At 40.9% G+C, this 51,276-nt stretch overlaps 3 protein-coding genes across 5 annotated transcripts; 1 reads left to right on the top strand and 2 right to left on the bottom strand.

Annotated features, from left to right (window-relative positions):
- Window positions 1-935: 935 nt before the first annotated feature.
- Window positions 936-9,012, bottom strand: lrrc8da (leucine rich repeat containing 8 VRAC subunit Da). Its single transcript, XM_003437786.5, has 2 exons — window positions 8,653-9,012; window positions 936-4,348 (listed from the first exon to the last, which is right to left on the bottom strand). The coding sequence occupies exon 2, from the start codon at window positions 4,344-4,346 to the stop codon at window positions 1,857-1,859; it is 2,490 nt and encodes an 829-aa protein (XP_003437834.1). The 5' UTR covers window positions 4,347-4,348; window positions 8,653-9,012; the 3' UTR covers window positions 936-1,856.
- Window positions 9,013-11,377: 2,365 nt separating this feature from the next.
- gtf2b (general transcription factor IIB) lies at window positions 11,378-26,107 on the top strand. 2 transcript variants are annotated; one of them, XM_019348123.2, is made up of 7 exons: window positions 11,378-11,432; window positions 19,644-19,756; window positions 21,030-21,163; window positions 23,164-23,310; window positions 23,930-24,059; window positions 24,393-24,674; window positions 25,257-26,107. In XM_019348123.2, exons 2-7 carry the CDS (start codon window positions 19,726-19,728, stop codon window positions 25,388-25,390), a joined length of 858 nt encoding a protein of 285 aa, XP_019203668.1. In that variant the 5' UTR covers window positions 11,378-11,432; window positions 19,644-19,725; the 3' UTR covers window positions 25,391-26,107. The 2 variants fall into 2 exon arrangements, with proteins under 2 accessions (XP_019203668.1, XP_003437835.1); XM_003437787.5 differs by lacking the exon at window positions 11,378-11,432 and adding an exon at window positions 14,518-14,656.
- pkn2a (protein kinase N2a) lies at window positions 25,446-49,122 on the bottom strand. 2 transcript variants are annotated; one of them, XM_019348122.2, is made up of 23 exons: window positions 48,778-49,122; window positions 42,454-42,618; window positions 42,140-42,275; window positions 38,142-38,296; window positions 35,091-35,220; window positions 34,796-34,941; window positions 34,434-34,641; window positions 33,786-33,971; window positions 33,458-33,567; window positions 33,190-33,333; window positions 31,433-31,508; window positions 31,040-31,196; window positions 30,564-30,690; window positions 29,991-30,127; window positions 29,554-29,629; window positions 29,268-29,359; window positions 28,999-29,175; window positions 28,840-28,902; window positions 28,678-28,754; window positions 28,352-28,494; window positions 28,144-28,251; window positions 27,983-28,063; window positions 25,446-27,894 (listed from the first exon to the last, which is right to left on the bottom strand). In XM_019348122.2, exons 1-23 carry the CDS (start codon window positions 48,796-48,798, stop codon window positions 27,691-27,693), a joined length of 2,919 nt encoding a protein of 972 aa, XP_019203667.1. In that variant the 5' UTR covers window positions 48,799-49,122; the 3' UTR covers window positions 25,446-27,690. The 2 variants fall into 2 exon arrangements, with proteins under 2 accessions (XP_019203667.1, XP_025755938.1); XM_025900153.1 differs by lacking the exon at window positions 48,778-49,122 and adding an exon at window positions 45,011-45,162.
- Window positions 49,123-51,276: the final 2,154 nt, after the last annotated feature.

Below are 51,276 nucleotides of genomic sequence, written 5' to 3'. Positions count from 1 at the left end.
AAACACTTGAGTTTGCCATTAGCTTGTATTTTTTGGGAAGTTGTTTTGGAGCTTTGTTAGTGTGAAAAACTTATGCCAGGGGGTTACAAAAAAAGGGGATGCTCAAACAACACCATATTCAATAAGAAGCATGTTTAGTGTCAATATGACACTTAAGCTAGTGACAAACTTGAAGTGTATTAAAATTCTATTTAATTTGAAAATTATAAGTATATACAGTCTTTTTTTTTTTTTTAGACACACCTGTGGTATATTCATGTAGACATGGTTAAGCAAACCGAATGATGAAGGAAGGGGACTTTGAACGTGGCACGGTTATTGGTGCCTGAGGATGGAGGAGAATGAGCTGACATGAAGTCAACAGTAACTCAACCAGTTGTTACAACCAAGGTATGCAGTAAAGCAACCTTCAAGGCACATCTGTGAAAGAGATGGGTTACACCAGGAGAACTTAACACCAAGTGCCACTCCTTTTACCTCAGAACAGAAAACAGAGTCTACATCCAATTTACACACAAAAGAAAATTAGAAAAACATTTCCTGTTGTGATGAGCCTTGATTTCTGCTACAAAATTCATGGTCGGGTAGGAAAACACTCCCAGACTGACTGCTGACTAAAGCTTCTATTTAAAACCAGTTAGAACAAAGTTTGATGATGGTTTTATAGGCTGAAGTCAGGGGGGGTTGTAACAAGGCCCAGTGTAAGGATCATTTTGAACTGTGACTCAAGTCCAAGAATAGAACAATGAAAGTGGAAACAAGGGAAAAAAGTCCATTTTGAAAGCAAATCTGTTGATTTTCCAGTGATACAGTTTTGAAATGTTGTTAATCCACCTTACATATTCAAAAGAATAATCTCCAAAATGACAGATTTCACTGCAGGACAGCAGCAAGTGTCATGTACCTGAAGGAGGTCGATAATGATTAGACGTTAATCTGGACTGTTGTTTTATTGTACAATAAAAATGTGAACTTTGAGCAGAGGCTCATCAAGGTGGTACAGCAGCTCTGAAGAACACTTATATATCAGGCCTACACAGATGTACATTGACAAGAATGAAGGCAGATGTCATCATCTTTACATGATTGTGACATGTGGGACCAGTAGCTCAACACAACAGATTCAAATCAGACTTGAAAACATGGTTTCAAAAGCTAGTCAACCGATTTCCCTTTTATTAGCTCTCTGAACAGGACATTCACCAATCTTTACATCATTAGGGTTTCAATGTGCAAATGAATTACTAGAGGCTTTCATATACAATCTTTACTACAGTGGGGTAAAAGTTCGTTTCTGGTCTCCACCTGAGTTTACAACTCGAATTCTTTCGGCTACATAGGTATGAAGAAAAAAAAATACACTGGTTACATGATTTCAACAAGTTAAAAAGTACCTTGATCGTTTCAACACAAAAAGAAAGAAATCTGACAAGAAATCATAAATTATTAATTTTTGGCCTGTTGTTTGTGAAAGCCCTCACTGTAACAAAAAAACCCCCAAAAACTAAAACAAATAGCAGCAGTTAAGGCAAAAAGATTGTTCCCAATGGTTACATTTATACCTGAGTACCTAAAATAATAACGACATATGTATATAATGTGTCACTGAAATGGTTTTGGTCTATAGAATAATATACAAAGAAGCTGGATTTTTAATTACTCAAAGCTATCAAAAAAGCATAATAACAATATTGCATTAGATACATACTTCGCGATAACAAAAGCTCTTTTTTTATGCTGTATTCAAACAGAAGCAACTAAGACAGCCTAAAAATATTAATCAATCAAGAAATACATGGATAATACAATACAAAAATAATGGTTACAGCCATCCGTCTTTTTCAGTGGCTTTTGTGCTAAAAGGTTTCTCGGCTGATACTTTCTTTAGCGTCCACGGGCAGTGTGTCAAAAAGATGGTCCTCCACGATGAGGCAGTTTCTGCGCAGCAGGCGGCAATTTCCTAACTGGGCGGGCAGTCTGTCCAGACAGTTTCCTTTGAGCTCCAGCTGAGTGAGCTGGACTAGCTGACCCACAGCCTCTGGCAGCGTCGTGAGCGCGTTGTGCGCCAGACACAGCACTTTAAGCTTGGTGCATCTGAACAGAGGCTTGGGCAGCACCTCCAGCTTGTTGGAGTTGATGGCCAAGTGCTGGAGGTTGTGGAGGAGACCCACATCTGGAGGAAGCACCGAGATGGAGTTATGGGCCACCTCCAAGTGTCGCAGTTTGGGCAGGGTGAACAGGGCAGCAGGGAGGGTCTCCAGTTTATTGTGAGAGAGGTAGAGAGCCTCCAGAGACTTGATGTGGCCGATGGTGGCTGGAATGGTGATTATTTTGTTGTGCCACAGTTTAAGGCACGTCAGCCTCTTGAGGTGCTGGAAGCTGATGATCTCCTCTATGGTACGAATGTTGTTCGATTTCAGGTCAAGTTCTTGTAAGTTGGTTAAGCTGAAAATGGCATGGGGAATCCTTTCAAGTTCACAGTTGTGCAGCTCCACTTCAATCAGATTTGTCATCTTTTTCAAACTGTTTAGGACCAGCAATTTTGTACCATCATTGTGAACCATTAACCGAATCAGATGTGGAGAAAGCTCTGTTATGTTTGTGGGGATTTTTGTGAGGTTGCTCTTCAGGCATAGCGTCTTTAAATGCCTCAAATCTCGCATGGACTCTAGGCAAATCATTTTGTTGTTTTCTGAGCTCAGGTTGCCAATTAGGTTAAGCTCCCTCAAGTTCCTAAGCAAATAGACCCAAGCCGGGATCTCGGCAACGTCGGTGAACTTGACATGAAGGCAGCGGAGATGGTCACGGAGGAAAGCAAATCCCGTCTGCTCGACTTTGGCCGGAGAGTTGCAAAGATGCAGCTCTTGAAGGCTGGTCATCTGGGAGACCTTTGCTGTGAACCTCACATCAGGAATCAGCTCCAGTTTTAGCACTTCCAAATCTGTGAGGTCAAACACCGCATTCGGGAGTCCAGAGAGCATGAAGAGGTGCAGCTCCTGCTTGTCCTGTGCATTACGCGTGACAAGCTGCTTTAATTTTTCAAAAGTCCACTCGTGGTTGAGGCTGATCTCCCTCAGCTTATTTTCACTGACCTCAGACAGAAAAACGCCAAAGCGCTTGGAGTAAAGTTGGTCATACTGGTCAATCATGTGTAAAAGGAATGCAAAGTCATTTTTGACATCAGGAATGTCACTAAAGCTGCTCTCTTCCCTGACCTTCTCAAACGAGTACTCTTTCAGAGGTCGCCGGAACACCCAGAAGAGAGAGTACAAGCATGTCATCCCATAGATCAGTATCAATGCCACATAGGTGACGAGCAGTTTGCTCAGCATGAAAGCCATGTTGTGCGTACAATAGAACTTTGTATATCCTGTTAAATGTTTTATATCAGGCTTACATTCATGTGTGAATTTTATTTCGGCTAAAAAGGTCGAAGTGTAGCACAATATCAAAATAAACTTCACAGATTTGACGATGGTCTGTGCTACATAAAGCTTGTAGATGAAATCGCTGTCCTCCACATGGGCTCTGAATTTCCTCACCTTCTCAAAAAGAGCTTTGGCCTGCTCCCCATCTTTTTTATCCAAGATTGTCATGCTACTTGGGACCTCTGCAATAGGCTTATCTGCAGAAAATTTCACCCCAAGCATGGGTGTGGATGGGCTCACATTTGTGCTGTCATCGTTCCCCTCTATAGACACCTGCTTTGGTGCTGAAGAGGTGGCGGTCAGCCTCTGTTTGTTTTCCTCCGAGTCCTCGCAAGCAGTTTCAGACAAAGCCTTTGTTGTCCAAGGAGATTCAAAACACCGTCCCAGAATAGAAACGAAATGCTCAATCTTCGAACTTGTTTTGGGGTACTTGAACCAGAAGTTGCTACTGACCATGAGAATGAGGGTGTGGATGAGGGTGAGGTATGGAAAGTATTTGGAATACCAGGGCAAGGCATCATGGTAACACTTTTGGTTGATAAAGACATACTGTTGAAAGTCCAGGTTTGTTTTGACCCCTGTTGGAGGAGCTCGTAATGCATAAATCTTACTGACCGCTTCATCCGTTAGGTCCTTAGTGATTGGTGGGATGATTGTTCCTACAGGGGCTCTGGTGGATGAGGTTACATCCTCAGGTCTCTGCTGGGGCAACGAGCTTGTTCCTGAGGCTTCCTCTGCATCATCTATATATGGAAGGCAAGCTACTTGGTCCTTGGTGATCTGCATGGTCATTGCAAATACGGCCAGCATGAGCATGATCAGACCCAGGTAGTCCATGAAGACATCCCACCATGGCTTTAAGATGCGGTATGTTGGCTGGATGTCGTTCAGGGATGCAATCTCAGTGAGAGTGAACATCGCTGGAACAAAGAGACAAAACTCAATTAATTTTACTTATACTATTTATTTTATGGGGGGGGGTTTTGGCACTAAACTTGAATAAAACAATTAACTGATTAATTCTGATTATTTATAAATTGTTCAGTTACTTTTCTAGTTCATCCTCATCATGATCGTTAATGAAAGCTGATTGTGTTTGGGGTGTGCACCATGCCTGTCGCATAAAACATGATATTTGAATATATATAAAACCTACAGACCTGTAACCCTATTTAAACCAGACGTGTCTCAGGACTTTTTAGTCCTGAGAGACTTTTAGCTTAAACCACCACAAAGACACATTGCGATATGATCACTGAGGTGCAGAAGTGCTATGAGATGCATTTAACTACAGCCTTTGTAAACACGGTGGTCCAACAAAAGCACCTTTTCCATTAGAACCTACTCAGATCGGCTCGCCGCAACTCGACTGGTTTTCCATTACAATCGAGTACCACATAATGTGCGTGGTCATTGTTATAGCAACCCATCCGTGCATCCCTTGACGTAATTAGTATGTGACATGAACGCTACAACAAAGATGAGCGTCTTGGCGATGATATACCTACTGCTCAGTTTGTGGCTTTTCGTGCGGCAGTTTTGATTTTCGTGAGCAAGGAACTCTCATGACTCATTGAGTGATGCCACTGACCAGCCAATCGCTAACATGCAGTCTGACGACGTCACATTTTAGTACCTACTTGGATCGCTTGGAAGAGTAGAGTAGGTACTATTTTAGCACCTGGTACCAGGTACTATGGCCAACTAGAAAACCCTGGCGAACCATGGCGAGCAGATACTAATAGAAAAAGGGCTAAAGATGCAAAAGGAAATTATGACACGAGTGCAGGATATTGCGGTACTTGTGCCCTGTGTCCTTCTGCAAGCACAGATGACTCTGTCCAACTACTTTAATATTGGTATTTCAAACGTTTTCTATGATATCCCATGCTTGTAAAATCTGACATTTTGCTGGGAACTCATGGACATAATGACTGCACAGGGCCCACTGACAGTAAAGACATTTGAACCCAGTATGTCAGCTGGTCATCTTGGAGATATTTTAAGTCCTCTTTCAGTTCTTGTCATGAGCAGCCCGCGGAAGGAAACAAAAAAAGCCTTCCAAAATAACTTGACACATTCTGTTTAGAGGACAAAGTTGATGTGGATTTATGCTTCAACAGGAAATCTAAAACCTACTCCGTAACTATTGCGATTGGCCTGTTCAATACTGTTGATTCCTCCTATACATGCTCAGCTACTTTTTCACTCCAGTTTTTGAATTTATCAGTGAGATGATAACAATCACTGTCTCAATATAAGGAATAATAATAGTAGCATAAATATAAGGATTCTCAAATGTCAGAAAATTCCTGAGGGAATGTACAAAGTTGTGGAAAAGCTTGAGCGACATATGTTTGCCCCCATAAGGAGAAAAACAAACATAAAACAACAACAACAACAACAACAGGTATAAACATAGAGTGGGGACCCAGGAGGGGAAAACGTCCCAGCATTTCATTTGTTTCCATCATGGCCTCAACTGCATAGAAAACAAATCTAAATCCATAGCAGGTTACCAAAAGGGAGACTAATTTCATGCACTCAGCTAAGTCTGCTGGAGTAACACATTTATCCTCCAGCTACACGAGCCATGAATCAGTGACTACGAGTATTAAAGTGCCCTATGATTTTATCATGGTGTGCTACATTGAACCCTCACTTCTTTTTCATAGTGTTTAAGCACCAGGCCAAGACGGTGCTAAATCCAGACATATTACAACATGCTGTTTTTGGAACAGAGTCCTTTGATGAAGCCCCAAATCCACCAGTGTTCTGACTCACAAAGACCTTTGGCAGATGAGCATTTCATTTAGTGATTGAAAATTGTTCTCTTACTTTGTGAATGTTTCACATAGTTTGGAAAACACATTAAAACATCATAATATGATCTGCATTCAAATCAGCAGTTAATCTGCCTTGAATGTTTCAACATCCGACAGATATATACAAGTCTTTGCTTAGAGGTACGAATAGTAATTTGCAATTTAAAAATTCACTTAGCGTGACAGCCGTACATGTTACAGCAAGTTTTAACTAAGGCTAACAGCTTGTCTGTGTATCGGCCACGAGGTAATCCCTTGACCATTTCTTGCAGCTTTTTAGTTCTATTCAGCATATACAGCATTTGTTACAGTCACATACATGAATGACCATCTCAGACGCCATTACTGTTAACGTGTTTTTCCCTCAGTTTCCACAGTAAGAACACAAAATTGACAGTCAAATTTTTGTACAAAGGACTGTGCATGTAGTTTTGGTGTGGCCTAATACTTCCATTGATCACATCGGATTGCTGGTTCTACTTTTTACTGTGTGCCCATTAAAAAAATTAAACAGCATTTTCTTTAACTACGATATCCATTTGTTTTAACATATGGCATGCATATAACATAGAAATGAATGAACATAGAAAGAAATACTGAATGAGAGGTTGCATTTTGTTACAGCTACCACTATGACTTAACGCTATTTGATGCGGTCACATTAATAACTTGGCTGTTAATGTATAATCATTATTAGAATGGTGTTGTGTCATAGTGCCACAACATTAACCATATATTTTACCTAAGACATATGTATGGGAAATCTGCGGCTGTAAATAAAACAGCAGTGTACCATAAAAGAAGTTCAACACAGCCAGGCTTTCTTTGTGTTAGTTTGCTCGACAAATTTAAAATGCAAATCCCAGTCAGAAAGAAAGGATATCATGATGATGGTTATCTCCTTTTTTTCTGTAAGCCGGGCTTTCTGCTTCAGGCTCTCTGCACACTCACAAAAAGTGGGCATTTTTTATCATATGACTCTTATTCTGCAAAAAATGATCCCTGTGAGTGCAGCCTACTCCAATCAGAGACATTAACGTGTAATGAGCAAAAATGGTGATTAAAAATCTGCAAAGAGTATAAAACAGCAGTAAAATGCAAAGCTGTTGCAAATAAAGAAATTTACACTGCAGAAAAATGGAAATCTTGCGTTTTGGTGTCACAGAGCCGTAATAAAACTTTTAATTGAAGCTTAATATTTTAACTGAGTGCACCCTTAGGGCTGATGTTTAATTCCAACATGGCGGATGCACGTTAGAGCTTTCAAACTTTAACTGGGCCATTACAGGTGACTTACATCAGCCTAAAAAAGTACATGTGGAAATCGTGAAATTACTTTTATTGATTGAACAGGTATTCAGAAATCTCTGACTTTAAGCTCAGCATATGACCCGAAATGTTGCTTCGTAGTACACCACTGTGAAGTCATCAGGAATCACCATTAATGTTGTTAGTGGCAACTGTGATAGCCTATACAAAATATATAGTTATATTTATTTCTATTATATGTCTCTCTTGTTTTGTATACATTCCTCTTGATTGTATCCATTTCTTCTGTTTGTCATTTGTTCCTGCTGTTTTACTCCTGTACAGTTGGCATGGAGCACCCATAATTTCGTTGTACATGTACAGTGACAATAAAGGGCTATTCTATTCTATATTCTGGCAAAGCGGAGTGAGCAATCTTTATCAAACTGTGGCAAAGCTGCAAGGAGCTTGCATTAGCAGCCCTCCCCCAGTCTTTTGCATATGGGCGAAGTAACAGAACTAAACAGATTAGAGAAGGGGGAGGCGTTGCGTGAGAGAGTGTGGGGCCCCCAGGAAAGGGTGGGGCCCTCGGTCATTACAGGCGGTCCTGGCATCAAGGACGGGCTAGTGGTGGCGATAGTTCCCTCTGATTAAACTCGTAGAGGAATAACGCTACTCGTTTCAGGGTGAATTACGACTTTCACCACGTGACAGCAGCCGCTGTGCTCCAAGTTCATTGAGGACTGAGCAGAAGTTTAAAGATGGCCAGACTGAACTTTAGGTCATACCTGAGGTTACAACACCAGCTCCAGGCACCACGATGTATTTAACGCGGGGAGACCTGCGCACCTACATGGGACACCAGTCATCTCTCCCACAGTCTGACGAAACTGCTGATCTTTTGGCGCACGCGATGGTTCTTTCTATTTCTTTCTTTTTTTGCGCACTAAGTAGTTTGCCGCCGTGTGGGATCAGGTGATTCACCCAGACGCGTGAGAAAAGAGAAGCGGCATGTGTCCCCGCGTTAAACATTCACATCAGCCTCTTATCTCCGTTAGTCAATAAACAACAGGTTGCGGGTTATTAAAGCGATTTATTTTTTATCCCTTTAGTAATGTGTTGAAAAGATAACGAGAAGAAAATATACTTACTGCCAGCGAGGCGTTATCTCAATCCAATTACTTCTTCTTCACCCCGCATGCCACTTTTCGCTCCCCTCTCCAGGTGCGTCTTTAACCTAATTTCTCGGCCCCGTTTCAAAGCAAAGGGATGACGCTGCTCGCTCACGCAAACCTCCAGAAAACATTCGTTTGCAGCCCTACGGTCTGTCGGCGGGTAGCCCTCATACCTGGACCCGCCTGACTGCCCGGGGCCGTCCGTTTGTTACTAGACAGTAAGCGCAGCCTCACCTCCGGGTCACAACATTTCTAAGAAAAAGCGACTGATCCAACATGGAGCTGAGCGGACCGCTGTTGCGTGTGCGATGGGCGCTTCTGATTGGAGGATAGCGGCAACTTCCCGAAGGCACCACCCACTGGTGCTGCGTTCAATGTGGCGGTGGGGAAAACCGGAAAAGTCACAGACGGTCAACGGCCGGCCGGCCGCAGCACTGCCCGTACGAGTCCGCGTTACGGCCGTGCAAGTAGTACCACGTCAGGGGTCGTGTGGAGTATTTTTATACCTGGTCTAAAATTAAATGTCAACCCGGTAGGAGAAACATAAAAGTGGTATTTTCTACAAATAGTGTACAGTTTCACATAAGTTACAATAAAAAGATAATTTAAAAACACACACACTCACACACACAAGGCAGGGGTACACTTTGTTACTGTGACTATCAGATTCATTCCTGATTTCCAGCTCTTTCTGGATCTGGTTGGTGATGTATTGGGTGGAGGAAGTGTCTTTTCAGTAGCAATGCATACAGGTTTCAACCGGTCGAAGGCTGCTGGCAGCTGTGCTCACGCTACTTCTGTACTCTGAGAGGGGGAGGAGGAGGAGGCAGAAGAAGAAAGACATGAAAGAAAGACGACTCGGAGTACATGATGTGTGGAAAAGAAAAAAAAAAGAAGAAGCGCAAAAGAGGAAGTGGTTCCTGACTTAAACACGTGTAGAGGAATTACAGTGATGCATATTTTTGTCTCTGTAGAAAGCAGGTAGAATCCATACAGTGGAGTATATTAAATGTATTATTTCTACAGTGGAGCCAAATGTTTACTCAGAGTAAGTAACACCATCTTGTGATGGCTGTGTTTGCACAAAGAGAAGTGAATGAAAAAAGACAGCGGACTCACTTAACCTTCTGATCTCACAAAGTGCTGTTACACAACTCCCAGTCACTCCATGACCACCTTTATAACCATTCATATGGTTTAAATTTGGCCACTGCCCTCATGCCAAACCTGCTTTGGTTTATGTGACTGTGGCGAGGATTATGGCCGGTGTGGTGAGGCTTACAAGTGGCATAAATTATTCAGCATGGATCTCCGTCTCAGATTTCTAAAGAATGCGCTGCACAACATCACACTCTTGCGTCAGCCTTTGCATTAATCAGTGAAATAACTGCACATGTATACATTTGAGGTCCCTATGTAGAAGTAGGAAAAATAAACAGTCATTCAGCTTCTTTCAAAGCCACAAAGCACCAACAAAGACAAACAAACAGACCTGTTTCTATGGCAGTTAATTTCCCCCATATGCACATACAGCTCTCACCCACACACAAACACACGCGCACACAGAGTGGAGAGGGAAATTCAGCCTTTGGTTAGTTAGACTAACTAATCTAATGCTAGCTATGTGCTGGGGGAGGGCTTGGGATTGGTGGATGAATGCAATCAATAAAGATTTGTTGGATATACTTAGAGAAGAAAATGTAGTAATATGACAGTCATAAAGAATGATAATGTGGTGATGCAGCAGGAAAATGATGGATAACAACCTCTGAGGCCCTGAGGTAGTTGTTACTCTTTGTGCATCTGCATGTGTTTGAGACAAAGAAGCAGACTGAGCACATTACCATTTTTATGTCATTATGCTGTGACTTGTAACAATATCTCCAAGTGGAATCTGCACAGAAACAGCTGGCCCATTCAAGGGTTTTCGCTATCAGTGATATTAAAAAGCACGAGTCAGGCAAACATTTCACTAGAAAGACAAAGATTATACTGAAAGACAAACAAAAATATTTGAAAAGGCTTGGGGGGCATTTTTGGTCCATTGTAAAAGATTTGAATATAACAGAAGATCAGTCATTCCAGTAATTTGGTGAAACGGTATTTAATCTTGACACTGAACATTTCTTTACAATTTGCTTCCAAGGAGCCAGACGTTTCTTGTTTTTTTTTTCTTGAGCAATGGCTCGCCAGACTAAACACGGACTTATGAATCATTAAAGCATATAAAACGCACTCTGAATGACTCAAGAGATGAAATGAGTTGTGTCCACACATAACAGACAGCTTAGCAAAGTGTCAATTTTAAGTTAAATTTCTAGGCACTTTATTACTAGCAGCACATCACAAAAATCATACAATCTGTTCTCATTTCTTTAGCTGAATCTTCAAAACGCACAGGACATGAGAGCTGCATCTGACTTTTCAGTTGATCCATCTAATGTTCTCTGAAGCCTCATCAGAAATGGTCTCAGTGGAAGTGTGGCTGTCAAGAAGCCATTCTTATGGAAGTGAAACAGAGAGAAAAGGCTGAAGGAGCACTTAAAGCCACGTATGAAGCCTGATAATTTGGGCTGTTTTGAAGGTGTAAAGTGAAAGATATTTTCAAAGGTTAAAGGGATCTTGAGTAAGAAAAGCATTTTGTAACCCCATGCCATAGCCTGCTTAAGTGTAACCATTTTCCGCTTGCAGCAGTGCGTCTCTAATGGAGTAACCAGCACAGTCATAAACCTCACAGGCCGCTGAATTCTGCACATGTATGTATGTATGTTATATTTGTCATTGTTAGTAAATTACCATTAAGAGGGACATTTTCCTGTTGGTCTTCTTTTATGTTTCTGCTTTGCCTCTGTTTTGATCATTGCTAATAACATTTTTCAAATATTCATAAAGCTATTGCATATTAAAAGATTTATAAACGCATCACATGAGGCCATGTTTCAGGCAAATATCATTTGTGCAGCAAAAAATGAGATTATCTCGCTGTGCACAGCTGTCCTCTGTATCATTTCCTGAACAACCGAAACACATTGGAGTGTTCTTTTGTTTTTTTTGGTTCTTTTGGTAGGATAACCATACAAAAGCTTTTTTTCAACGAGCCAGAATCAGCCATGCTTTGCAGATATAAGATGTATACACTCATCAAAGAGTTACAGTCTCAGAGTCGTGGTACTGTTCAAGCAAACCTGAACCAAATCATGCTGAATGATAACCAATAACTGTAAACATGGTAAGTATTGCAGAGCTCTCGTAGCATGTGCATATTCCACACCTCAGTCACTGCTTTTATTTTTTAGCTCCATCTGGTGTTGTCCTGATGCACACTGACTGTCCTGGCTTATGTGCTGATGTAATGATAATGCAGTAGGTGCAGACTGCAGCTGAAAGCATTTTCTTTAAGCAACAGACATTAATATAAGTTGCAAACACAATTGTATTTGTGTTTATCTCACTCAGGTTTAGTTGCCTCAGATCCTTGCCTTTGTTATTTTGCTACCACAAAACCTGACCAAATCATATGAGTCTTTGCGACTGTGGTTTCCTGCATATGCCAAAGAATTATTACACAGACTGGTACTGAGTCACACAGACAAACTGACAGCAATCTGGCAGACCTTTGTTGCCTCTTATGAAAAGAAAAAAAAACTGTGCAGTTTAAAGATTTGTTTTAAATAAAGAAGTTTGAAAGATTCAGTTAACTTTTCTCAACTATTGAGCCACTGATGGGTTTGTGTTACAACACAGGCTAACCACAATCACAATTTGTGTCACAGTCTGGTGCAATGTGAGGTTTGTATTTGTTAGGTTATGCAGTACCATGTGTCTGTTGCATAGGCTGTTTTGGCCGGTAGTTAAAGGTTTGCTTTAGTGGTCTATCTGACAGTGTGAGGGGTATAGTCTACAATGAATGAAGTTCAACATAGCCAGGATTTCTTTGTGTTAGCTGGCTCGACACAAAACCAGAGATAACGGGATAGGAGGAGACAGCCGATATTGCTGGGCTTTTCTGCCTTGCGGATCCATTAGCCCTAAGGTTCGAGTAGGCCTACTCTCTGTGGTATCCTCTTACAGGAAAAAATTCGAAGATCACCACATAGTCACCAACACTTCCAAGTACGAAAAGGGACAGTGCCAATTATCACCACTTTTGGTAAAGAACAGTGGGCCCATGACCCTTCTTTCTCACAAAATGATCCCTATGAGTGCCTCCAATCAGAGATAAAAAAACAAACAAACATTAAAAATATGACAGTGAAACTTTAACCTGCATACAATTAGACATTAAAGGCTTATGATTCATGGCAAACTACCAGACTCAATGTTATGTATTTTATTTGTAGCAGTTAAAAAGGACAAAGCTGTAAAATTGAGTTGCACTAGCCAGTATTTTATCTAAGGTGCTAGAAAAAATCTTGTTTGATAGAGTTAGTGTGTTCATCTCTTCCCTGGATAATCAGTTTGGCTTCAAACCAAAGCATGGCACGGACATGTGCATATATGCACTCAAGGGAACAGTCAGTTTGTATAGGTCCTAAAATTCATCTGCCCTTATGTGTTTCATTGATGCCTCTAAAGCTTTTGATCGAGTGAACCCTGGAAAACGTTTTGATAAATTGAAGCGACGGAGAGTTCCTGGATAGATTGTGAGGATTCTGTCTTACTGGTACGCTCATCAGAAGATGCAGGTTAATGGGGAAGTGGCATTTCTGCCCCCTTTGGTGTTAGCAATAGTGTCAGACAGGGTGGGATTTTGTCTCCAATTTTATTTAATTTATATGTTGATGATGATTGTCCATACAGCTGAGAACCTGTAACACTGGATGTATATTAGGTGAAACATTGATGAATCATCATATGTATGCAGATGAACTGGTTGTTTTTAGTCCAAGTAGTGCTGGATTACAGTAGCTTCTTAATATTTGTACTGAATATGGTGTGCTATATGATATAAAGTACTACGCTGTTAAAAGTGCTATCTTGACATGTAGAACAAAGCAAGATAAACAGCTAAATTTCCTTGTGTTTAAACTGTCCGACGATACTCTTGAGGTTCATAAAAGGTGAAATACCTTGGTCACTTTATTACTGATTAAATGAATGATGATGATGATGACATATATGGACAACGTGGAAACTCTTTGTGCAGGCAAATACTATTACAGTATAATTTTAGCAATCACAGAGCTGACAGTGAGTGGTTCCCGTTACTCATTCACTCTGAGGAAGCACGGGTTGAAGTGTTTGTGTATTTATTGATTTCTAAGTAAATGTGTATTTTATGTATATTATGGTTTTATATCTTTCAAATATTTTATTTTTTTAATTAAGGTTTATATGTTGTGTTGTGTTTTGTTGTTTCTTTTGTTTAACTATGGACATAAAGTCTGTCGATAAAGATTGATTGATTGTTACCGTCCCACGGTGTAATGAAGGAGACATGACAGTCACTATACTTTGTCAGTAGTTCAAACTGAAATGAATTTTATTGACGAAATTCGTGGTGTTCTGTGTTTTTGCAGCTGCAGTCAGAAGCAGATTAGAATCAAGCATAACAACATTTATTTATGTTTTTATAGGTGTTTATAATGCATCCACGTTCCTGTGAAAGTCACTTCACACATCATTTAGTGGTTTTAGTACGGTTTGGCGATTAGCCAGATAAACAGACACGTTCATGTCACAGAAAACTCTAACGTTAGGCTGGCTTAGCTCGCGTAACCATTAATGTATTGTCATTGTACATCGTTCTTGACAATAAATGAAAATGTCCAAAAACAAAACAAATATTGCGTATTCATGTGACGCATTTTTACAGCCCAACGTAAAAGAAACTGAAGGCTACCTCTATTTAATTTGGTCTTTTTCTTTTCCCGTACTCATGTGGACACGTGATCAGAAGAGGTTATAAATAGAGGTGCCACACTCATTTGTTTCTTTGATTCTGAGGCAGAGTAAGAAGTGACATGGCCTCTACAAGCCGGTAAGTGATAGAGCCAAGTAAATGTAATACCTATACTTTCTTTGCATGTGGTTCTAAGATGTTAATTCATAAGAACAAATACTGGTGTGCGCCGTGGTTCCTAAAGCTAAAACACTATACGTCCCTGTGCTTACCGATCGGTGTTCGTTCCATTGTGCTATTTGTTAGCACAGCTAGTTAGCTGGCTAGCAGTTAGCCATTAGATGTTACCAGAAGTCGGTGTTTTTGTTGGACAGCGATGTGGTGCTGATGCTCCTGCTTTTTGCCACGTTATCGTCTTTGCATTGTAGACTTGTTTGTCCACATTTCAACTTTTTTCGTGTATTACAATGGTGTGAAGCTGAAACTGAAGCTAATGTGTTGTTGACGTTACCACTCAGTGAGCAGTTGTGAATCATTTGTAAACACACGCAGTTTCCCGTGCAGTCTGTCTACCTTTACACAACAGTGGTCTGACGTACCCTCCTTTAAGCACGTATAATAAATTACTGTAGTTTAGCAAATAATTTCTGCATTCAAAGTTACTAACATTATTGATTTTGCTATCAGTGGCACGGTAAGGATGTGCGTATGAAGGAGTAAAGTGCAGTTGATTGAGCTAATTTGACTGAGAGTTTCACATCCACTCTTTTAATGATTGCTATTGTGAAGTATTTCCCGTTTTCCTTGCAAAATGTAAAGAAGCGATGGATGTTTGGTTTTTTTTCAAATTCAATATTGTACGTATGTAATATAGGGCTGGGTGTCGTCACAGATTTCTAGAATCGATTCGATTCCGATTCACAAGGTCTCGAATGGATTCAATTTGAATCAGGGAAATTTTGCCTCAGACAGTCAGAAATATTATAAATCTTATCATTTATCAGTACATATCCATATTTTTATATCTATAAAAAGAAAGCTGACACTTGTGAGACTTTATCAAAGGTGTAAGCATCACAGCAGATGCCTTTGTGTCAAAGTAACTTAGGATAAAACACAGAAAATCGATAATCAAAACCCACCCCTAATGTAATATAAATCAGAAATCCACCAACAGTGAAGAGATTACCATCCATGATCTAAAAAAAAAGTGGGTTACAGTTTAATTTGCCAGTGACAGAAATGTACATTTGTGTATAACACCTTGTGTGGTTACAGACCCGGAAGGTCATGTATTGACAAGCATCTGTCAAAGAGATGTGGATTTCTCTTGATTAAACAGATAAAAAAAGATACCTTATTTGTTTCATCCACCCTTAATCAGAAACCTCCCACTCTTTGACTGTTCTGTTACTTTTCGTCATTGCGGCAAAGAACAACACCCACTACTCTCACAGATTACCTAAACTAAGTAAGAATGTATATCTCTATATATAACTCAAGAAAATCTCCTTTCAACTAACCGTGAAATGAACATAAATTCTCAGGTTTCTCACACAGGACGTTATTCCTGTATTTACTTTTGTTGCTTCCACCCCAGACACATCTGGCCAGTGAGCGGACTGAACATTCTCATATGATTTGTTATGACCAGAGATGGGCAGTAACGCGTTACTGTAATCTGATTACTTTTTTCAAGTAACGAGTAATGTAAGGGATTACTATTGCAAAAACGGTAATTAGATTACCGTTACTTTCACGTAGGAACGCTGCGTTACTGCGTTACTAAAACCGTGATTTTTTTGAGAGAACGTCTCATGACAGTGACGTAAGCGAGTGCGACGTTCCTGACAACAGCTGTGTGCAGATCATAATATATCGAGTGCGGGACAGAGTGTAGCATGCAGCGTTTAAAGCGTGGAAGTACTGACCTTATTTTGAGTTTGATTCCATAAAAAGTGACAAAAACATTAGTGTCCGTTGTGCGTGGGAAGAAAACTTTTTACAGCGAAAAAAACCCCCTAAACTTCCAAGCAAGCACAGAGTGTACTGCGACGTAATGTGAAATTCACAGAGAAACTCGCGGATTCTTCCACTGACCGCTGCGGCACACCTGCACCAGGGTAAACCTCCGCCTACCCCAGTCCTGCTTTACAGGTGAAAATAGAGCAACAGGACCGCTAGTCTTTGATTTTATTTATTTTCTGCTGTGTTTTACTTGCATCTATTTGAAAGAGTGAGTGTAAACACAAAAACATATTTTATTTTATGAGCTGGAATGTGCAGAAAATAGGTTTAAATGTTAAACAAATTTCTTCCAGTCAGAGAATGTTGCATATAATTAAGTTTTTGCTTAATGCATAAAGTTAAAAGATTAACACTAATAAAACAAGCTTTAAAAAGAGACATTTCCATTTGATTACATTTTGTATGATGGATTATGCAGAAAAATCTATCGCTTTATCACCTATTCAGGTTGTAAATCGTGTTTTTAAAAAGTAACTAAGTAAGTAATTACTTTTGAAAATAAGTAATCAGTAAAGTAACGGGATTACTTTTGGGGGGAAGTAATCAGTAATTAGTAACTGATTACTTTTTTCAAGTAACTTGACCAACACTGGTTATGACACATTTTTTTTATTCGCTTGACATTCACTTGAATTTTTCTGTGTGAAAACAAACCAAAACACGGGGAAAAGCAGCAAGTTTGCAAACTGATCAGCTGAGTCAGACCAGAGTAAAATAATTTTGTGAAAATGCCCTAAAATTTTTTAAGCTTTTTTTTTTTAACGAGATCAGAGTTCAACAATCTCAGGCTCAGTGGGAGAGAGAGTTCCAGAGTCTGAATTGTTTCTCATTTAGTTCTCAGCCTTGTATGATGCACAGCCGACAGGCCCTGATCACATGACTTCAGGGAACCTGCCAGGGATGTAAAAGTTCACTGATGTACAATTGTGCCTGTCCATGCATAACCCTAAAAGTCAAACCCAGGATCTTAACGTGGACGTTAATGGGGAGTCGGTGCAACCGAATTAACAACAGTGTGAAATGTGAATAACTGGAAGACTCAGTCAGAACAGGCGCTCTAAACAACCTGCAGATGAAGAGTGACACAGTGGAACTCAGTCACTAATTTCTTGATGTAGGAAGTTGGGGATTTTAGTGTGGGTGGCTTTTTACCTTCAGTTTATTTTAACTCTGTCCCATTGTGTGGTTGTTGTTGACCAGCATTTCTGCTGCATCAGCTAAGTGGCTCAACTTTTGGTCAAGTATATTTTGAATCTTGTTAGATCTTTTTTCCTGTTCTTCATTACAACGCATTTCTGCTAATGTCCAGCAGATGAATGCTTGTTGTGAGCCATTCTTTTTTTTTTCTTTTATAGTCCTTTATCACCAGTTCAAGCTTTTTTGGGGGAGCACACAGAGTCCTGGTTGAAGTTATTTTGTGTACAAGTCAGTTTGATCGTGCCAGACCTCTACGCTGCCATCTCCGGCCCCCTATTTCTTATGTTTGTAAATCTCAGCTTTTAGACCGAGTAGAGCTGTAAACATCCATGCGGCACACACACTCTCATATTAATGTTTATACCAGTATATTTGTGTGTGTATTGTTCCCATGTCTTGTCCTGTTCCATGCCCGGTGTTTTGTTACACAGTTAAAAAACAAAACAAAAAAAACACTAGGTTTATGACTGAATTCAAACCTTTGAACACTAGTGTGTCTTAAAGATTATCAGAACAGTGAGATGAACCTGTCACCAAAACAGCCTTGTGTTTAAATAGAGCTGGGCGATATAAGATTTTTTCATAGCACGATATGTTTTTTTCATTTCAGGCGATAACGATATATATCACGATATAAGCCAAATAACTATATTTGTAAGATTTAAATCTGCCGTTGCTCACAAGTAAAATGTTATTCAGATAAATAAAGGCAAATATTGCAAACTACACAAAAGGCAGCCGCTAAAGCGTTTAAGTTTCAAAATAGAACAAACAAAACAGACTACTAAATTGTCAATTCCACTTAGAAACAAAATATTAATTCTAAAAATAAATCTTAGTTTGTTTTACAGAAGAACAGACAAAATTGACTAACTTTTGTCAATATCAAATAAACTGAGAACTAAAAGGAAATTCTCAATCTCCCCTTGTTGTATAGCTTAGCTATTACCTCAATTAGCTGCTTGAATCCTTCATTTTCGACCGTGTTTATTGGTAGCATCTCTTTAGCAAGACGGTAGGCTATGGCATTCGTTATGTCGCTATGTCTCTTAGCTTTTTTGTCATATGGTAAGACGCTGGAGAAAGCCGACTCAATTGACTGTTGTTGCTTCGCAGGGATTATCCTGGTTGTTTTCGATGACGAATTAGCGCTTTTAGTCTACGGAACTTCTCTGGCCCTTCCTTTCGACAATCTCTCCGGCATTGGAAACGTCATCTGTGTTCTCTTCGGTAACCTGGTCACCCAAGCTCTCAGTTGATTTTTCTCTAGCGGGCAAACTCATTTTCTCCATTAACTTGTGCTGTACGTAACAAGTCACGTGATGTGACGCTGCGGCTGTGATTGGTTCGGCTATGCGCTACTTAATTTGGATTGGCTGTTCTTTTTTTTTTAAGACAGGAAGAGAGAGAGATGAGGTCTATCGCAATGGTTTCATTTTTCTATCGAGAAAAAGTTATTTCGCTATACATATCGTTATCGTTCTGTCGCCCAGCTCTATGTTTAAAGCACTGTTGCTAGCTACTATCTTTGTGTTTTTGATGGTGTTACTTGCTTTGTGAGATGTGTTGTTGGTGAACATTCAGTTAGGCACTTCTTCTCAAACACAAAAAGGGAAAGGAAACTGAAAAGGTGAACTATATTTAGAGTGTCACGTAGTCTGTATGTATGTAAATTTGCCCTCTCAGAACAGTTGGTGTTATTTTCCCATTGTTTTACTCTGAGTAGTCTTTTATGAATTGGCCGTTTGAATCTTTATTTTTCATTTAGATTTGACTTTGTGGGTAAAAATTATGTTTAGTGTCATGAATTGAGCACAAATTCTCTCTCTACCCCTCCCCATCTTTGCCTTTCTTTTTAAACGTTTCTTGCTTTTGACCTCTTTTCTGTTTGTTTCTGCAGCCCAGATGTTCTGGCCCTTCCCAGAGTTCAGTGTCCCAACCACCCTGATGCCTGTCTGGTGGAGGACTACAGAGCAGGGGACATGATCTGCCCTGAATGTGGCCTAGTAGTAGGCAAGTATACATGCGCTTATGGTTTTAGATCAAGCTTCCCCTGAACACATCCTGCATTTGGTTTCCTGTACTTGTTATCTCAACTAAACTGAACTGTTTTCTTTTCAGCACACATCTTCCTGAACTCATTTGCTTTGTCGTCATTGTTCAATTCCAAGCTATGCAAGGCCACATTTTCCAAAAGTGTATAAGTAAATTAAATATTTTGTTTACAATTATCCATAGATGTCAGGTGACATGACAGGTTTTTGTCTTGTGGATAGAGTTAAAGTAGGGAATGTGTTTTGTGTAAAGGTTCAGATATAGTATGAGAGGCAAAAAGCTTGATGTTTGCTATTAGACAAAGCTTTAGGGAGCAACGAGCTCTCCTCTAATGAGCCCCTTCAGGACAGAGCAGGTTAGCCGGGAGACTAGAGGCGCCCACCGCCCTTTAATGCAAGCTTAAGTGCCCTCTGTTCCCGTTTCCATAGCTTTGGTTAGCCTCTAAGGAGATGAATGTCACTTTGCCTCGAGATATTAGGAGTACTGATGGATGGCAAGAAAAACAGCATTAAAATATCAAATTTAATCCTGAACCCCAGTATACAGTTCCTGGAAGAGACAGTCATAATACCTTGAAGAATGCAATGGCCTTGTTCAGAGAGTTTGCCACATTGCTGATGTCACAACCCTATCATTTCCTTTTTGGTGTAAAATAATTGAGCCATATTCAAAACCGCAGTAGTAGTAATGGAGTGTAGTAGGAGAACATGTAGTGGAAGAGCCACAGAGAGACAATAGAGGAGGTATGACATAGTAGCAGCAGTGTTTGAAATTTAAATTCTGAGGATGTCTTTGAGTGAATTTGCTTATATTATTGCACCATCTTCTGGTAACTTATTTCAGAGGGATGAAATATTACCAGGCACAAGGAGTGAATCACTGAAAACCTTCTGTAGTGTCAGTTATATCTATCAGAGAGTAACCCTTTTCAGAGCAGTGGATGTGACTTCAAAACAGATAAACAAGCAGCTGAAGATGAAGTTGCGAGTGTTAGGTAGTCGAGTTGAAAGTAAACTTTAAATCTTAAGCATTTTAATTCCTGGCATCAGTTTGCAGAAAATTATATAATCGGCAACAATTTAAAAGCTGGAGCTTCATCAGAAACGCCTCATTCAGTCCAAGCTGTAATACAGGGAAATGTTGCAACTTGATCTTGATCTGTTGATAGTCTGAATAGTAAATTTCGTATTAAATGAATCTTTATTCAGTTATCCAAATCATATGTTATCAGGTGACCGTGTAATCGATGTGGGCTCAGAGTGGAGAACGTTTTCTAATGAGAAAGCCCTCAAGGACCCATCCAGAGTGGGAGACGCCCAGAACCCATTACTCAATGGAGGAGACTTAACCACCATGATTAGCAAGGTGAGACACCGTTTGAAATAAAAAGCCAACCTTTTGTTTTCACTAGGGCTGGGCCATATCATACCGTTGAATATGAAATATCGCGATAGAATATGGGTAAAACGCGCATGCGCAGTGCCTATGTTTACATACGCACATGGCGGCGACGCAGAATGAGAAGAGCGAAAGGGGATCGTTAAATGAAACGGATGAACCAGAAATGGTTTGTAAAAATGCTGCAACTTCAGTGGTGTGTAACTGGTTTAGCTTTCGTCCGTCAGACACCCAACAAAGCACTATTTTTGGTAGCGCATGCTAGCGGGCCGTCGTTATTACCGTGTTGTTTGGAAAATACGGCACACTTAAAATCAATCCTTTGATTTGTCTGAAAATCGACAGTGTCCCTTATAATCCCGTGTGCCTTATGTATGAATTCTGGTTGTGTTTACTGACCTCGAAACGATTTTATGTGGTACACGGCGCTCAAAAATCTGTCAAATGTTTTAGTACGACTTTGCTAAGCTACGAACCCGCACCGCTTGATGGATTGTCGAGCATTACGGCTATCGTAGGCAGGAGCCTCGCGGAGTGATACGTGCTGTGCTTCAACATAATATTACCGTATTGTGTGTGTATAACCTCTTTAAGTTTTGTGGATATTATACATGGTTATTCTGAGGATATGTCGGCCAATTTCCACTGGAAATGACTTTTGGTTAAACTGTCAGCAAGGAATTTGCACTGTTACATTTTTATATAACTTTAATGCACATAAAAAACAGCTGCTTGTTTAAGTGAAAATACATTGATGGGTTTTTTTGCACTAATAAAGTTGTGGAGTTGTAAAGTATTTTGTCTAGTGTCAATTATATCGTCAGTTATATCGTTATCGCAAATTTTCAAATGTATATTGTGATAAATATTTTTGGTCGTATCGCCCTGCTCTAGTTTTCACCCTGTTAAAGATGGCTGATAGAGTAGCTTTTCCATTAGTATGTGCTTGGGTTGCCTTGGCACGGCTAGACACGGTTTTTAAGGTTTTCCTGGGACCAAATGATTGTACCTGGTAGCAGGTACTTTTTTTAGTTCCTATTTGACTGGGACAATCCAAGGCGATCCAAAAATGTGATGTCAGCAGACTGTATGCCGACGAATAGCTAGTCAATGGCATTACTCGATGAGTCATGAAAGCATCTCCTTCAGGAAAATCAAAACCACTATTTTTTTAAAACCCCTGCTAAACCTGGAACACAGAAACTATACCGTGGTCCCCGAGTTTGAGGAAAAGCCAGACCGAGCAGCAGGTATACCATCACCTCGACATCCACCTGTGTTGTAAGCGTTTGTGTCGCATACAAATAATGTCACGGGACGTCATTAGCTCTTCCCCTTTACACAAAATTTCTTCTGATTAGCTGTCCTGTGAGCCTGAATGACCATATTAGGGGATGACCCCTAACTTTGACATCATAAATTGCATTTAGAGCAGTGTGGGTTCTGAGCTTTTGGCTCAGGGATCACTTTCACATAGGCAGCCTTCATCATTTAAATATTTACAATGTTTAATTATGTTTAAAATGAGCATCCACTGTAACAGAATGTACAGTACTTAACAAATGCAGAAAAAATAGCAAAGCACATTATTGTTAGGTGGCAAATTACTTATTTACTAACATTGCTGAACAGAAAAATTCCTTTTAGTGGCTGAATGAAGAAGTCAAGTGTACTGGCTCAATTTGGGTATAAAAATATTGATTGAATTGAATTTTTAGCTGTAATTAAACAATTCTTTACAGAGTTCTAAAATATGTGTTCTTGTTTTTATGACCGTCTAATAAATTTGTTAAGCTTAAAGATTATCTTTAAGCAGCTCACCCTTTCAGTGCTAGTAAAATTTTAACTGTGGTCACACGTTCATTTACAGGCATTGAAATACTTGTTTATCTGTGTTTGTCTGTAACATTACTGTGGTTTCACATGAAATAATTTCACTGATAAACGTGCACCGTTTACCTCCACAGGGAACAGGAGCTGCCAGCTTTGATGAATTTGGAAACTCAAAGTACCAGAACAGGAGAACCATGAGCAGCTCTGACCGGGCCATGCTGAACGCCTTCAAAGAGATCAGCACCATGGCGGATCGCATCAACCTGCCGAGGAACATCGTAGTAAGTAACAATAAATAATATGTAAAAATATTTTCTGCTGTGGCCTAACAGTCGCACTGAGAGCAGAGAAAGTTGCTCAGCACAGATAACCCCATCTGCTTTTAGTCATCATTGTGAACAGGTGACAGACTGTGAAATAGAAAGTGAATCTAATGAGTGAATCTAATGTTAAAAGTTAACAGACTGCTAATGGAGAGCAGCAAAAAACAAAACCCCCGCTTGTGTGCAAAAAACTGGTTTTGTTTTTGTTTCCTTTGTTCTTTTTATCAAAGTTCTTGTTGTTGTTTTTCACACTGAAGTCTCAGATGAAGCTGTCACGCAGTTTTCCTTGTGAGGATATTCTCTGGTCGTGGGCTATGGTCGTGTTCCTAAGCATTAATTCAGACATTAATTCAGATATGATCATATCATTTTCATTCAAAATTAAGCAAAATGGTGTCATAAAAGAGTCAAAAATATAGGCTCAGAGCAACTTTGTTACACTGAAATGAAATGACTTCCCTGTTTTAAGGTCATGTAAAGACAAACATCACACTGTTAACATGCAGTTAAATTCTAACAGAAGCATAAAATCCATGACACTGAATTTAAAGTGTAAATAACGTTTTTTTCCCCTCAGGACAGAACAAACAACTTATTTAAGCAGGTTTATGAACAGAAGAGCCTGAAGGGCCGAGCCAATGATGCCATCGCGTCAGCCTGTCTCTACATCGCCTGCAGACAAGAGGGTGTGCCGCGAACCTTTAAAGGTCAGAATAAATTTGTCTTGTGTGGTTTTGAGTAATTTACTATCTTTGTTTAAATGATTATATATAACTATGTGCTGTGTTTAGGACAAAATGTATTCACATAAAGAACTCATGTGTTTTCTTTTTGCTCTCTCACTCACATTTTCATGGAATAAGCCAACACAAGACTGCAAGTGTTTGTTATTCATGTTAAACATGTGGTGCCATTAGTAAATGTTATTTACAGGAATAGTCAGGAGGCAGAAGTGTAGGATGGGCTTAAGGATAAAACCTTCAAAAAAAATGTAATTTCAGTCCATCCAGCCACCCCTAAAAATCTCCTTTCCTCTGCAGAGATCTGCGCTGTGTCCCGGATCTCAAAGAAAGAGATCGGTAGGTGCTTCAAGCTGATCCTGAAGGCACTGGAGACCAGCGTAGACCTCATCACCACGGGAGACTTCATGTCCCGCTTCTGCTCCAACCTTGGCTTACCCAAACAGGTGCAAATGGCAGCCACCTTCATCGCCAGGAAGGCTGTGGAGCTCGACTTGGTGCCTGGCAGGAGCCCCATCTCTGTAGCTGCAGCTGCCATCTACATGGCTTCCCAAGCTTCTGCAGAGAAGAAGACCCAGAAAGGTAAGTGATGATGGACTGGAGTTAGACAACAGGTAGACTTTTCACGCCATTTTTAAGTCTTGATCCACGCCTCGTTTCCTTATATTTTGCTTCCAAGGAGAAAGACTTTCTTGTGTGGTCTTGAGCAATAGGTCTCCAGACTTTCTGAAGGCCTTTCAATGTTCTTTTTTGGGCATTGGCTGCTTTTTAACTCTTCGGTCCAGACCTTGTATCATTTTTGGAGAAAGAAACAGTTTTAAGTTGCTTTTTTCTGCACACTGTTAGTAGCAGCTTGTCACAAAAGCCCCTCTTTTTTCATATGTACAATGCTCGTTTCTGTTCAAAGTCAGAACTTTTAACTGCTTTAAAAACGCTGATCACAGGTTTTAGTCCACGTGCGAAACGACCAGTCAACCTAATTCCAGGCCGCTCGGCCATAAACCATTGTTATGAAGCTCCTGGTGCAGTTTTTGTACTGATGTTAATGTCAGCAGTGTTAAATCTCTGTATTTACTGTCAAGAAAGCTGTTAAGATAAATGCACTGGCGTCATTCCTCATATACTTATAGTAATGGCTGAATTGTCTCTCATGCTCTTCCACAGAAATCGGAGACATCGCCGGTGTTGCAGATGTAACGATCAGACAGTCATATCGACTCATCTACCCACGGGCTGCAGAGCTTTTCCCCCCAGACTTCAAATTTGACACACCTGTTGATAAACTGCCCCAACTGTGAAGAATACTTCTCTCGTACAGCACAAAAAATTTCTGCTGTACCTACAAGATCATCATTATTATTGCTGTTTTTTTTTTTTTTTAATGATGCGTGTTGGATTTGGATTTCTTGTCCTGCCTTAGATGACACCAAAGTCTGACAGGTGCAGCAGACATACATTCCAGTGCTTAAATAAACAGCTTGCAGACTGCACTTGCAGTATTTCATTTGAGTGTATATACTGTATAATGTATATATGTCCAAGTGGGAAGTGTAACCGATACTTGCAATTTTAGGCTGATTTCATACTGTACACAAAAAAAACTTGTTTTTTTGTAGAAAATTGCCAGTTTCTATTTTGTTAGTGTGTTTGAATTGTTCTGGGTAATTTAAATAAAAATAAAAGTTCTCTTTAAACCAGGTCAGCGCTTGGATAAAACTAAACTTTCTGTGTATGTGGAGATGACCTCAAACTTCCAGAGGTGATGGGTCAGAAAGTACGAAAACCCAGAAACAAAGTCACTGTTACAAATGTTTAATTTGTGCATTCATGATGGGCAACAAACAATGACTGCAACAATGCCTTTGATTTTCTTTGTTTTTTTTTTTTTACACCGGAGGATGAAGAGCAACTGCTGTGAGTACTTTGTGTACCATCCATAAAGTTCATCTGTTCTGGCAACAACATGCACAAGCAAAAGAATAATAATAAAAAAACAAAACACTTTGTACAATCTATTTTCATTAAGAAACGTTGATAATTAAAAACTATTGATAAAATTAGTGCTTTCAGCTTAATTGTGTACATACAGTATGTATATATATTTATATAAAATATACCCTGCCCTCCCCCTGTAGTGATTCATAAACAGGTCTGCAACATTTGAGTCAGTTTATACAGAACAGCCACACTGACAGAGTGCTGTGCCCCCTATGTCAGCTACAACATGTAACCTGAACAACAGGAAGCTTTCAAATGGCTTCTGGATGGAGACCTGAAGTTACTATGAGCTTTGTAGCCTCTCATTTCCAAAGCAACAGCTGAGGACACCGACTTCTGCACAAAACCACCTCATTAAATCTGCCTTTATGTAAACTTTCAGTCTGTCAGATTGTTTAAACTACAGAGAGCCGTTCCTCTGCTACTCCCGAGGAGGACAGGATGAGTTTGGTTTCGGTAGCTGTAACTGGGCGAGACGCTTTAGTGTCTTTACTGAGGTAAGAGAGAAAAAAAAAAAAAGTCCAACACACAAGGTTGTTCTGTAAGGACATAAAGGAATCAAAACAAAAACAGAGGTCATATAAAGTTATGGTTTGATCGGGATGCTCGACTGGATACTGTATCAACTCCACAGCTGGTCACTAAAAGCAGCAGAGCCACTAGAGGGCACCAGACAGAAGATAATTTTAGTGTTTTTCATCATTTTTTTCCCCCAGCCAAAGGGCATTTTAATGAACTCGGCTCAAAATAAACAGTAATTCATTTACCAGTTTGGGTGGTGTGTAAGACATGGAAGCTTCAGGTGGACACGCTGGGAGGAAAAGGAGGTAAACTGGACTGTAGACAAAGACTGGACCGCTAGACCCAAAAGAATATGTAGTGAATCCTCTTACTTGGTTTTCAAGTCAAGAAGCAGTAGTAGTAGTAGTCGTCAAGATGTTTTGTTGTTGTTGACTATTCAGTGACGATGCTTTAAGCACTTCAAATTCAATGAGCGCCACTTTCAGATGCGATTGCTGCAGGACTTTACAGTGAGATAAGCTACGGCGAGGGCTTCGAGACTAACGAAAATAAACCAAAACAAAACAATAAAATATACGACTGAATATAATCTGTACAGATCAAAAAAATTGAAAACAGTGACTCTAAATAGCACGATTGTGATGTTGCCGTTTTCTCAGAGTTCATGTGGAAAACATTCTCAGTGGTCAGACAACGGACACGATGGCAGTCTGTACAGGAGGACATCCCTCCTCCTTCACTCTCCAACTACAAAATTCATTCTTTTTTTTCCTCTCCTTTAAAAAAAAAAAAAAAAAAAAAGTTCTTCATGTAGATGTAAAAAAGAAAAAAAAGAAAGAAAAAGAAGTAGTTAAGTGTGGGTCCTCAGGAGGCATCTGGACTTTCTTCTCAATGGCACACAGTTCTGCCTGAAAGCTCCTCCCCAAACATGAGGGGCAGGGAAGAGTTTGTCTGTTCTTGTTTAAGGATTTAAAAAACAAACAAACAAAAAAAACGGGATCTACAGTCATTGCTGTGCTTGCTGGTTCACAGTGTGTGTGTGTGAGTGTGAGTGTGTTTGGAAGGGATTCAGGCGAAGCTAACACCAGTCAGCGATGTAGTCAAAGTCAGAGAACAGGTTCTGCTCCTCGGAGTTCAGCACTCGGGGTTCCCTGGGCGGGGTTAAGATTGGAGCCTCTGAGGTAAATTCATCGTCGAAGTTGCTGACGTCGTTGTTGCCCTGGATGGTCGGGACGAACGGCGGCTTCACCTTCTTGGCCAAAAGTGCGGCCCAATCGATGGTCTATCAATAAAGACAGAAAGAGTGAGTGGGTAACAGCAGCGTTCTTTTCTTTGATTACCACAGTGATAACTTTCTCTTTGCCTCTTACCCTGAAGAAGAGATGTTTCTTAACCTCCTCTGCATCCTTTTCTCCTGCTCCCAGCCGTCTTTCTGGGCTCCTCCTCAAAAGCTGAGCACAAAGACAGAAGATATAATGTTAAAGTTTACTCCCAGGAGCACGAAGAGACCATTTCTTGTCTGTCTACACACCCTCCTCATGATGGAGATGGCCTCAGTTGAGAGGAAGCGTGGATAGCGGACTTCATCGTTGACAATACTGTCAAATACCTCCTCTTCATCGTCGCCGGGGAAGGGTGACTGAAAGAGAGACGTGCCAAGGAAAGAAAAAGAAAAACAACTTATGTAAGGAACATATTCAAGAAATAAATGATTGATCCTTGACGAAACACGGGCTCACCTCTCCAACCAGCATCTCAAAGATGAGGACGCCCAGGCCCCACCAGTCCACTGCACGGGTGTACGACGTTTCAGTTAAAACCTCCGGAGCTAAAAACTCCGGTGTGCCACAAAACGTGCTGGTGCGATCCCTGAAACCCATTCCTGAAGGCAGCACAGTGCACGTCCATCACTCCAAAACAAATCTATACATGTACCTCCAACAACTGATGGAGCAAGTTCATAACTCTTGTCTGAAGATCTTACAGCACAGGAGTGAACAATCTACCGCAGGGTTATGCTTTCAATAACTCTCAAAGTTTCAATTTGACATCATCATCCATTTACCTTCTTTGCAAAGCCCAAAGTCAGCAATCTTTACATAGCCCTCTGTATCCAGGAGCAGGTTATCTAGCTTCAAATCTCTGAAAATTGCAACGAGAGCAAAAATAACTTTTGGGACCCTGACGCTTTGAATTGAAATATTACTTTAAATTTCTCAGACCTTACCTGTACACAATCTTATGGTCATGTAAAAACTGTAATCCCAAAACAACGCAGGCTGCATAAAACCTGCAAAAAGGCACAAAAAAAAAAAACACAGGAGATTTAGACGACGTGCCGCTGTGAGAGTTTGTGCTCCTGCCCGCACGTTAACAAGACACTCACACAGCCCTGGGCTCAGAGAAAACATCAGCGTGGATGTGCATCATCAGGTCGCCTCCCGCCGCGTACTCCATCACAAAGCAAACGTGCTCCTGCGTCTGGAAACACGCAAACAGGTTGACCAGGAACGGGTGACGGACGCTGTTCACCGTTTCAAAGATCCTCTTCTCGCACATCAGACTGGCAAAGAGAGGAGGAAGCTCTGAGTCACCACATCACACCGAAGTGACCTGACAGTGGGGTTTTTTTGTGAGAGAGCTTTAAGTGAGTACCTGTCGACCTCATCGCGAGCCACAATGTCTCCTTTCTTTAGAGCTTTGATAGCAAACATCTCTCCAGTGCTTTTGTATTCTGCTAAAAGCACCTGTGGAGGAGATGAACACTTCAGTTTTTTGCCTGCTTGATTTGGCTACTAAAAGTTATTCAGTCCACAGAAAATTTATTGCAAACATTTTTTTTAATTGACTAAACATACTCTTAATATAGTAGCCAAAGAAATGTCAGGAATAATAAGCCAGTAACGAAGACAATGATCAGCAGCATTTTTATTCAAAGTACCTTTCCAAAGTGACCACGTCCAAGGACAGCCACGCATTTAAAGTCTTGGAGACTGAAGTGGAACGGCTCTTCTTCCCTAGAAGGAGACCAGTGCATACATCAGTGTACTCACTCCATTTCAGTGTAAAATCAACCTGCATGAAACTTTAAAGTTACAGGAAAACAAAACAAAACAAGGAAAGAGACACCAGCATGAAAATTCAGTGACATGGAGCCAAAGCCAGGGGGCAGTGTTTAACCCAGTGTAATTTGTTTTGAGTATTAAGGGCCAGTTTGATTTATTTATTTATTTTTATATTTAAGAAAAAAAATAATATTTCAGAAAATAATCTGAAATGAAGAAACCTGACTGGTTTCCTTCAAATAAAAAACAAAAACATTCATCAATTCAAAGCTTTAAAAGTAGCGTATACATGGTAAGCAGTGACCCTCCTTACCTTATCTCTGTGTCTTTCTGAATGGCTGTAAGCTCCAGGTCCGGATGCTGGAACTCATGGTGCACCACTCCATCCATATCTGGCTTCATCACTGTGCTGATTCTCTTGTTGAGGAAGTCAAATGAGGAGAGTGCATCCTGCGGAGAGGAAACAGGAGAACAGAAGGACAGAAAGAGACAGGGTAAAATATGAAAACAGTGCTGGTCACCAATTTGTTGTGTCTTTATATTTACGAGTTCAGTCTTTAGTTTTTATCTACAGGGAAACAATGTTGGAGAAACAAAGGTTTTCTATTAGAGAATCTAACTAACAGAGCATTTGCAAAACATAATTCAAAAATAATTTCTCTCAGTGCGTAACATAATCTAATAATTCCTTCCTTTTTCTTTTTTTTTTAAATTTCACTTGCTTGGCAACAACACACTTCCTTCCAGCTGACAGGAATGAGGCCCAGCATGGTGGATTTTTACCCACAGGAGATTCTCAGAGAGCTCAGCATGACTGCATCTGTGATTGTATCAGCTCGCATGCGTCTTATCACCACTTCTTGTAATTCCTTAAACAAAACCATACCTGTACTTCCTCCTTGTCAGAAACCCTGTGATGCACTTGTGGTTCTCGGATGTCATCGGGTATGGAGTAACGTTTGGGCCCAGGAGTGGGCTCTTTGTCGAAGTCCAGCTTGGTCACCAGCGGGTCGCTGTGTAAGGGACAGAAGTACAGCAGTGGTGAAAGTTTTTCTTACTGAGCAGCTGTGCCCATAGACGCCCATGTAAAAATGGCAAACGTTACAGCATTAAAAAGCATGTTTACATGTTTTGGAAACATGTTTTAATGTAATCATCCGACTGATCACATGACCTGTTGGTGTGGTACAGCCTGTCCGAGAAGTTCTGGTGAGTAAAAATCTTTGCAATGCAGCCATACACTAGCATTAGTTAATTACTTAGCACCCCACAAGAAGGCAGAGATCAAAATAAAATTGCTGATGTCACAGTGGCTATACACATCTTTTATATACAGTCTGTGGTTGCTGTATGGCTGCGTACCTGCTGGGTGTGGGTGAACCAGGCAGGCTGCTGGATCCAGTCTCAGCCGCCTGTGGGCTGAAGGAGTTTGTGCTGACAGTTGGTATGGCTCTTCTTACCAGACGGCCCCAGGTGGCGATGTTGATGTTCATCTGAGGGGCTCGCAGGAAAGTTTTACCTGACAAAGAGTAAAAGATAGGAAAAAGACTATAAGGAAAAAATGAATAATGGAAGAAGAGAATCAGGAATATGCACCAAATAAGTAAGGGACCCAAGGAAAATTACATACAGTACTTAGTAAATGTATGAACACTGGAGGATAACTGAATATATTTAAACATGCAAGCCAACCAAGAATCCATCACTGCTGCCTCAGAAATAAGAGCATGTGATGGGTTCACAGCAACGACTCACCTTGCTGTTTGGAGAAAATCTTCTTTTGTCTTTGCAACTTTGGTCGTCTCTCTATGACAGGGTTGAAAAATGTTACCTGAAAACAGAGAAATAAAAAAGTAATTTCACAAAAAAACAACCCATCTGTTTCCTGTGCATTCTTTACTCCTGTGCAAATACACATGTCTGTAGTTATGCACAAGGATAGGACACGCTGTCGCAAGACTAGAAACTAACACTAAAGTGTGCCAAATCACGAACACCCGTAACACTTTACAGATTTCTGTCAGGATTAGATCACACTGAAAAAGCTCCACATCTAATCTTGCAATCTTACAGTAAAACTTTATGATTTTTTTTTTTTAAGTTTAACGTTATGCATGAGTAATTTTACACACAACATCTTTTAAACTACACTTCTGATGCAGACACTGTTTGAGGCAAGTGACTGTCATTAGATTGTTTTTATCTGTGAGAGATTATTTAAACCCCGTCTTGCAACAAAAGCTTAACAATCACACTTAGGCTACGTCCACACGTACACGGGTATTTTTGAAAATGGAGATTTTCCGTTTTCATTTTAAAAAATAATCCCGTCCACACGTAAACGCAGAAATGAAGGAAAACGCTGCTAGGAACATGCCAAAGCAACAGGTGGCGATATATTCCTAACCGTGTAGAAATGTTGGCCAATCAGAAGTGTAGAAGCCTCGGCGGGAAATAGTAAACAAAGATGGGGCATAGAAGCAGAACCGAGTCGTATGTGTGGAGGGACAGTAACTGTGTGTGTATATGTAAGCATTTAAACACTGCAGAGAGTACAATTAACAGTATTGTAGAAATTCATTTCACCGAAACAATAACGTGGCGCACAGTGTGACGTCAAAAAAGGCGCACACCTTTGACGCTGCGTTTTCTCCGTTTTCCTCGTCCACACGTAAATGCAAAAACGGAGTTTTCGAAAATATCCACCCTGGCAGGCGTTTTTAAAAATCTCCGTTTTCAGTGACCGAAAACGCCGTTTACGTGTGGACGAAAGGTGCAAACGCACAGAAAAATCTGCATTTTCAAAAATACCCAGGTACATGTGGACGTAGCCTTAGTTTACGTCAAGTTATTTCAGAATTCAACCTTCAGGCTGCTCCAGATATCATTTTATTGGCAGTTTTTTTCTACTCCTGGATCTGTTTGATATCGAGGAGATGGGATACCCTCAATAACAGCTGACTAAGTGCAGAAGCCCCACCCACCTGCTGCTTAAACCTTCTCTTTACAAGGGGCAGGCAATCAGAAGAAAGCTGGCTTAAAGGCAGAGGAGCTAAAAACAGCTTGTTTCAGACAGTGGATGAACCCTGTAATGAAACTGCTCTATTAAAGGTGATGAAAAAACCAGAAAACAAAAAACATGGAGTTGGAAATCTCCATAATACGTTTGAAATATTCTTCTGTGGACAGACTTTACCAAGATTCCAGTCTAGGTCTTCTCAGAGTATTTATTTCTTATAATTTACAATTTTTTTCCAAGTTTAAAAGTGAGCTTTTACAAGCAAAAAGATCACCAACTGACACACTTCACCATGTTTCCAATTTTATTTACTATATTATAAGTATGTCTATCCATACATGCCCTACCAGATACTGTTTAATTGTGACCAGTCAAAGCTAATTTACTACTTAAATTACTTTTTTCAATTTTTAGATTACTAAAATATGCCAACAGTTACAACTACTTATCCCCCTTTTATGAAATTAAATGAACTGAAATGGTGTTTGTATACCTCAGCAAACAGCATTCCCTGTGGCTCCAGGTACAAACACATTCCATGACGCTGGTTGTCCAGGAAGTCCTCCAGCCGCAGAAACTTGACAGCACAGAGTGAACGCCAGTCCCGCCAGTACACAGCAATCTCCAGCTCCCGGGACTGCAGGAAAGCGCCACAGAGACGCACAGAGAGCAACGCAAAGATGTGAAACTCACCGACCGTGCTGTATAAACACAGAGTCAACAGCACAGGTGTAGTTCAAGGGTGGAAATGTGTGTGTTACCCGGTCCAGCTCCAATGTAAACTTCTGGTCCCAGGCCTGATTGCTGACTGGTTTCCAGCTTGTCTGTCCTACCACTGTGTTGTCCAGCTTCAACACTGCACTGATCTCATCTGAGGAAAAAGCACTGAGCTTTTAACAAAACCCCAATTCTATCCCAGTTGGTATTGAACAGACAGTTGCTTCACTTCACCTATATTACAGTTTCAGGTGTAATTTGCTCTGGGTCATGCCCACACTTTATGTAAACCAATCATTTGTTTGTGAATCAGCACGATATCACAGTTCATCTTTTGGTAAATATTTTGTGACCGAGCTCAGATGTACTTACTGGAGAGTTCCTCGCTCTTTGTTAAGTTCCTTGAGCTCACGCCGCGGTTTCGGTTTGCTCGGCTGATGAAGGATGAGCGGGTCTCGCTGGGGCTCCAGCCAGGCAGCGGGACAGATGCAGCTTTGGAACGACCTGGGACATTTTCCAGTAGATCCTGACAACCCATTAGCCTGACGTCTAATGTGCCTGGAGGTAAGCGAGGACAGCACACATACGTTATACAATTGCTGCACAAATTTGTTCCCACTTCAGGTTACTTCAAGTGACACCGTGTACTGGTATAATGAGCTAGCCCAGTTTACTGTCTGCTCCTAAACTGGACTATAATTTGTGCACCTCCAAATAACTGGGGGGGGGGGGGGGGGGGGGGGGGGGGGGACAAAACAAACAAAACAAACAAACAACCAGATCTGATTGGCTAATAATCCATCTTCTTTTTTTGATTCAACAGCAAAAAGTACACACTGTATTACAACCAAAAATAAAAACCAGCCCACACAGATCAGCTCAGTATACTTAAAAGTGGATAAAACTTTAAATTAAAGGGTAAAGAAACAAAAACAAAACAAAACAACAACAATAGGCCACCTTAAGAAACAGTTATATTTGCACTGTTAGCGATTAGGAACAGCTCAATAGTCCAGTTACCTGTGAGTGCTGCAGGCTTGGTCACGGTGCTGTACTGTGGGAAGATGATACTGGATCTGGGACTGAGGGCTGGTGACGACAGCAGGGACAGCTCTTCTATGATGCTGTTGCTGCGAGGATGGTTTTTAGGCAACTCAGCGAGGCGTTGCTCCAAGGAATATCGCAAAAGGTCGAGCTTTTGACTGGACTCATTGAAACGAGCCTGGGCCTGAAGGAAAGGAAGAGGAGGAGGCAGCGAATTAAGACAGATTGAAAGGAAATTATTTTACTACAGCAGTCCAGAGATCCATTTCAACTCAAGTCTAAGATTACGTGATCTCAAAAGTGATAGATTTTGACTTGTTCAGTTTTACACAGCCTACCTCTGAATGTGCCCTCTTTTCTGTGACTTTTCCAGAGCCCAGAAGTTTCATGACATTCTTGGCTCCCTCGGCTACCGCAGCCTCTATCTTGGCGTGGTGACACAGCTCCTCCACCCGCAGGTCTAAAGGGCTGATGATGGGCTTTTCTGGAGTACAAGGTCACACTTAAATCATTCACTCTGATGACATCTGATTTATAACCACTGTTTCTGTCTTACTGTTTTAATCTCCTCAGAAAAAACAAAACAAAATAAAAAAAAAAAAAAAAACAACTCTGAAGGAAGGGAAGGCTCACCCATCACATCATTGTTCTCAAAGCTCAGCTCGCTGGCCTGGCTGGCCTTGAGGATCTGCATCCTGATGAACTCAATCTTCGTCTTGCTGTCCTGAAGCATCTGCTGAGCGGCCGCTAGCAACTTACGATCCTGTGAGTAAAATTGGAAACTAAAGCATCACTGCTCATTAGGGAGGTACTTTATCTCTACATACCACTGATGACCAAATCAGAGGATTCAATAACATTTTGTCTAAATGCACCTAATCCCTCTGCACGTGTTCTGTTTTGTTGCATGTAACACAAAAAGACGCCCGTTCGTGCCATTAATTGGACTTGAAGTCCAAATGACAACATGGAAAATCTTATTCACTAAAGAAAAAAAAAAAAGAAAAAAAAAAAGTGTGCACTGCTGTGTTTGTTGAACCTTTCCTACGTGCAAACACACACTGGAGTAAGCAAACTCCACCCCAAATTCCTGTTAAGTTTAAATCCTGGTTGTTGATATCTGCGCTTGCAGGAAAGGCCTCCGTTCAGCAGGCACTTCCTCTCTGACATCAGGAGAGGACTAGTTCCAACTGGAAGGTGCCTCCGTCGGTCTGACAGGGAAAGGTCGCTTACACCCGCCTCAGCCAGACAGACAGACAATGCAAATCAATTTACAGCTCCCTTTATTGCATTACAGTTTTCAAACTACACTCACCAGAATTTCAAGTGTCCTCCACCGAAACAGTTTTATTAACAATATCCTGCAATAAAAAGCTAAATTATATCATTTCAAAGCAGAAGAGTTTTCGGTTTTTGGTGGGTGGTGATTACATGAGTAAGTCTTGTCTATGTACAGTAAAGGCAAGGGGCCTCATTCACAAACAGTTGGTACTCACAAACTCAAAGTTAAACCACATGATTCACACACAAATCTGGGATTCCTCAAAATATCCTTAACCTCAGTTGGCTTCATTACAAATGTAGAACTGCCTCAAGCAGAGTATATGAACAAAGACGCAGCTCTCTTCAATGAAAAAACAAACAAACAAAAAATGTTTTAAGTAGTCACACAGTTTACCTAAATGACATTAATATAACCACACACACTGGTTAAAAAGGTAATAACCTATCATCACACTAGATTTCAGCATTTTTGCAGTTATTCCCAGTGGGCCACTCATCTTGGATGGACAGATCAGGTGGTCCTTGGTCTCCACCTGCTACAGGACACTACCACCTTTATATTTCTAACACAGTCGCTCCTGAGAACTCTGCTCTTTCAAGCTTCAAACTCAACACACTTTTGTTTCAGTTTCTTCAGCTGTAAATTATTTTCTTCTTTAGAGTCCAAGCGTCACTCTTACAGCAGTTCCACCACTCTTTGCATGGTACACCTCTAGGCAAACGCGTCTCCTTAGAGAAACCAGGGAGTGGCAGTACGCTAGCGCAAACTCACTTACATACACATGGTGACAAAATGGGTCGGTGTGCATGTTTCATGAAACCAAAGGCACCATGTCTGTTTTTGTTAAGGAAATAAAACCCAAATTAACAAAAAAAAAAAAAAAATGTTAGAAATAATGTTGTTACAGTGCCGCTAATCTTCCTTCGACTCTGCTTAAAACCTCTTTGGGGTTTGCCAATGATTCCAATTCAGCGCAGCAGAAACCCTGAGTGGAGATGACACCCCAGAAACCCCAGACTACACCAAACCATCTACTACACACCGGCTTGAATTACTACTGACGGATACAAGGGCCGAGCTGAACATGAGAGGCTCTCGGCTGTTATTACCGGTCTTCGTGACTTAACGCACACCTCCCAACTAAATTATAGTCCTCCCTGACACTGTGGATTCGAGGACACACAAGGACCACAAGAGCTTTGTGAACAAACAGCGGTGCATATGACACACAGTATGTGTCAGCGCCTTCTCCAGTTTCCTCCTCCCCTACAGTGAAGCTATAAAAGCAAACCTGCCATGCAGCCTGGTATTCATAATGGCAACAGGCCAGCCAGCTCCAGTTAACATGCGATTATGCTCACAGCACCTTTCGGCAAAGACTTTACCTTAAGTAGTCTAAGCACTTGTGATTATGAGTCTGGAAACTCTGACAACCTGTGGTACAAAAATTACACTAAGTAGTGTTTTGGAAAAAGGTCAAATCAGATACTCAGATTAACCAGCAAGCCTCATTATTTGTTCATAATGACTTTTAATTAAGCAAGATTTGTACTTGCAGGATCAAGGATTTTTTTAATAGTAGTGAGCCCCTTAAGTAAATTCATTCATCACTGTGATGAAGCATGCTAAAGTCCTGGTAAGGCAGACACACTTTGTGCTGTCATTTTCTGAGTAAATACACAATTACATGTAGATATGTGAAAACTTAACAGATCAGTGATGCTCACAAATTTCACAGGAAAATTGGTCCTACTGTTATCATGGCAGTGAGCCACTTGGTGGTGGTGGGAAAGCAATCTACGGAAATGCTGACAGTTCATAAGAAGACGGCTATAATGCTGAATCTGTACTGTTGCATTTTATTCATTTTCCAAAGTAGTAAAGATATGTCACCTTTTTTAAACTGTAAAAAAAAAAAAAAAAAAAAAAAAAAAAAATCACAATCATTTGCCATCCAAATCACCTGGACTGAGATGACAAAAAAAAACACTCATACTGTGGTTACAGGTGGTGTTTTTGCTTACTTGCTTTCTTTAAGCTTCCAGGAGCAGAACATTTGGTTTTTAGTTGTTGAATTTAAATGAGGTTCAGGCTAAACCCACACAGCTCAAAACGGCACTATACCGACTGGTTTGAAGTGTGCCCGTTGACTGTATAAACACACAATATGTTTACTTTAAGGTAATAATGTTACAACCCAGCAACATCATCGTTTGTACACAACTGTGGCTAATATTTTGTGTCTAGATCTCAGCATTGTTATTTTTACTGAACAAAGACTAAAACAGAAGAAGCAGTCAGCTATGTAGAAGTGAATCTATTCATTAAATAAAGTATCATCAGAATGTGTCTGACGTGAAGCAAAGCAAGCCTGAATCTCTGGGTAACCCTTTGCCTACCTTGGAGGACCCGTTGGAGTACATCTGAATCATGTTCTCAGCGCCCTGTTTGACTTTTAGCTCAATGTCAACCTGCCGTTTTAAGGCTGCCAGTCGGTTGCTGCTGGTGCACATTCTTGCTTCGCTGTTAGGGGTACCTGGTGTTAAAGGGCATTCTGGGTAAAGGAAGAGAAAAGAAGAAAAAAAAAAAGTTAGCATCTTATGGCCATCTGGAAACAATTGTAGACGTGACATCAAGCATGTTACGTTTGGCACAAATATACACAGGCTACAAAAATTAACTGAGCATGTGTGCGCCATTTTTTACTAAGCTAAACAATCCTGCAGCGCTGCAAAATGATTGATAAACTTTACTTATAAAGCGTGTCCGGTTGCAACTTCAGTGGACACTTTACATGCTCAGAAGGGTGTGCTGTTTATGACTTGATGAGGTTTGTTAGCACAATTCTCCATTTGACTCAGCACAAAAACTACTACAGAAGTCAACAACATTAGGATTAAGAAATCTATTGTCAACTAAGCTTTGTTTTTGCTCAGAACGGAAATCCTTCAAATGTGAAGCCACAACTATTCAGTCTGAGTTTGGCTTTAATGCTTTGGTATTCAGGAGTTGTAATATGAAAGGCTGTCATTTCTGATCTCAGCTCATTGACTCTCTCCTGAAGTCTGCGCTGTTCCAATAGTACAGGGAAACCCCTGCGGCCATCTCTATTCTACGCAATTTAAAAAACAACAACAACAACAACAACAAAACAACACACAAGTGTGAACATGCAGATGATTGCCAGTACTAGTGCCTATACTGTTTATGCAAAGACAAAGTAAACCCAAAAAAGGTACATGCAACAGAATACCAACTCTTAAAAATGATCTATGTCCAGATCCCACAGGCTACAAAGACTAAACACTAATCTGTCCATACATCTGTAGGTATTTAATTGTTTTCCTTTTACACATAAATGCACACAGACCAACACACACAGATACTTAAACCCACTATTGTCTACTCTCAGAGATGGACCACAGTTCTGGTGGATAGGTTCACCGTTTTGTTGTGTTTTTTTGGTCAAGTCTGAACTTGAAAGGTGCAGGAAAAAAAAAAAAAGAAAAGAAAAAAGAAAGAAAGAAAAAAACCCTCCCCAAGCTGATCATTGCAGCTGAAAGCAGAGCAGAACATTCACTCTCTCTCACACACACACACACACACACACACACACACACACACACACACACACACACACACACACACACACGGGTGAGGTGGGCAAAAAAACCTGCCCGACTTCTCCTGACTTGACTTGCAAGTTGAGTTTCAGAGGCTATGTTGTCATAAAGCTAGCTGTCTTAGAAAAGAGTCAGAGCATTCTTTAAGTGAGCCCACATCTGAAGCATTAACCCTTCCAATCTGTGCCAAGGTCCTTTAACATAGTACTCTTCATTATGTATTTAACTTCTAGCCTTTAAGCTCAGCTCTGTTTTTTAGTGAGTTTTCCAAATCCAAAGACACATGACATAACCAAAGACCAACAGTTCACTGAAGGTGTCAAGACCCAAAATAACACTGGCAAAGAAACGGCGCTGTACTCTGAGACACAGCCAGATGCAGATAACAATAACCAGCAGGCAGGTCTGTGATTCATTCTGTCCGAATGCTTCATCAAAACACCCTCTAACGATTCCTTTGAGCACCTGCGGGATACGGGCAAAAAGGAAGTACCTTATTCTTTGAACTAAAAGTCTAAATGATTCATCTAATGAAACTTAATAAGCTGAGAGAGCGCTTCACTGCTGAGTTTTCTGTTAATGTGGAGGAGGGGAGGATGCTAGTCCTTCCAGGGTAACGCTTTGATATGGTGACACACTTGAAGAGGTAGGGCTAGACAAGAAAAACAGAGTATTTGCAGAAAAGCCTGTGGAGCAAGGTGAGAATTTTAGAGGTGCTCGGGGCAAAACTGTCACAGGACATCTATTTAAAAAGACACATGCAGAAGTGCTGCTTGTGTCATCTAGTACATGCCTGGGGCTTTCCTCTTTGCTTGGGGGTGCGGTTTGGCTGAGGTCGCATCGAGCCAAGAATTTAAGGACTACACCCCCCGCCTCTTCCAAGAGTGATCCAGTCCCTGCTGGGCCGTAGGACAAGATAGCTGCAGGGCTGATGTCACTGCTGGACAATTGACAAGGGGAACCCTCCCTCAGATTAACCCCATCTGCATCTGATGAGAAGGCAATGAGACATGCTTACACAGTCTAAACTAGTACATCGTGAGTGGGAACCCTAAACCTGTGTGTGATTAGCGGTAGGCAAACAGATTGGGACTTAACAACAGACGATCTTGGGGTTATTTTTCTTTATGAATGAGATCATATGTGACAGAGAGACCTGACTGGTGTCCCTTCATCAGAGCTGCTGCTCACACAGAGCGCCTGAGTGCGAGTCAGTCCATTTCTGGCCTCTTCAGCTGAGTGGCGGAGAATAACCAGAGCCCCCTCAACTTTCTCCTGGAACAGAAACACATTCTGGGCTGTTCGCAGAGACAGAGCAACTCCTTCCTGCTAATTCAGGAAACAAGAGCTGAACATATTTCAAGAAGCTGTCTCATGTCTAAGGAGCTGAACTGCGCTCAGTCCCTCTTGGCCATTTTTGCGATGGCCAGCGACATTCCACTGGCCTCACGTCACTTAAAAAGAAAGCCCTTGTTCACCAGATAGGTCGCAGAGTCAGGCTAAATTTGTTTTCACTTAAGATAACCATTTACCAAGACAACTTCCCTTCCCTCCTCCAGCAAACAAACGCACACACACACACATCCCTCCTCATCAACTTCCTATTGTCAAATGAGCCGGGACAATGTGACGGCGACAGGCAGACAAATACCATTCCTACTCTTCCTGAATTCGCGCAGACATTTGCCACCAACAGCTACCCTAAAAGGCAGCTACTGTAACAATAAGCGCACTGAATGCACAGATGCTGCTGCGGTCCACTCTCTCCAAATTCCACTGTTGTCAACAAATGCAAAGGAGCAGGCTTTCAACAGCCTCGGAGAGGAACAATCGACAGCTCATTGTAACTGCCACGGGAATGTGGAATGCAACAATGTCAGCCTCTGGAGAGTGAGTCACCTCCAAACACTGAATGTGCTCTGTGTGTGTGTTTACATAGGTGCTCGTCTAACACAACAGAGACAAATTTATTTGATGCTGTGCATTTACAGCTAAACCACAAGACTGCTACACAGACATTAACTGGAAGAGTGGTCAGTTGCCTTATGTGACCTGGATAAACTTATAGCTGAGAATGAATTTGTCTTTAAAAAACACTGGCTGCACACAAGAATGCCAGCGTATGATCATGACTGCAAACAAGACGACAATAAATGTGAACACATTAAGATATAAAGAAACAGCTTCATAATAAGACTTTAATATAGAAAAATATGTGTCCAAGACCATGACTCCTGGACTGTGCTGTCATTTGCAACAAGCCAATTAGGACTGGAGCTATAGTTTAATTTCATCAGTTCTTCATCTGTTAATTATTCAGCGAGTTTTCTGTCATATAAGACAATTAAACAAACACTGTGTGTATATGAAAAACTGTGTATGTGAAGCTTAAAGTAAACTAAACGTCAGGTATTTGGTTCTAAATAGAGGCTGTCCATCTGATGGTGGAGACACATGGGTGGGGTGTATTGATTTGGTTACAGTTTTTACCAAAGCTTAAATTAGAGTTTCAGCCCTGTAAACCTGATGTAGGCAGCTTTTGTAATTATGAAGTTATGACAGACTTCCAAGACTTTTAACATGGAAAATATTCATCGTATGAAGGCTAACCTTTGCATGGCATTATTACATTTACTTAAGTGGCTGTACAAAAACTTAAGAGGGAACATTATTTTTCTGATGGTTAATTATTTGACTACTTATATTAAACCCTTCCTACTTTGGTACCATCTATTGAATCTGACCCTGCTCTCCTTTAGTGCTTGTGTAATTACCTAGCACTTCTTCGGGGTCTTTTACCACAATGTGGGCGTTAAGTTCTTGTAGCTCCTGATGAAGCTCCTCGACCTTCTTGTTAGATTTTTTCAGCATGTTGTCAACGTAAGCCAGGCTCTTCTTATCTGTGGTGACCTGAGAGGCGGAAAAATGAGAGGAGACCACTTAAAGCCTTGAAAAGCATCTCCATTAACTTAATCATAAATGTGATGTTATTAGACATGGGAGAGATAGAGAAAACTGCACAATATATTTAGATTTAGATATTTTGAGGGAAACAGAGGATACTTTAAAATTATATCTCTGACATTACCTTTCGCAGGTTCTCTGCACCCTCTTTGATCTTTAGTTCTTTACGGATCTCACGGCGGATCTGCTCCTTGATCTCATCCAGCTTTTGTTGGACCATGGTGTCCGACAGGTCCAGGTTGTGTCCCAGACCGAGGCGCTCTGCCACCTGTTGGCCCCGGGCATCCCCCTGGAGGAGGAGGAGGAACAAAAAAGAGCAGATAAGGCAAAGATGTGGAATGTAATTAAGAGTAGTTCAGCAAGGGAGGAGAAGAAGAAGAGAAAAGGGATGGTAGGGGGGAAAAAAAGAGGAGGAAAGGACAAGCAGAGGTCAGTCACGTACTGTGCACACTGGCATTTTAAACTAGCATTTAATCAACAGGTTTTATCAATGTTAAACTATGAAGGAGAGAACAAAACTGCACCGCATTAAAGTGCAGAATTGCAAAACGGCTGAAGCTGTTGCTTCATAACATGCGTGCATTTCCATCTCGTCAAACAGAAAGGAGGAGCTAAAAACAGTTTCGTCCCAGCAGTTAGAGTTTCTCACAATCACAAACAAAGTTCAGGTGAAATCTGAGGCCCTGAACGCAAATATTCACCAAATCCGATAGTCACAGAATTATTCCTGGCTCAGAATGGTTCTTTGTGTGGTGACTACACATGTAAAAATGACTGATGAGCAGACAGAAGGGATTTGTATTTTATTTTAAATACAAATAGCCAATAAACACCTGGTAGATTTAATGCATCGGAAGGTGGTAATGCACCTTAATGTTGGTCAGCAAACAGCATTTAACAGCAAAAGCAGAAGAACTGTCCCCCAACAGAGACCTCAGAGTGATGAAAGGCTTGAGACATGCTGAGATTAGATGGTACTGTACAAACAAGAGAAACATGCACAGCCAGAGAGGATGGCTTTCAGAAGCTCTTGGAATTCTTTTTAATAATAAACGAAAATCAGGTCCAGTAGGAAATGCACCAGGTAAAGCCAGCAGGTCACATGACACAACTATGTACAGTCAGCGGTCTGCTTTGTTTTCCTGTTATTTTTGGCTCTTTGATAAAAGATAATACATCTTATGCTTGACATCCCACTTCAAATGTTTTCTTCTTCTAATTTTAGGATTTTTCTTTTTTTTGTCAACTTTATGATTTTATAGCGAGATATAGCAATCATTCATAGCTTTTAATGCACACATCAACAAATAAAGATCCTTAAAAAGAACTGGAAGAAGTCCACTTGCAGAGTGAAGCATATTTCACCCTTCACCTCTGTTCAGCGAGAAAGCACACGAGCCAGTTTCTTTTTCTTTAACTGACTATTTCAGTCAGACATCACAGCACAGGCGTTAACTTTTAAGATTAAGGCGATTTGAATCGGACAACATTACAATTAAGCAATCCACCTGCTTGCTGAAGCTTTTAATATTTATTGATTACCAACAAAGCTCTGGAGCCCAAAGAGGTGTTTTACCGGACACATAAATTTATATGATCTGATCACCAAGAGATTGCCAGTCTTTTTTATATTAAAGCTACTCTCAACTGCTCTCTTATTCACAAGAGGTCACCGCAGCGAGTAGCCCCGCATGTTTGATTTGACAAGTTTTTATACCAGATGCCTTTCCTGAAGCAACCCCATAGGGATGTGTGTGTTTTCCCAGGATGAAGCTGGGGATCTTTTGCTTGTGTAATACAGAAAACCACAATACTGACCCCCCCAAACACTAAAGAGTCCCCCCCCCCCCCTCTATATTATAAAATTACTATTTGAAATGAACGTGTCACATCAACTACACTGAAAATATCCATTAACAAAACACAGAGTTCAGAAATTCGGCGCAGGCAGCCCATTCATGGTGTTCTGGCATCACTCCAGCATAGTGGTGTGTTTTGAACTTGAGCTAGCCGCTGTGCGTGTTGTTTTCCCTGCTGCTGTCAGTCACCAATGACCTGCATCCTTAAAACCATCACCTTAACTAAAGAGGGATTAGAAGTCGCTTCCTGAACACTTCAGCTCTGGAAGGTCATAGTACAGCATGATGATCCACTAGTATGTGAGCATCTAAGGTCTGATTATCAATATATTACATTTTATTATAAAGTCATTCAAGCAAAAGTTATTTGGCTTGAAAAATATCTCCTGATTTTAAATATGAAGTTGTCAGCATGACCTTTTAATTGTGCTCCATGGCAACAATGAATGACCGGCATTTCATTTTAACAATTAATCAAAGCAGCCAAATTGCAATAAACAAAATATTAGCCAGGCCTTTGCTTTATTATTCCAAGAATGATTTTTTGGGGAAAAATAATAAAATAATAATAAACAACAGATTCAACATGAGATAAACTCACTGCCTCGTCTTGAAAGCCCCTGGGCTGTAAGCAGAAGGACATTAACTTACTCTATTCAAGAAAACAAAGAATGATTTGTCATAATCTCTGTTGCCTTCAACCCATCAGTACGAAATTTGCACACTCATAACTGTAGTTTTAATCAGAAATCTTCAGTTTCAAGGTTTACTACTCTTTAAACTTGCTAATGAGAGGATGCTGAAAGGATCATTCTGTCTTACCACAACTTCATCGTTTTCAGCCAATTCCATCTCTAGATCCATTGAACAAACCAGTCCACGCATGTTCTGCTGACCAGCCACGATCATCTCATCAACTCCAGTGGATTTCTGTTGTCTAATAAAGCTAATAGTATCCTCTCCCATGGAGGTGAGACGAGCGTAACCAACCGAGGCTCTGCCCAAAGCCACAATCATTCACTCCACTACGATCCGATTTTCTCCAGCTTTTTTCCTTCCCTTCTTCACACTTTCTTTCTCCTACAGACTATTGACATCAGCAGAGAAGATAAACCGTCTGAGCAGCGATGGCCAAATCCCTCTTAGCTTCTCACTCTGTGAGGTCAGAGCAGCCCAGAATGGGACCTAATCTGACTCCATGCAGAGGGCTGTGGCTAAAATTAACCCATGTTAAAAAAACAACACTGGCTGTCTACGGCAGAACAGAAAGCAGTGTGTCTGCCATAGACAGCCAGTGTGTGTGTGTGTGTGTGTGTGTGTGTGTGTGTGTGTGTGTGTCGCTGATGGTGGAGAAAGAAATTCTCAAACAAGACTATGGTATATTGTCCTTTATCCAAGCTGCATTTCTGGTTTTCCACCTCTCTTCACAGTTACTTCCTTTCCAAGGATTGAACCCCTGTTTCACATTAAAAGCTATTTCTAGGCCCATCACCATGTACCTTAATTGATCGTTACACAAGGTACATCAGGAGCTAACCACATGCTGTTACCTGGACCAAACCCTGAATCGAGTCCCCGGCATATGACTGACAGATTAATATTAAGGAAAAGGCATCACACTTGGTAAGATGACGGCTTTCCATCAGCTTATTCCTTCCCTTCCCCCATCCCGGCCTTTCTTCTATAAGTACTGTCTTTAGAGGAAACTATACTTTGCACGTATCCTGGTTGACTCATAGGTAAAACGGAGGTCACAGCTGGGAGGGGGGTGGGGGAGTCCTCTTCTTAAGCTGGCTGCTCTGCAAAACTTGTTTGCACTGTAGCTGCATCTGCCCAATGTGGAATGACGATAGCAGGAGGACACCAGAAGAGGCCTATTTTACTGTACAACAATGCAAGGAAATCCATGAAAGGCCAATCAGATAAGGCAGAAATTAATCAGCTAGAAGACCCCGCGGGGCCTGTGTTTTAATTTTGAGATCAAATAAAAGAAAAAGACCAAACTCTCCTCTCACTGCAATACCTCACTGACTTGCTCCTTTACCTGTAACTGCTCTTATCATCTCTTGACGCTAGAACGTATCACCCCGTCAGGGGGAGTGACGTCACACCGGGAACTCAAGACTTATTAGCTTCAAAGACAAGCGGAGCAGGAATTGTAAGCAAATGTCTCCACTCACGCTACAATACATACAGTTTATGATAAATGGAGGGAACTTGCCAGTGTGGCTCTGCTGGCTGCACTGTGAAACATCCAAAGCTTCACAACAAATGTAAACAGTACCGAAAACCTTGTGGATACATATTTTGGTTGATGTTACAAAAACAGTCCTGCTGGGAACCACTTAATGCGTGTCTAAGGAAAAGCACACAAAAAAGGTGCCATATTCTTAAATGGGTAGGGCAAGGGTTACCTACAAATGTTGACCTTTGTTAATGAGCTGCTTTAGAGCTCCGGGACATGAGAGGCAACTGAGGTAAAAGCAAACATTTGGTCTGAACCTCAGGTAGAAGTAGAAGTCTAACAACAAGAGCTCCACTCACACAAAAGGACAATGCAAAGGCTGAGCCCACTATCGAAGTCTGTGCTAAAAAAGTCAAGCCCTTGCCATTTCTGTGCAAGGGCTAATCGCGGCCTACAACCCGACACCCGGTCTATCTTACCCCCACAGCTGGCTGCAGAGCACTGGCCACAGCCCTGTACTCTGAGCTGTGGCCAAAAATAGCAACACAAGCTAATAAAGATAGCTCTTACAAGTGCAACCTTCACGCAAGCCGTCTACATATCCCACGGCAAGTCAAACGGCAGGGAACGCCTCACATGTCACGTCACAGCAGCTAAAGGTCACTTCTGAGCTCCTCAGGCAGTAGGTGTCCAAAAAACCTGAATGAGAGGTAAACCACTTTCCTGCACCTGTCACCCTGCTGCGTGCATGTGGTTTGACTCCAAATTCCCAGAAGCAGGTGTTTAAATTTAGCAGAATGCCAAAGATAAAATTAAAAACTACATGTAGCTTTTAACAGGATAAAGACCCCAGCACCAGAGACACCAACACGTCCTACTGTTATTTATTCATACACACAAATTTGACACTGCCTGCCTGTTACATTATGCTGACTGTTGTTTTTATCATTCACCATCACCCACACACGACCATAAATGCGCAGTGTCAGATTTCACTCCAGATTATATTGCTAACCTTTGAGAAAGTAAAAGTGGTAAATCTTTTTATAATTTAACCGGTGTAACGGTTCTGAAACAGAGACCGAAATTATGATCCAAATGTCCACGATTCTCTTACCGTGATGGAGTTGTTAAAAGTCTGGTTGAAGTATTAATACATCATCTAGTTTTAGTCATTACGATTAAGGTTTTGCTTTTTGTTATTCATTAGTTCTAAAGAAAAACAAAAGGTATAAACCAAATTATGGTTACACTCTTTTAACTATACAATTCAACCAGTCCTCAAAGTAAGATTAGTCTTATGTGAGCTTAATCTAACTTGCATACATGTCTGTCCTTACACAACATGTACAGCATTCAAACACTAAAGATGGCTGCTCCCAGGCAATCCTGTTTAAATATAATAAGTATAAACAAGTATAGATTCTGTGTTGTATAATCTACCTAGATCATGTGTCATGTATAATTTAAGATGCACAAATTAAACACCTCATCAATCTGAGTCATCCATACATGACAAATACAGCATTAGGTCCCCGCACCTGTGGAGGTGAGGCACCTTTCAAGTTGAACACGAGTTTTGGGGGTCACGCATAAAGCAGTGCCATCGGATAACGAGCTGTATGGATGAGCTGTTGCACAACTCAACAGTGTTTCTGATATAAAGATGCACTTGGAGGAGGAGGAGGGGGTGGGGTGACGTCACTCGAGTGAAACTGTATTAATCAGTGAGTCATAACTGTTCACACCGAACAAAAAAAAAGGAGAGCGTAACACTGACTTCCAGCCTCTCTTTTAAAAACAGAAACTAGCATTGCTGTTGCAGTTGGCACTAAGCTGGCTGCTGTGGTGTCGCTGCTTATACGTTCAACCAGTTTATAACGAGCTTGGAAAAGAAAACTCCAAGCAAACCACTTAAATAAAGCATTTTCTTTACAAAGACGACATTTTTTCTTTTGGTTTGTCTAGTTTTACCACATTTTCTGCACACTGCCAGTATCTAAACACACGGCGGCAACGTTTATTTTCCAAAAAAAGTAACGCAGGTTAACTTTAACGTTAGACCTGTACGTTTACGTTAAACAGCCACTATTTAACAGCTTTTACGGTTACGCAAACGCTAAACCTCGTTTACTACAACAGGGGTCGTTACGTTAATTAACACGGCGGCTTTCGCACAAAATTCCCGGTTTTAAAGTTAGTTTGGATAATTGTGTGCCAGGCCTCAATCCATGGATAATTCCCAGTCAGCCTTCTGGGACCTAGCAGAGGCCCTGCAGTCCTCTACCATACTACTAACTCACAGCAAGCCTCGTTTTAAAGCGTTTTAATTGTTAGCCAACTTCTAACTGCACCTCTGGAGCAAGTTTGGGCACTTTTCGCAACAGTTGTCAACTTTTCCTACCTGCACGGAGTCGGCGGCCATCTTGGTTTTCGCCTTTGAATCAAATCCTACAGGGAGAGCGGAGGGAGGGGTGGTGGGACTCCAAAAACAAGCCTTGTTTTAAGTTTCCCTCTCTGACGACAAAAAAACTTCACTATTTTGACCAAACCATCGGTCATCTCGGGTACACGGAGTTTCCCATGCCGTCTTCACACTTCTCTGACGCGCTCGCACAGTCCTAGCGGAGTCCAGGAGGGTGGACTGGCGCTCATAAATAAAAAGCTGAAGCATAAATCTGTCCCAGTGCAGCTGGAGAAAGAGGCGGTGGTTATAATAGAAGAGTCCGCCCAGAGGAGCTGCAGCACTGCCGGGACAGCTACTACACACATGTGATCACAAACTTCACAAAGGCTGGCCTCACTTCAGGCTAACATCCCCAAATCTTCCCCAAACACAAATAAAGAAATTAAATCAAGGCTTACATATGTGAAGCAGCTGTATTGGACATTAAAGGTGGAGGAGTAACATCAGTTAATTTAAATAAAATGCTGTTACAAGTAAAAGTCCTGCAACTATTTATATTTATTCAAAGTTGAGAAGTTAAGTGAAAGTAAAAATTTAAAAAAAGATAACATTTAAAATTTAACCCTAACCTCACTGGCCACTCTAATAGGTACAACTGTTCAAATGCTTTTAATCTAATCAGATAATCACGTTTAGGCATGTAGATGAAGTCATCACAGCCTGCTGAAGTTTAAACCCAGTGACATGCAAATCTGCTGATCTGCTGGGATTTTCCCACACAACCATATACAAAATGGTCTTAATAATAGAAAATATGCAGTGACCGCCAGTTCTTTGGCTGAAAATTCCTTTTGGAGGACAAATAATCACTCATTACAACCAAGGTATGCAGAAGAGCATCTCTGAATGCACAACACATCCAACAGAAGATCACACCAGGTGGCACGCCTGTCAGCTAAGTTCATAACACTGAGGCTACAGGTCACGCAGGCTCATCAAAATTGGTCAGTAGAAGACTTGAAAAACATTCCCTGATCTGATGAGTCTTGATTTGTGCTGCGATATTCAGATGATAGTGTCACAATATGATGTAAACTGCATGAAAGCATGGATCCATCGTGCCTTATACCACTGGCTTAGGCTGCTTGTGGTGATGTAACAATGTGATGGATATCTTTTTGCATAGCAGCTGATCCACAGTCTACCTGAGTATTGTTGCTAACCATGTCCAAGGATAAAAATAACACAAAAAAATATGTCAAATGTTAAAAATCAAATTTTATTAAAAAAAATGATATTCTCATTTGAATTTGATGCCAACATGTTTTTCAAAAAGTTGGTACAGGGGCTCCTTTCCCACTGTGTTTCCACTTCTTTTAAACAGTACTCTGTTGCTGTGGTTTTGAAGTGAGATCAGTGGCTGATATGTCACACCTCAGTGAGAAGACTTACTGCAGCATTACATAACCCACAGGGGCACGCTCTTCATCACCAGCCATATGTCCCAGAGACCGGACTTACTTTTTTCTCTGTACTTACAACCACACTGTCTCATATATTTATTAGTTGTTTTGTTGGTCATAAACTGAGCACTGCCAGCATAGTAAACATGAAAAAAGAGACTAAAGACTTTTAAATGTGATGTTCCTGTTTAAATTCCTGGAAAGGTCATTCTCCAAAAGCCCACTGAGGACAGGAGGGGGCGGAATAGATGTTGCTGTGTTGCCTTTCATATACATCAGTGATACATCATCAGTATTCACAATCTGTGAACTGCTCAGGCGTAGTGCATGGTGTGGGAGGGCAAAAATGGAGGCGATTTAATGTGCTGGCAGGTTTGTTTATATTTACTGATATATCTGCCATTATCAGACACGTGTATGTCTGCGTTGCACCTCTGTTATCTCACTCAAATAATACAGATGTAGGTGTGTTACAACACATGATAAACGATTATTATCCAGATTACTGAGGTGACGGTGATGTTTTAGTGAGATGGCTATGGTTCAGACAGGATTTTAAAAAGAAAAAGGAAAAACAGAGGAATCCTATAGTTGTTCAAGCTTTTAGGTAAAAAGCTTTTGTGGCCAAAGGTTGTATGAACATGATCAAAAAGCCATTGTGCCTGTAGTTTGAGTACACCCTTTCATTCACTCTATATATTTCAAGATAGCTTGTTTTTTCCTTTTTTTAGAAGCCACCCCATATATATGAGTTTATGGTGGTGTGGTGTTTAGCACTCTTTCCTAAAGGTAGTGGGTTAAAATCCACCAACCAGTCCACCAGAATTTAAATGTTCTCCATTGCACGGGAAAGGCTAATTGGTGATTTTCAAAGTGAGTGTAGGTGTGAATGGTTGTCTCTCTGTGTTAGCTCTGCAATAGACTGCCAACCTGTGGAGGATGTACTCCATCTCTCACCCTGTGACAGCTGCAGCCACCCCCACAACCCTGAGCTGGATAGGTGCGAGCAACATGAATGGATGGCGTTATTACC

The sequence above is a fragment of the Oreochromis niloticus genome, linkage group LG18 (genome assembly GCF_001858045.2).
Source record: "Oreochromis niloticus isolate F11D_XX linkage group LG18, O_niloticus_UMD_NMBU, whole genome shotgun sequence".
Classification (NCBI taxonomy): Eukaryota; Metazoa; Chordata; class Actinopteri; order Cichliformes; family Cichlidae; genus Oreochromis; species Oreochromis niloticus.
This window is presented reverse-complemented; position numbering and strand designations above follow the sequence as displayed.

Excerpts from the sequence above, each read along its gene's own strand:
- pkn2a (XM_025900153.1), bottom strand. The coding sequence starts at position 45,154 with ATGGGAGAGGATACTATTAGCTTTATTAGACAACAGAAATCCACTGGA. Across the intron at positions 33,568-33,785 it reads AAAGAGCGAGGAACTCTCCA|ATGAGATCAGTGCAGTGTTG; the intron begins GTAAGTACATCT and ends CTTTTTCCTCAG. Across the intron at positions 30,691-31,039 it reads GGTTCACCCACACCCAGCAG|CGACCCGCTGGTGACCAAGC; the intron begins GTACGCAGCCAT and ends TCCCTTACACAG.
- lrrc8da (XM_003437786.5), bottom strand. The coding sequence starts at position 4,346 with ATGTTCACTCTCACTGAGATTGCATCCCTGAACGACATCCAGCCAACA.
- gtf2b (XM_003437787.5), top strand. Across the intron at positions 21,164-23,163 it reads TAACCACCATGATTAGCAAG|GGAACAGGAGCTGCCAGCTT; the intron begins GTGAGACACCGT and ends TTACCTCCACAG. Across the intron at positions 23,311-23,929 it reads ACCTGCCGAGGAACATCGTA|GACAGAACAAACAACTTATT; the intron begins GTAAGTAACAAT and ends TTTTCCCCTCAG.